Source organism: Populus nigra, chromosome 13 (genome assembly GCF_951802175.1).
Source record: "Populus nigra chromosome 13, ddPopNigr1.1, whole genome shotgun sequence".
Taxonomy (NCBI): Eukaryota; Viridiplantae; Streptophyta; class Magnoliopsida; order Malpighiales; family Salicaceae; genus Populus; species Populus nigra.
The window spans coordinates 5,468,348-5,540,436 of NC_084864.1; the positions used below are offsets into that span (position 1 = coordinate 5,468,348).

The 72,089-nt window shown below is 34.2% G+C and overlaps 5 protein-coding genes across 16 annotated transcripts in view; 3 read left to right on the top strand and 2 right to left on the bottom strand.

The window, feature by feature from the left end:
- The first annotated feature begins 3,499 nt into the window (after window positions 1-3,499).
- On the top strand, window positions 3,500-4,989 carry LOC133671107 (uncharacterized). Its single transcript, XM_062091751.1, has 2 exons — window positions 3,500-3,825; window positions 4,714-4,989. The coding sequence occupies exons 1-2, from the start codon at window positions 3,674-3,676 to the stop codon at window positions 4,784-4,786; spliced, it is 225 nt and encodes a 74-aa protein (XP_061947735.1). The 5' UTR covers window positions 3,500-3,673; the 3' UTR covers window positions 4,787-4,989.
- Window positions 4,990-10,789: 5,800 nt separating this feature from the next.
- On the bottom strand, window positions 10,790-13,131 carry LOC133670352 (probable WRKY transcription factor 75). Its single transcript, XM_062090834.1, has 2 exons — window positions 12,644-13,131; window positions 10,790-11,247 (listed from the first exon to the last, which is right to left on the bottom strand). Exons 1-2 carry the CDS (start codon window positions 13,024-13,026, stop codon window positions 11,070-11,072), a joined length of 561 nt encoding a protein of 186 aa, XP_061946818.1. The 5' UTR covers window positions 13,027-13,131; the 3' UTR covers window positions 10,790-11,069.
- Window positions 13,132-19,201: 6,070 nt separating this feature from the next.
- On the bottom strand, window positions 19,202-24,193 carry LOC133670999 (uncharacterized). Its single transcript, XM_062091614.1, has 5 exons — window positions 23,974-24,193; window positions 23,753-23,873; window positions 23,174-23,373; window positions 20,380-20,609; window positions 19,202-19,669 (listed from the first exon to the last, which is right to left on the bottom strand). Exons 2-5 carry the CDS (start codon window positions 23,842-23,844, stop codon window positions 19,391-19,393), a joined length of 801 nt encoding a protein of 266 aa, XP_061947598.1. The 5' UTR covers window positions 23,845-23,873; window positions 23,974-24,193; the 3' UTR covers window positions 19,202-19,390.
- Window positions 24,194-27,643: 3,450 nt separating this feature from the next.
- On the top strand, window positions 27,644-35,757 carry LOC133670407 (ABC transporter I family member 11, chloroplastic). Of its 11 annotated transcripts, none has more exons than XR_009834080.1 (12): window positions 27,644-27,870; window positions 27,999-28,078; window positions 28,158-28,209; window positions 28,293-28,426; window positions 28,543-28,657; window positions 28,809-28,895; window positions 28,984-29,032; window positions 29,650-29,734; window positions 30,245-30,369; window positions 30,555-30,670; window positions 34,832-34,890; window positions 35,324-35,757. XR_009834080.1 is itself a non-coding variant. In XM_062090892.1 (10 exons), the coding sequence occupies exons 1-9, from the start codon at window positions 27,727-27,729 to the stop codon at window positions 30,321-30,323; spliced, it is 825 nt and encodes a 274-aa protein (XP_061946876.1). In that variant the 5' UTR covers window positions 27,644-27,726; the 3' UTR covers window positions 30,324-30,369; window positions 34,826-35,757. The 11 variants fall into 11 exon arrangements, 3 of the variants coding, with proteins under 3 accessions (XP_061946876.1, XP_061946877.1, XP_061946875.1); XR_009834078.1 differs by lacking the exon at window positions 30,555-30,670 and adding an exon at window positions 33,948-34,071 and having other exon boundaries at window positions 34,826-34,890; XR_009834079.1 differs by lacking the exon at window positions 30,555-30,670 and adding an exon at window positions 33,948-34,071.
- A 35,241-nt stretch (window positions 35,758-70,998) lies between these two features.
- Window positions 70,999-72,089, top strand: part of LOC133670752 (transcription factor TCP20-like) — a 4,213-nt gene continuing 3,122 nt past the window's right edge. For both annotated transcript variants that reach the window (XM_062091347.1, XM_062091346.1), the window contains exon 1: window positions 70,999-72,089. This exon is cut by the window's right edge and continues 354 nt beyond it. In XM_062091347.1, coding sequence (XP_061947331.1) covers window positions 71,266-72,089 — 824 coding nt within the window. In that variant the 5' untranslated portion in view covers window positions 70,999-71,265.

A 72,089-nucleotide genomic window follows, 5' to 3' on the forward strand; every position in this document is an offset into this window, starting at 1 on the left:
TGATGAAACGGTAGAGAGTTTGGGATAAAACAGTAACGTTGGGTAATAATCCAGACCGAACTCTCGCGTGAGATCATCATCATCACCGACAACATCTCCTCTGTGATGTCAGTTTTCTTGATAGTGCTCTTCAAATCGCAAATTAGTAGTGATTTTTATTCATAATTCTCCTTAGATCTCTTCTCGAGCAAACCAAATCAAGCAAGCCTCCTCCTCCTCCTCCACTGGTACAATTTTCTCTTTCTTCTTTTATGTTTAGGGTTTAGATTCTCTCTTGTGTTTGCATAATTCTTATTAAACAACTATACAGTACATAATGAAACTGTACAGTACCTAAAAAATTCACTTAAAAGAGAACCACAAGACCCTACAAGATAATGCAAGAATCTTTAGCTAAACCAGAACCAGGAGATGAAGTGGTGAAACTCAAGTTCTTCCTCAGTTATGGCACTCTCTAAGCTTCTTCTCTCCACTATCTTCTTCTTATTGTACACTTCGTTTTTTACAATATCACAAGGTAATTGACAGAAACTCCACTTGTTTATCCACTTTTTCAAGAAACGAAGAACAACCCTTTTGTGGTTCTCGTGTTTTTGTGTCAAATTTGCAGCTTTATCATCGAAAATAGCAGTGGCACAAATCAAGGCCAAAACGAAAAGAGACCGGGTCTCAAGCGGGTTTGACCGGGTGGCCTGGGTCCCGGGTCGACCGGGTCAACTCCCAAGCGGGTTTTTGCCTCCACTCGGACCAGTCCCATGCCCGAGTCGGCTAGGTCTCGGGTCGACCCGCCGGGCAGGTTCAGGTTTTAAAACTCTGCTCAAAACTCTCAATCCTCATCAATGGATCACCTTTAAAAGAATTCTCTGTTCGACGAGAACTACATCAAGGAGACCCGATATCCCCTTATTTGTTTAACATAGTTGTTGAGGGCCTCTCAGTCCTTTTTCATAAGGCATCTATAGGGAACATTCTCATTGGGCTACAGTTCGCATCATGAATTTTCCTTAACCACCTGCAATATATAGATGACAAGTTAATATTCATCATGATAGATATTGATCAGTTAGTTCAAGCCAAAAGAATTTTGAGATGGTTTGCTCTAAGTTCAGGCCTTCACATAAACTTTCATAAAAGCTCCATTATTGGTATCAATGTAGAAGACCATTTGTGTTTGAGTTTGGCAAAAAATATTTTTTGCATATCTGACTCCCTCCCATGCAATTATCTTGGCATGCCATTGAGGCCAATCCATCCCATATCTCCACATGAAAATAAGTGATAAAGAAGTTTTATAAAAGGCTTAATCAATGGAAAGGAAGATTATTAAGCATAGTTGGGCGTCTTTGTCTCATCAAAAGCGTTCTCAATTCCCTGCCTATCTATTTTATATCTGTATTCATGATGTTAAAAAGAGTAGGTAGATTACTTTCATCCATACAATGACGTAGATGGAGATTATCCTCTTAAAACAGCCTTCCCCATGATATATCTTTTATCTTCCTTTAAATCTTCTTTGGTGGATGATATGGGTAGATGGAGCAATGGTATCTGGTTATGGTCTCTACAATGGCGTCGACCTCTGTTTCATTTTGAACAAGAACAACCATCACTTTCATCATCCTTATTGGATTTCAAGCCTATGTTATGCCCAAGCTGGATAAGAAAATTTGGACTCTCAATATAAATGGCCTTTTTAGTGTAAAATTTTGTTACAAAATAATGGACCAATTGCTCTGCGGTGGTGCCAAACCATTCCAATCTTTAGTTTGGATAAAACAAACCCCGCCAAAAGTATAACTTTTCCTTTGGCTTCTTGTCTAAAACAAAGTAACCACAATTTCAGCATGACTTCCTTACCCTTCAGGAATCAAGATGTGTTTTTTGCAATAAAAGCTTGGAATCTTTAAGTCACCTCTTCATCCATTGCCACTTCACTTGGAATATATGGATGAAATTCGTTTCTAATCGGGGCATTAGCACTTAGCAGTGTTTTTTTCAAAATTGGTTGACGATATGTGCTACTAATGGTCTTCCATGGTAAAAAGCAAGCAGTAGAATCCCATATGGCAGGTTCTTTTCCCATGAATTATATGGAATCTTTGGAATCTTTGACTTCATCGAAATGATGTCATCTTTAATGGCGTCGCCCCTAACCTTCAAATTTATTTTTCCATAGTGCATCGAAGTATTGCTTTATGGCTGAGGCTTGATTTCAACTCTTTAGACCTTAATGGCTAGAATGTTCTCATCACTTATGATGTAAATAGTTACGCAAAAAGGAGGAGATGATTTCATACATTTTTTTTTTCTTCCCCCCAATATCTTCCCTCTCCTGTTTCAAAGCATCAACAGCATGTTTGCTATTCTACTTGCTTTCTTCTTTTTCCTTTGCATGTAGAACTTATGTAAGTTAAACTATTTTTTTTTAGCCATTTTCTTAATAAATCTTTCTACAATAATAAAAAAAAACTTGTTATATATTATCATGAAGAAATTTTAACCATTTTGAAATCAACCCCTTTGATCATGGAGACTTTGATCACATGTTGATCCTTTTTTTCTTGTATTTATACCAAATTATTTTTGAAAAACCCATTGAAATACCTATTTTCTACATATCCTTTTATACACTTTTCAATAATATTTTTTTTTCTTCTATATATCATATATAGATCGAGCTAGATGTTGAAGTTTACATTATTATATGATGTTTCTTTAACTTCTTTTTCATTATTGAGAAAACATATATATTTGTTGCAATAAAATTATCATACCCTGAATAAAACTTTCTTGATCTTATTTGCTATTTAAATTGAATAAAAAGGATTAATGAAAATTTACTTGAATAAGTTTGGTACAATGAGAATCCCGTGAAACTTGAATGTATTCATTCTTATTAAAAGTATATTCAATGTATCATGATTTATTGATTTTACAAATAAATTCCCACCAAAAAATTTATCCAATTATGAGGAGTATGCATATGAGTTGACCAAGTTTTCTCGAAAAATGCTTTGTAATGTTTTTTTTATTATAACATAATGATTTAATTATCAAAAAAGTCACAATTTTTTTTTTAAATGCATTCTCGCTACCTGAACACACGAGGCTTGCAGCTCAGTGGCCTTGGCAGGCTTTGCCCTGCCTGTGCGTCCTGGGTTCGAGTACTCGCGTGTCCCCGCACTTGAGGGTTTAGCTGCTGTGGTCAATTCGTGTGACTTGTTCCGCCCCTGTCCCGGGTTCGACCCTCTATGTGTACGCCTGTCACCCCCGCGGTGCCTTACATGCTCCTGGGCTTGCAGGATGTCCAGCGGGCCGTGGGGAATAGTCGTGGTGCGCGTACGCTGGCCCGGACACCCCGCGTAAATCAAAAAAAAAAAAAAAAAAAAAAAAAAAAAAACCTCATAGCATAATATGAGTACTGTAAGGGCAACTTGAAGCCCAATTATCTAGACCATAACATAATAAGTTGTTAGGCCTGAAACCAGGCACTAACCCAATACAACCCATCTAACTCCTATCCAACTGCTTGCTCAAGGTCTCTCTCTCTCTCCCTCTCGTCTTCTCCAAGGCTCCAAGCACACCTCCTCGACAAGAAACCCAGCAAAACCCTCGCATCAGCTATTGATAAACCCTCTTTCTTCGAATTACGAAATTTAGAAGCAAAAGCACAATGGGTTTGACAAACTTCATTATAACAGTAGCTGGTGTAAGTGCTGTGATTCTTTTACTAAGGAGCGATGTGAAGCAATCTGCTACTATCTTTAGACGCAACGTCAAGCATATCCGCCACTGGCTCGAAGAAGAAACTGTCGCCGCTTCCAAGTAACCTCTCACCTTCCCCTCCCTCTCTCTGTATGACTAAAAGTGATTATGATGTTTCTACTATCTGTAATAAATTGTTATGATAATCATTATTAATTGTTATCGAATTGAATGATTTCTGATTGTGATGGGCTTATTTAGTTCTTTTATTCCTTAATAAATTTTTTAGATTCTTCGCATTGTCGATGTTTAGATTGGATGTTGTTCTGCTACAAATTTGATGAACTGAAACAAATTATATTCATTTTTTTGTTCTAAGAACTTGAATATACTTTTGGGATTTTTGTGTGATTGTTCTTGTTAGTGTTTAATTTTCAAGATATAGAATGGGTTTTCTTGACAAAAATTTCTGTCTAGTTTTGGGGTTTTATAACTTGGAACAAGTTTTGGATAGTAAATTAGCCGATGCTTACGGGTTCGAAGCAGGTTTGGCTATCAACTGCAATAAGCCCTGTCAGGTCTATTCCATTACTCTTGGCTTTCATTTGTCGAAGGCTTGGAATTTGACAAAAATTATGGAATTATACCAGATTCTAATGATCCCAGTTGCAGATGCATTGCCATTTTAGCCTCTTGTGATAGATCAATTTTGTCTTTGAATCTAAACTAGATTGTTTCGGCAGAAAGGAGTTCAAAACGTTGATATGAATTCATGACCAAAAGCAAAACCCATTTATAGGATTTGTTTATAAGAAATGTGGACAACTACAAAATTGTAGTATTAAATCAGGTGTTGTTATTGTTTAACGAAGAAAATCTTGCTTTGATATTATCCTCCTGTTTACTCTTTATGTGCTTTTTGCTTGGCTTATGTATACTATGTTGATAGGAGTCTTTTCCTCCATGTTTTAGTACTTAAGAGTAGGTTGTTGATGTATCTTATTTCAGGGCTTCGAAAGAGGCATCACCTAAGGAACTGGAATCGAAGGTCCCTCGAAAGGACATCCCCAAGGAGGACTAGCACTATTGTCTTACATCGAGTATAGAGTTGCTAATATTTCCTTTTAATTCCATGAATATGATGGTTTGGTTAAAGTCAAGAATTGATGTTGAGAGAGTCCAAACTTGATTTTGTTTTATCCTTCTGGCGGCCTTTAGTATGTTGATATGTATCTACCAAACTGACGATATTGATAATGGAAGTTCTGTTTTTGTTCGGCTTCACCATTTATTTGATGACTTCCAAAACTCCCATTAGATTTTGAGAATTCTGCTTACCACAGGATCATCTGTTTATTTCTTCTGTTGATTTATTTTCAGTGTACTAGGGAGAGGCATCAACCAAACTAATTCAGTTTTTTATTTGTGCTTGTATCATTGAACGTGCTCATTAGGCATTGGCTATTACTGCCTCACACACAACCAAACTAATTCAGTTTTTTATTTGTGCTCTTGGCATATGGATTGAAAAAGTAGTATAGGGTGCCTTGACATGAAAAGCTTTTTCCTTCACCCTGCATTGCTCCATGCATGTGGCCTGTTCTATGCCATAACTTTCCTCTTATTTGTTCCAAGATATGACATCGATATATAGTTGGTCAATCGCAGCTGTGTTTGATAAAGACTATAGTTGTTTTGTTTTCCTAACTTGTTTTTTGGGGGTTGTCTTCTGATTTGTGCATCCATGGCTAAGTTGCGTAAGTGCTTACCATGTAATGATAAGAACCTAGCCCCAGTCAACACTTGAAATCTTTTCAAATAAGCTGTGTGAAATATGGAGGTTCACTAAAAAATATTCTATAACTTTGCCAAAAAGTCCATCTGCTGTGTTAATGGTTGAAGGAAAACGACGACTTTAATGGTAGCAAGATAAATAGAATCTTGTTGCCAGAAAGTCCATCTGCAGTATTGGAGCGGTGGATGAGGACCCATTTTCGAGGAAGCATCACCGAATGGACTCGCAGGAAACATTCCATTGTAGTCGTTGTTGGTTTCTTTAGAATCCAAACAAGAAACTTATCGTCCTGGCAGAATTGGATGGATCAAAATGGAATGCAACAAGATGCACGAATCATGTAGAGAGCATAATTTAAGCTGACGAATTGACTGCAGCAGCTCCGTTGATTTTATAATATTGAGACAACAAAATCATCAAGTAAAGGGCAGGAACAAACTTGGGCCTGCTTGATTGCCCATTTTAATGTCTTTCACCTGGAATCCAATTATTTGCATGCTTGTAGGAGGAGGAGCAGGGCGTCGATATTTGGATGGCTTTATCGTTACTAGTGGAATACTGAACTGAAAGAACCACGTAACCATCGGAAGAAAAACATCCAGATTGTGTTTACTCTTCAAAAATATTTTTTTGAAAAAATTTAATTTTTTTTATTTCAATTTTTTTTTATTTTAATTAGTTTTATGCTTTAAAAATAAATTCAAAGAAAAATTATTTTAAAAAATTATTATTATTACAATTAAAAAAAAGTATTCACAATCATCTAGAAGGCCGGAACCAAGATTAAAAAAAAGAGGAATGCGTGAAGAATCTGCAGATTGGAAAGAGAGTGGATGAACAGAGCAAGCAGTCAAGTCAGGCAGACTCTCATATTTTATTCTGTTTTTGGAGTCAAAAAAATCAAAATTATTTCGCTGTTGGGAGTTATAATTAGATGAATTTTGATGACTTGTGTGGCTTTCAGCCAAACCTCTTGCATTATGAATTACTACTGTACACGCCTACCATCAGAGAAAAATAATTAGACACACGTGCTTATTAGTGCATTGATTGAGTGATGTAATCAATTTAGATTATTATGTTTGTGTTTATAAATATCATTATAGTTATTTTTAAAAATGTTTTTTATTTAAAAATGTTTTAAAATAATATTTTTTTATTTTAAAAAAATTATTTTTGACGTTAATGTATCAAAATGATCTAAAAATACCAAAAAAATATTAATTTAAAATAAAAAAAATTTAATTTTTTTCAAATACAAAAATAAATAGGGTCTTAAAAGATTTTGTTTTAATATTACTCTGATTTAATTATTTAAAGGTTATTTTCATGACCTTTCAAATATTCATGGTTAAAAAAATTCCTACAGCTCTTGGAACTCAATAATTAATTAGTATATCTTCCACAAATTGACTTGTTAATATATAACGTATATGCCCAAAGGAAACATGTCAGAATAGGCCAGGAATTGATACAATAATAATGAAAAATGAGAGATAATTAAGGACTCTCCATGTAAATTTAAATACAACATGAACACATGAGACTGATCTCGTAGAGATTCTCTAGTAATGGATTCGTTATACCAAAGGAAAAATAAAAACCATTCTAAATTATCCTAACATGTTAAGATCACACTAACCATATAACATTATATGAGGAAATTAAACAACTAATCACTTTTCTTTTACACTTTGCTATCTGCTTATTATTACAATATATATATATATATATATTGATGTCAATGTGTGCATATTTTTATAATTTTTTATGTGATAGGATAAGTGAACTTAGATTGCGTCAATATGACCCCAAAATAGCCTATTGAATATGAATGGTGCCTGATCTATTTTAGGCATAACATAACATAAAAAATAAAAAAAAAACACTCAAAGCTTTGTTTTTCATTAATTCACCATCCTCCCGATTCTATAACTCCTAGGTCCCAAATAATTGTCTTAGGTTTAATGATCCTTTTTGTTTTAATCAAATATGCATACACCAATTTATATCAATTTTAGCAATAGCACAAATAAATATTTTTATCATTAGAGACAAGTATAACGTAATTTATTTTATGTGGGATGTTTTAGAGTGATATTTATCTTTTCTTAAATGCAACTAGCCCCTTATCTAGAACTCTAAAAACCAATTAATTAAAATTTTTAATTACTTTAAAAACAGGTGTTGACTTTTTTTTTTACTCTTAATCCAACACGATATCTTTTACTGGAGAATAACCCATTATACAAAGTTCAGCAAAAAATGCATTTTTCAATAAATTTTTACTGTAAGAATTATAAATAGGAAGTAGCATGCAATCGTTATTGACTTTTTACCCCACGTTCAAAAAGAAAAAAAAAATTAGGGAGGTATGAGATAAAATAGAGGAGAAAAGATAACAATTTGAACTCTTTATAGGCAACATTGTTAATTTTTACTATCCCAAAACTCACAGCTAACTGAATCTCAAATATTTTTATTACAAAATGAATGATTTTCCATATGGTTCAAAACACAATTAAAAACTATTTAATTACTCTTATCTTTCGAGATACTTAATTTCATTACATATTTCTCGTTAATTATGATGGAGATGTAATTTATGTACTAGGTTTATCTATTGAGATGAAATGCTAGTGTTATTTTGAATTTACTAAGTCCGGGTAATGAAAAAAAGGTGAAGTGCTACAACAAATATTTCATCAATGAGCATGTATTTTATACTAAAGAATATGTTCAAGGTAGAAAAGCATATAACAATGAGATTTGTGTTAAGGGAACGATTTCTAATGAGTTTGAAGTTGACTACTATGAGAAGTTAGAAGAGATCATTATGTTGCAATATCATAATAAGCAAAATAATATCTTTTTATTTAAATGTTATTACTTTAAGATTTGGATATTTATCTCTCTCTCTTTTTCTAGTTTAAGATTTAGTTTGTTTTTTGTGTTGTCACGTAGGATGATATGTCATTTATTTTTGCTTTATTGAATTTATTTTACATTAAAAAGAGTGCAATTGTATTTTTTTTTATTGATTTTTTTATTGTTAATTACAATATTAAAGTTTTCCCATTGTATATAATTTATATTCTTTATGTTACTATTTATTTTTTGAGTAAAATTATGTGATAAAATTATTTGTACACCTCCAAAGGTTATGAAATAAAGTGGTTGTGTGTTTTTGTCTTTGCTGCACTATGTGTGCAAATAAGATTTGAATATTTTAAAAAGTTTTAAAATTATTTTTATTAAAAAATTATATAAATTATATTTTAAAGTCTTTAAATTTTTAAATTGAATTGATTTTTTTAATAATTTTAATTTTAGTACTGTCATGTAGAATGATATATCATTTTCTATGGTTTTATTGAATTTCTGTTATTTTAAGTAGGGCTGAGCATTTTCGGTCCGGTCCGGTTTTAGACCAAAATAAACAACCAAACCGATTTTATTTTTTTTTTAGTTTTGGAACCGAAAACCGGTTCAAACCGATTAATTTCGGTTCGGTTCGGTTCGGTTCGGTTCAGTTTTTTTCCCTTCCAAACCGGTTCAGACCGAAATTATTCCGATTGAGTTTTTTCTGGGCTTTTTATTGACCACATTTTTCAGCACTTTTGTTTCTGTACTTGCTTCCAAATCGATAGCATGAAATTTACAATCCAAATCCCAAAAGACAATAATGCGGACAATCTGAAAATGGAAGGAACATTGAGCCAGAACTAGAAGTGTTGCAGAAGTAAATCATAGACCAAAGAAAAGCAAATCCTCCCTGTAAAATGGCAAACAATGACAAACATCTGTGCCATAACTGAGCATCACAAGTATTGCAGGTTGTTCAGCTAAATGTAACAGGTTGCATGTAACTGCATCTTGTATCTCTTTATCAAGAACACAACTCAGCCCAGACAGAGCTCGAATATCATATTCCTTCGGTTGGATCTGTGATACCCTAAGACAGATTTGAGAGATGAAAGGGCAGTTTTGAGAGATGAGAGATGAGAGGCAGAGAGCATGGAGAAGAAGGCAGATTTGAGAGATGAGAGGCAGATTTGAAAGACAGAGATGAGAGGCAGATTTGAGAGAGAGACAGATTTGAGAGATGAGTGGCAGGGAGAGGTGGCGGCTAAGAAAGTGAGAAGATGAGATAAGTTTAGGGTTAGAAAATATGCTATTTATACTCCTTTTTTTTTTCAAGAGATAACTTAGTTGAACCGGTTCGGTTCGGTCCGGGTTAACCGGTTCCTGCATTACAAAACCGAAAACCGAACCGAACCGGGATTATTTTGTGATTTTCTAATCGGTTTAATCGGTTTTTTTTTCGGTTCGGTTTTTTCGGTTAATTTTTTCTCGGTTTTCTCGGTTTATTCAGTTTTTCAGTTTTTTTGCACACCCCTAATTTTAAGATTGCAAGTCTTCTAATAAGAGTTCGTGGGGTTCAATTCCCTATTTAATCAATAATTAAAACCCAGTCAATATATCTTCTTAGGATCTCAAGGAATGCTACGGAAGATTAATATTCTAAAATGTTTTTTTTAATTTGTGTCAATCTACTCAACACGTGGATAATTGCCTACCTAGCTACAAAATGAAATAATCTTAATAAGTATCTATAAAGATATATAATGTACAAAAGTTGAAGCTAGCTATAGAGAAGAAAGACTCGTAGAATTATATATATGGTGAATGCCACGTAGGATACATGGGGACCGTATTCAAATTCAAAGTTATACTAAAATTGCTAAATTATACTCATCTGCAGAAAGATTGTCAAAGGAAAAAAAAGAAGGATAATATGCACAGCATGATGGGAAATTAAGATACTTATTAAATCAATCTTTTAGTAGATGGTTGATAAGAGTTTGAGATTAAAAGATTTATTTTTTTTGTAGTTTTAGATTCAAGTCATGTGGTTGCTAATATAATGATCACTAAAAGTTTATATGGTCGTTAACTTTAGAGCTCGTGAGATTAGTTAAAATATGCGCAAGCTGACCCTGACACCAATGTTAATTAAAAAAAAAACACTTATTGAATGTGTGTATTTTACTTTTGTTATATAGTAATTAATTATTATATAAAAAAAAGACCTATAATGATTTTATATCAAATAAACGAAAGAAAAATCGTGAATCCCCCAGCACTGAGACAATGATAGACAGAGTAATTTGTTGTAATTGGACAAGCACAAGTTAATTTTTCTTTACTTCGACTGTTCTCCTCCATTTTTAGGTTAAATTCCAAAACCACCAACACAAAAGGAAAGAAACATGAAGGGAGATAGAGTACCAGTAATTTCGATTCGTTCATTGATGTTGAGCCCACCAGAGCTTAATTTATACATCACAAAATCCCACTAATGTGAAAGAAAGAAGAGAAGATACAGGAAACTTACCGATTACAATGTATTCGTCAGCTAAAGAACATAATTCCAGAACTTTTAATTATGATCTTCAGCCATTACAACCTTATTAGCATATGGAAAGTACACTCTTTACTATATTTTACATATATATATATGTTTTTTTTCCTTACAAAAGCAGACATGATTTTAACCTCGATCACTTCAAAAGGGAGTGTAGATTTGCATCTGGCTTAATATATGTTCAAAATTATCATTTGACTTCTCTATAGGATGGCTATGCATCCCTTCGTAAGTGGTCACGACAACGCCCTCATCTTTGGTTAAGCGTTGGACTTGCTTTTTTACAGTGCACCCTTGATAAGTGCATCGGTAATAGCTCCTGAAAATGAGAAATTACAATCAGTACACATCTCTTCAAATGGTTCATGCTGATGTTATAATAAAGAGTTGTTGAAGAAATAAATATATATAGAGCCAAATTGAGCTCGTAGCTCAACTAGCGTTCATACCCTCGATCTGATCTTTCCAGGTGAGTTCGGGTTTAAGACTTTTCTTTAGTTTGTAACCAGCTAAAAAACAAACTTGTGAAAAATCCAAATATTTATGCGCCCAGCTCAACCTTATTTTCTTGATACTTAGAGGTTCAAACGTTATATTCTAATTAAAGCAACTCTTCAATTATGGTATGGTTTTATTTCAAGGTGTAACAAAGTAAAAAGTTGCTTAGTTATTTAGAGCAGTATAAAGTAATGAGTGGAATCCATGGAGACTTGAAATCAAACCCTGCCGCATTAAAGGTACGGTTCATGTAATTATTCAAACGAGCGACACAAAAGGATGAAGAAAGAAAGAAATATGTGCACCTAGTTACAAGTAATCTAACATAAGATCTTGACGTAGGTGTTAGTCGAGGTCCTAAAGTATAGATTTCATCTCTCTATCCATTCAATCTAACAACTTTATTAAATTTGTTTGGAGATTTAAAGTTGTAATTGCCTGACAGTACCTCGTCTCCATCATGATTTGTTACTATTATTTGCTTCATGCATCTCTATAAATATCCTGGAGGAGCTAAGTTCCTTTACTCTTGATTGTGCCAGCGTAGTTTCATTTCAAGCTTAGGTAAGGAATGGATGTAAGCTTACGTTTATTAATACAAGATCTGGTTTAAGTTTCACAGACGACCTTCTTCATGACTGTTGATCAAAACTCTTCATGGGGTTTGATAAACATCTTTAACTCGAGAAACTGTGCAATTGCATGTAGAGACACATCAATGAAAGGCGCCATTCTTCTACTAGGTTTACCACAAATCAAGAAATCTGCAATCCCTGAGATTCGTTTTGATTATTCAATTCCTCTCGTCTTACAAGGATGTTATTTAAGAGAGAGGGAAGAAGACGATTCGGCAAAAGGAAGGAGAAATTAACCCTAAACCAAACTAATCACTAAAAAGGACCAGAAGAGATCAACATTCTCACTTCGAAGGATTATAAGAGGATATTTTTCTCAACATGAATACTAATGAATTCATCCAGGTTTCAAAGTCTCTCATCCATAACCCTAATCTGGAAGGAAGATTTTCCTATACACTTTCTGACCATATCGAGTGGGAGATCCAGAAGGACTTTGCTTTTCGGCCAAGCCGCAGAATGGAATTGATAGTGATAACTTGGATGCGCAGGCATACTTATGTAGTCTTAACAAAAATATATATAAATATAAAAAAAGGGAAATTATATAAGGAAGTTAATTTGGAGAGCAATATATAGTACCTCGGAAATTTGTTGTTCTTCACTGCCTTCTGTCCATACTTCCTCCACCGATAACCATCATCAAGTATATCAACTTGACTCCTCGTTTGAAAAGCATATCTGGGCTTTCTAACCTTCTTCTCCCCTTTCTTTTTGGCTGCTTTTAGCTCTGTTGGAGACCCAATACCAAAGCCTGCACCTTGTGAGTTAAGGTCTTTATTAATTTCGGATGATGTTCTTGATACTAGATGATAATTTTCTTTCTTCGATCCCAAGAACCCACTTGAAGTACTATCAGCTTTAAAGTCACTAAGAATATGAGAATTATCTGTCATACTTGAAGAGACAGGATGGTCTGATGATCTTGTCGACGCAAAAGGAAATAAAATTTGGAACTTTTCCATGGAAAAACCAGTGCTATAAAGAAGTTAAACGAAGAAAAGAAGGAGCTAGTGAAAGAAACGAAAAGGGTAGGTCTAAAAGGGTTGGGAGCTAATATAAAAAGGAGAGGCGGCTTGGTGGCTAGAAACCACAAAATGACACCTTCAATCAATTAATATATTGAAATAAGAGAAAATTCCAAATAGTATTTAAAAATAATGGTGTCGTAAGCGGCACGAAATTCTTCCAAGGTGAAAAGAAATTGAGCTGCTTCATTAGCTGGTTGATTAGGAAAAGTAAGGTGGAAAATGAAGGCGGCTTCATCATTCTGAATAAGACATTAATTTGTATGATAAATATTTAATTACTTGAAAGAATTAATATCTTGACCTCCCCATATTATTTTTTTATCATTCGATTTAAAATTTAAACCAAGCTTCGTTTGATATTTATTTTCAACCACAGTACTTAATTTACATCCATCCTCATGTATAAAAAAGAATTGTTTAATCCTAAGAGGTATATATAGTTTATTGATCAGACTCTAGATTTGATTCCTAAAATTCACTAGTTTAAGTCTTAGAAACCTCAGAGTCATTGAAAACTTATATGATTATTAATTTTAGAGTCTGTAAGATTAATCGAGGTGTACGCAACTAACCCGGATACCTATGTTAATAAAAAAGATTGTCTTTTTGGATATGCAAACCACAGATAAAATGCAATGTCAAATGTTCTTTATCAAACTAATGTAGCAAGCAAGGAATAAATTTGATGATCAAGTTTTCTTAATTCAAATTTGGGAGTCAGAGCATCCCAAAATTAAGTTTTGTAAATGCAATATCTGATGTGGAATAGTATCTTTGAATCACTGGAAAAATAAATTAATTTAATCTCAGTTAAATCCGAATATATATCTTAGCAGCGGTTGGCAGGACTGCTTATTGCAAGACAACACACGTGTTATAACTTTATTTATATAGGTTTTTGTATGCATGGTGGGTGCAGAAGGTTGCTGTCTGCGCATGCTGCCCCCGTAGTTTCCATGAAAGTGATTCAATTTCCCTCGTGGTGCATGCATCTGCCTGCCGCAACATATAATATGAAATCATGTGATTTGATTAATCTTCATGCTTTTATCATTAATAACTCCAACGGTTTATTGCTAATATGAACATGAACACAGAGATCTAGTAGCAGTGCCTTGGAGGGCCCGTGACTCTCTCTGCTTCCATCAAGAACATATGGATCGATGGGTGCAGTATCTAGGCAGCTCATCCTATAATTAAAGGCCATTTTCGTAGCATGAGATTCAGAAATCACGGCCTGCAATGTCCTAATTTTGACATAAGGGAATATTGGAACCTGTTACTGGGGACAGCACAAAGTGCACCCACAAATTATTAAACCAAACTAGCTGTTCTGGTTTTGTTCTGACAGTGAATACTGGTTTGTTGTTCGCTGCCCACAGTTTGTCTACAGTGTCATTGAACTTGGAATAGCATAAACATGGTGATCTTTTAGCCCAGCTTCTAGACCGAGCTAGATTTCAAAGTAAATAGGATGGAAGTTCAGATTAAAATCTAGTATGATTTTTTTTAAGAAGTAATTTCAAAAAACATATCGATTTAACATTTAAAAAAAGATAATAAAATGATGACATTTTAAATTCATGCAAGTGAAATCAAGTTCATCATAACTCGTGATTTAGAACTTTTTATTTAATTATATGATAATAAAAATAAACAATTGCAAAAAAAACAATGGATAAGATTATTATGGAAAAATGTATTTTTTTTATCAAATGATTTTTTTTTTGTTATGACAACAAAATGAATTTTTTTATAACAACATATATAGTTCATTGAATAAAAAACAACAAGAATCACTAAAACAATTCAAAAAAACTATAATGATTTGAATTAAATAGAAAAAAGTGTATATTTAAAAAGCCAAAACCTAATTATCTTATTAACACATTTATATTTTATTTTTTATAAGAAAAATATTTTTATATGAGATGCATCACAATTTAATTAAAAATTCATCATGATCGTGAAATTAAGTTTTAATTAAGATCTAAAAATCTTGAATCAATTTGTTCTCAGCGAACAAAATATAAGAATAATATATTTGGAAAACATATATAAAAATATAAAAAAAATTAGAAATAGATATTTTTTCTTATTTAATATTAATAAGCAAGTTATTTTAAAAGATATGCATAACAGACTAATACATAATTATCTATAAAGAAATTGATAATATCATCATAAAAAAGACTTAATCTTCTTAAAACCAAAGACATGATTTTTTATTAGCAGAACATCTTTTAAATAAAAGGCGGCGACAACTAAAATAAAGATATGTTAAGAGTTTTAATAATTTAAAATAAGTTGGAAAACTTATATTTTTAATTTAAACTCCACTTCCTCATTAATACATCTCAATATTGTTATAACAAAATAATATTTTTTAATCATAAACACTATTTTTTAAATAAAAACAAATCATAATCTCAAAATAGAGTTTTAACAAAAACAAAGTGAAAATAATATCTCAATATTTTGTATGTGATTGCATGAAAAAAAAAACCAATTAATGTGATAAAATCATGTCAAAAGTCTATAAGAAAATAAAAATAGAAAATCAAAAAATTATTTTCATTGAATATTTATGAGAATTTTATTCTTTTCGCAAATTAGGTAATAATAATTGAAAAATAAATAGTCATATAACTTTCATATAATGTAAGAGCTATGCTAAAATTGAGAATTAATTTAAATATTTAATATAATGAATACCAATCAATTATTTTTAAAATTAAAAAAAAAACATAGAAAGAGGCCAAAACAATTGGGCTCGAGCTAAAAAAAAAGATTGGGGTGCGTGAGCTTACAAGGCTGGGTCTATATACTTGACCTTTTTTTTCATGTTTAAGGGTAAACGACTCATTGTTCTTCTTAAAAAAAAATAAAAATAAACATAGACAACCTCTCAAAGGCTTTTTGGATCTAAGAATAAATTTTTAACTTGTTTTCACTTAAAAACATCTAATAAATCATTGAGTTTCTTGAAACACATAAACAAAACAAAAAATAATAATTTTCAATTTTTTTAGAGTTCCAAATATCTTTTTAGACAATCTAGGATTATCAAGGATTTATACAATAATTACCTAAAGATTAGATCTTCTTTGGAAGATTTGAACAACTTTTTAAGGTTGAGTTGTCGTAAACCACAAGTCGTCTAAGAGTTTAGCATTTAACAATCACTACAAAATTTAACAGTTTTACCGACGAAATTTTTCGTCGGTGTAAGGCACTCATTCCGTCGGTAATTATATTATCGACGGAATCACGGACGAAAATGATCTGTCGGTGAATCATTCGTTGGTAATGTTTTTTCCGTCGGTAAATCTGTTGGTATATTATTACCGACGGATTTACTGACGGAATTACCGACGGAATTTCCGTCGGTAATTATATAAAAACATTTTAAAAAAATATTTTATAAAATTATAAAATAATTAAATTAACATAAATCAACACTCTATAATATATACTCAAAATGCTTGGAAAAAAGAATAAGAAAATCAACTCAAACAAATTTGCAACAAATAAATAAAATGAAAAAATAAATTCAACTAAAAAAATTCATATGAAAAAAATGAAGTTGCAATTGCTAAAAATTTAAAAACCCCTATAAATAAATCAACTAAAAATTGATCTCATATGAAAAAAAATTCTCACAACAACATTTATACAATTATTAAGAACAAAAAAAATAAAAAACAAATAAAAAACAAATGTAGTGAAAAAAATCATGAAAAAAGAAGAAAAAAAGAAAAATCTTACCTTAATGTAGTTGCAAGTGAAGCTAAGGAGAGAGAGAAAAAATCGTAAAGCATATTAATTAAAAAAAACTAAGAAGATAAAAGAAGAAAAAGATATACCCCGAGCATGGAGGGAAAGAGAAGGGGATGAGGAGAGAAAAGAAGAGAAAGAAATAGATATTGATGTTTTTACATATAGTGAAGAAGAAGAAGAAGAAGAAGATGATGATGAAGAATAATAAGAAATGAGTTTATCTCTTATGAAATAAGGGGATCCAGATTTTTTATTGGGGTGCGTTAGCGACGGATAATTGAATATTAATATTTTGTTAATTATTCCGTCGGTAATTCCATCGTTAATATTTAATTTAAATTTTCAATTTCGTAAAAAGTTTTCAGAAACCGCCAACAATTACCGATGATTTTTCAATCCATCGGTGATTCCGTCTGTAATATTTAAATGAAAATTTTAAATTAATTGATTGTTTTTCAGAAAACCGTCAAATAACACCGACGAATTTTCAATCCGTCAGTGATTTTGTCCATAGAGAACAATTAACACTGCAATTGAAAAGTGAACAGTTCTGGAGCTCTCTGGAAAATACTGATAGAAAATTCCGTCGGTGATTCCTTTTGTAATTGACATGATGAACAGTGTTCACAGTTTTACCAATGAATTTACCGACGGATTTTACCAACGGAATATATTCTGTCTGTAATTTCGTTGGTAAATCATTAATTTTTTTTCCCATTGTAATTCCCTCGGTATATACCGATAGAATATTTCTGTCAGTAAAATCCCTCAGAAATTTGCCGAAAAAAATATTCCCTCGGTATTTCCATTTGTATATATCGATTTTCTGGTAGTGAATAATCTACAATATAAACCAACAATGAAAAATATTTTAAAATCCTTTTAGGATAGAAGGATCGCTATGCCTTTAGGTACTAGCTCTTTCATTTTATGTTTTCAAGTGTTTCATTGTCTGTACAACTCACTTTTTTTACATAAAATATGAGGCATAACATTCTATTTATTTTAGGATAATTTCTTAATTTTATTTAATCAAGTCTCTACTTGATTTTTTTAGGTCTAGAATTGAGATCCCTTGTATTAATCACATTCTAGTCCTCAGCTTCTAAAACTTATTTGAAATCAAGTCATATTTTATTTATCATTATAATTTAATTTCTGACCAATGGTTCCTAATGTATGTGACACATTACTTTTCTAGTATGTTGGCTCAAATATAAATTATAATCATAAATAAACTAGAATTAAATAATTTAACTTATTATCAATTCAATAATTAATTGATTTATAATTAAAAATCAAGTGTATCATCGAGTAACGTGTTATGATCCCCTAAATATTAAAAAAATTATATATGATTTGACTTAACCTTTCAATGATAAAATTTTTAATAAAATTATAATCTTTTCACCAAAAATATTTCAGTTTATCTATTCTAGTAAATCATATCAGCCATTATCATCGTGGATTCTTTAAATTAGAATTCATAGTCATTTTAAAGCATGTCATCGGTAACATTGTGTGGCGTAATCGATTCCATACTAATTTAAATGAAGCACGAAATCACAAGGACGTGCGGATTAGGTTTGGAATTTCCACTCTGTGCTGTACAGCAACGTTGCTTGTGTTTCTGCAATATCCCATGTTATCATGACATCAATGTACATGCGTGATAGCAAAGGATAATTGCAACTAAATTTTGATTTGTTAGGGCTTGATTGAAGCCAGTAATTAATCTGTATGGTGAAATGGAGTAGCGCTTACCTTCTTCGCTGGCTCTCGATTTCAGAGATTGTCATCATTTATACATACAGAAGATGCTCTTTGTTTGTCTGACCTTAATGCTTATGAACAGTACCACCACTGCCTATTCAAGGGACAGCTGAAATTTCCCGAGGGTGGCACAAAATTAGTCTAACCTTAATCATTCCAAACTCTGACCGTATATTGAACATTAGATAGCCGACTAGCCGTTCTTTTGAAGAAGTGAGATTTGAGGACAGATGACAAAGATCACCACGGGTACTCACCTTGAGACACTCGTGAAATCCCCGGAAAAAAAGCTGGGAATGATCTAAACAATTCGAACTCTGTCCCAACTTGACCTGTGTATTAATGGTCTTAACAATTCTCGATGGTTGAATGGAGCTCTCTCTATTAACAAAGTGCAGTCAGTTTTCTCAGTTGATATTTTGCGGAGTTGCCTGTTAAGGCATCCGTGGAGGCAGAACCATAAAAGAAAAAAGAAAAAAGAAATTCTGTCTTTGATCCGTTTTATGCTATTTTATTTCAAGTTTATTAGGTGGCCTGGAGAGAAGAGTAAGAGATGTGACGCAAATGGCACTTGCTAATGAATTTAGGTGAAGAATGAGAGTAGTTCCGAATATACTTAGAAGTCCATATTACCTGGAGATCAAACTCGCTCGGACAAGACACATAAATGACCAGCTGCTTCACTGATTGTCTGGATCAACACATGATTCTCTTCTTGATCCAGATTTTGCACCAGAAATAAGTCCTACATGTATGAGCGCATCCTAGGCCTAGCCAAGGACTGGCCCCCGTCAAGAAAAATGGTTGTCCCAGTCATGTATCTTGAACCGTCACTTATTAAATAGATGACGGTTGATGCAATATCCTTTTTTACATCAAGCCATCTCTGCATTGGCACTGCCTCTTTCACCAACTTCTCAGCCCTCTCCCTCCCTTCTGACACAGGATATGCATCTTCTAGATGCAAACCACGAGCGATTGCATTAACCCTGATCTTGTACTTCCCTATCTCCATGGCTGAATGCTGGAAGCAATAACCAGAAATGTCAGTGTTAATAATTTCTGCTCTTTCATGATATGAAAAAAATAACAATGCATCAACAGTGTGATGAAATGCAAACCATTTATGCTCCACGCCAGTACTCAAGATTGAACTCAAAAGATGCTTGAAAGCAAAACTTTGGAAGTCCATTCAACGAAGCGGTAACTTTACTTCGCATGACTTGCACACATATGATGTATCAGAAGAGGACAGACGAGATATATTCACGATCTAGAACCTAAACCGACAAAGTGGATGCAATTTTTCCTAAGTACTCATGTCCACCTTAAAGAATTCCGTTTTACCATTTAAAAGGGATTGTTTAGGACAGCTAGCCAAAAAAAACCCATTTTGCTATCCAGAACAAAGTTACAGAAACTAAATCAATCCATCTGTATTAACAGGACGCTTCTTCGATCAATTATTCATTTGATAAACCAATCTAACTGATCTTATAAAAAAAACACAGATATGAAATTGGTCATCATTATCATCAAACACATAGTACTCTATGAAATTTAGTTCCATAATCTCTTTCCTTACAACCTTAACCAGCAGTGCTGGTCTTAATCATCCTAACACAGTAGCACTTTTATCCTTACAGTAATGAGCATTGGTGCATGGCCCAGGACCCTAGCATAACTGTGAAGACACAAAAATAAATATGATTAAATACCAACGCGTTTACTTACTCTAACTAATTGCTGTATTCCTGCTGAACATGAACCATATGCAGCCGCCCCTTGATATAGTCCTCTCTCAGCACCAATTATTGAGGTTAGGAATACGATGGAGCCTCCTGAACTATAGTCCCTCATTTTCTTTCCAACAGCCTTCAGCAGAAACCATGGAGACATCAAATTTATTTTCACCGTCTTTTTAAACTCACTTTCTGTTACTTGCAAAGGCTCTTGCATCTTTCCTATAGCACAAAATTCATAGTAATCAATTCTCTTTCTTGTTTCCAAGCTCTAATTGCACTTCATAAATCTAACCATAACAAATTTATAAAACTGATAGTGTGATTGGAAATGAAAAAATAAAAACAAAAATGTGCACTTAAGCCTCACATTTACTATCCTGGAATCATTTCCACTCCAATAAAGAAGCCACTATTTATGTAGCACTGAAATAGGCAAAGAAGAGAGTCCCAAAGGCACAGCCTGGAGTTTAAGCTACCTACTTCTAACAAATTACAGGACGGAGATATAGGGTTACAAGAGCGGGCCTACTAATGAAACACAAGAAAAACATGCTGTAAAGCAGAATAAACATTTGATAATTTCTCAAATTGCATATTTTTTTGGAGATACTAAACATGTGTTCCCAGTAAAAATATAAAGCAAGAAACAACAAAACTCCACAAAATATAAAGCACTTGTTTATAATAGTCCGAGCACAATACAAAGATCATACACAAAATTCTCACAAACACACCAGGACTCTCATTGCCTATAACTCTTATATGGAAAGTGGAGCACCCATCTTACAAACACGTGCATAGAACACCCCTCCCAACTCAACTCCCATACATGTAGGTCTCATATTTTGGACGGCATGGACATGTGAACCAAGCATTCTATACTAACATAAGTTGGTGACAAAAATTTGGTTCACAAGGCACAGCTAGATATGAAGATAATATAAAACTTTGTCCAAAGAGGTTCTCAATCGATTTGCTGCAACTTGGTTAAATTGTTGAATTTACACTGTCACCACTGGCTATAGGGAGCAAGTTCAGCCAAAACCTGTCTTTACTTTGTAGAGTTGGTGTCACCACCAATGACATTAGAGATTGAGCCAACCATGAAGCCAAATTGCAAACGATAGTATGAGAGCCAATTAGACTAGAAGTGTACACTTCCTCCACCAGTTGTGTCTTGTAACTAACATTTTTTAAAATATTAGAGATGACTGGCAAAGGTGGGACTTGAAGTCGAGACCTCATCCCTTTTACTTAGTAAGAGTAGCATTGAGCTATAAGCCAATTGCTGTGACCAACACTATAAGGGAGCGCTTTAAGAGTAATTATTCACTGCCCCTGAAGTAATACTCATCCACTCACATGAAAGTGGGGTCTGTAGATGGCTACCATGGTGCGTCCCATGTTTATGTGAGTGGGCGCGTGATACATCGTTAGTGTCTAATAATTTCCCACACTTTGGACACTATATACTAGCATAACTTGCATAAGAATGCTCCAAATATGAATGCTATATTGCATATGTGAGTGTGTTCCTTTGTGCATTATGGATGAGGAGTGATGAGAAAATTAAGCAAGCTTGTGTTCAACTTTGTATGAGTTACTGGTAGAATTTGCCGGCAATTTTTCATTTCTAGATTTTCGCCATGCAAAGTGCCTGTATTTTCCCAAATATAAGAAGTGTGTCTAGTAGCTTATTGCTCCACCCTCGTATTTCTCATGCTTCAAACTCATTGTAACTGTCATTGCTACCACCCTGAATAATGACTATCCTACTTATGAATTGTGACTATTCTAGATACCAAAACTACTGCCAGCACCATAGATCTGTACATGTCTACTGCATGCAAAGTTGAAGAATCTCACATCTATCTTCCAGCTCAAAGAGAAAACAGTATAGATCTAATTAAATTAATGGCAAGGGAAAAGGAAACCATTACTTCAATTCAATTGTGGCAATTGTTTGTTCCTTTCTAAACATTATGACTCATGTACTTGTATTCCTCTTCAACTTCTGAATAAATTAATTGAATGATTATTGCGCCACCAAAATAGCAGGCCGAGTGAAGCAAAAAATTGTAGTCTGCATATTGTTCAGCTTGATTCTCCGATGTTTGAGTGTAATCATTCTGCTCTAAAGTCCTTTCCAATGTTGCCATTAATCCTTGTCAATTCCTTTAACAACTGGACATAATCCAATAAACACTTGAAGTTTAAAAGAGAACAGGACATGAGTTTCAGTATTGTTTCACCAGTACTTTTAGAATCCATTTAGTATTGAGTTGCGGTTGCATTCAAAGTGAATGTGGAAGAAAGAACAAACGGTCCAAAATCTGCTGACTTTTGGTGATGAATCAAAACTAAAATCTATTTTCAAAGGCAGGTTTAACCATAAGAAATCCAATTTCCTAAACAAAATTTAATGAAACAGTCAAATACCAACTAGTGCCTTATATTTTAGCTATGGGCGATTACAATGACGTTCCAAATTATTGTCACAGTCAAATATCATTCAACAACCAAGAAAAAAAAATGTAGTCGATCACTTCAATCATGAATGATGACGGAACAAAAAATAAAACTTACAACCTTTAAATTAAAAAACTCCACAAGTAACACCCAGAAAACTATGTTATGGTTCAAATTCCATCTAGTGGAATAGGAAATTCTATGGAAGCAAAGATTAGACTAGACCAAGGCCCGATACCCAGTTTATCAACCAAACAAGATAAAAAAGTATTATCTACAGTGTGGATAAAGATGAGAGAGAGAGAGAGAATTACCTTCATATGTATAGCAATGCACAAAAGCATCTAAATTTCCCAAAATTATACAAGCCTTATCCACTGCCTCATCAAAACTTGCCTCCCTTTCCTCTTCCATATCCATTTCAACTGCCTCCACTGGAAAAGCACCTTTGATTGCACCTGTTATCTCCTCGCCGATACTCCTTAAAACCTTCTCATTTCCCATCAAAACCAATCTGATCATACATCGCCAAATAACATATTATTCAATAAAACAATCAATGTAGTTGACTGTCAGATTGTACTAAAATAAAGAACACAAACATCTTCACCATAACTTTCAGTCTTTTCCTGAGAATAAAAAGTACTTCCTCTGCTTTTGTAAGCATAATAAAAAAAATCAACTGTCTATTGTAGCCCGCAAAGATTCCATTTTTGTTGAAAGAACAAATGAAAAGATTCCTTGAAAGGAACTATTAGTACTTTAGATTTCATGAAGGAAAAAAAAATAAACGTAAGAAAGTAAAATTCAAAGATTGAAACCATCATTTGGTAACATTCCCTTTGGCTTCCAAACTATTAAACTTGAAAGAAAGAACGAAACATATTCTTAACCTGCATCCTTGTTTAACCAAATGAAAGGCAATATTCTGTGAAATCTCATCTCCATTTGAAGTAAGCAACACTTTATTTGCCCCACTTCCCATTCTCCAATCCAAACTTGAATTTCAAAATCCTGTCAATGAAAACAACAACAAAATAATTCATCATCCAAAATACACATAATTCACGTTAAAAAGAAAGAAAAGAATTCTCTATCACAGAGATGATGGTACCTGACTCGAAACTAATTGAATGAAGTGAAAGACAAAAGAGTGATGTCTCGTCAAATGAATGAATGCTAGAGCTGTGTCTGTCCGTCTGTCACGAGTGGAGTTGTCTTCTTTTTATTTCGGTTCTGTGCTGTGCTGTGAATTACTTGATGAATAAAGCACACACCTTAAAAAAGTCGTCCTTCATTGAGTTCCCAAAAAGAGATTATCTCCTTTGAGTTTTTTTATCTATACTCTTCACAAGTTTTTGAAATTTCAATTTTCTTCGAAATGATGCCGTTTTTACCTTTATGAAAACGTAGCATTCAACTTGGAATGTGTCTGTGTTTGATTTTCTTCTCGCAAAGAAAATAAAACAAAGAAATGTGTTGGTGTTAGATTTTTTTCTCGAGAAAGAGACGAGGGACTCCATTGATGATTAACCAAAACATTAGAGACCTAATTGAAACTAAATATTGTCTGAGAACTTAATTAAGATTAGAACTTTTCATAATGTTTTTAACTTGAAAATATAATGAATTAATTTTTTTATTTTAAAAATTATTTTTTACATCAAAATCATCTAAAATTATAAAAATATATAATTTTAAATAAAAAAATTAAATTTTTATAAAATACATCTAGAACGGAATTTCAAAAATAATACCAACTTTTGGAGGTTTGTCCATTAAATTATAACAGACAGGGGGGAATTTATGGGGTTAGCAAATAATAATTAATAGAATATCAACACTATAGAATTAATTATATTAAAATCTTAATAAATTAATTTTGAGGGATATAATTTAATTTTTTAGACTCTAAATTTATTTTATAGAGATTAGAAATTCGAGTGCCATTAATTTTTATTTTTATTAGATTTATAAAAGAAAGAAACCATCATTCTTATGGTATTGAGATAAATAATGGATGTTTTTAATTTTTTTTTTTAATATAGGTGTTCGGGTTAGTTTACATGTATTTTAATTAATATCACGAGTCTTAAAATTAACGATTATATAAGTCTTTTATAACTTTAAAAAAACTCAAATTTATGATTATTTTATAACAAATTTAAAATTTAATCAATAAAATTATTTTTATTTATTTAAATAATATGTTTTATTTGCACGTGCAGTGGATGATCGTGTCACGTGATGTGGCAACGCCTCAAGGCCCTCAGCAGCCACTAGCGCGGCGCTATTGCCCAGTGGAGGGACCTCTTTAATTTATTTTAATAATGCTAGGAATTCCAAGTAGTGAATTACTTGATGAACAAAGCACAAACCTTAAAAAAGTCGCCCTTCATTGAGTTCCCTAAAAGAGATTATCTCCTTTGAGTTTTTTTATCTATACTCTTCACAAGTTTTTGAAATTTCAATTTTTCTTCTAAATGATGCCGTTTTTACTTTTATAAAAAAAATAATATTAAACTCGGAATATGTTTGTGTTTGATTTTCTTCTTGCAAAGAAAATAAAACAAAGAAATATGTTGGTATTATATTTTTTTTCTCGAGAAAGAGATGGGAGACTCCATTGAAGATTAACCAAACATTAGAGAACTAATTGAGACTAAATATTATCTGAGAACTTAATTAGGATGAAGATTTTTTATAATGTTTTTAGCTCGGAAATATATAAAAATAATTTTTTTTATTTTATAAAATTACTTATTACATTAAAATCATCTAAAATTATATTAAAAAAAATTATAACAGACAAGGGAATGAACTATAACAGACAAGGGAATGTGTTTCTCACGTGGGAGGGGGGGTTGGGGGAATGAATATCTAGTTTATTACTTTAAAGTCAAAGGGGTAAATAAATATCTAGTTTATTACTTTAAAATCAAACTTGAAAAATAATTAATCTTAATAAATTAATATTAAAGGATATGGGGCTCATAAATATCTAGTTTATTACTTTAAAGTCAAACTTGAAAAACATTTAATAGAATGTCAACACTATAGAATTAATTGTATTAAAATCTTAATAGGGGGGAATAAATATCTAGTTTATTACTTTAAAGTCAAACTTGAAAAATAATTAATCTTAATAAATTAATATTAAAGGATAGGGGGAATAAATATCTAGTTTATTACTTTAAAGTCAAACTCTAAAAATATTTAATAGAATGTCAACACTTTAGAATTAATTGTATTGAAATTTTAATAAATTAATATTAAAGGATATAACTTAACTGATTAGACTTAATTTTATTTTTCAGAGATCACCAATTCGAATGCCATAAACTTTAAAACTACTAGAGATTTATCTGGTTATTACTTTAAAGTCAAACTCGAAAAATAATTAATCTTAATAAATTAATATTAAAGGATAGGGGGCGGAATAAATATTTAGTTTATTACTTTAAAGTCAAACTCGAAAAATATTTAATAGAATGTCAACACTATAAAATTAATTGTATTAAAATCTTAATAAATTAATATTAAAGGATATAATAACTTAATTGATTAGACTTGATTTTATTTTTCAGAGATCATCAATTTAAATGCTATAAACTTTAAAATTATTGGAGATTTATCTGGTTATTAACTTTAAAGTTATAACAAATTAGTAGAGTATACCTAAACTGACTCGAATATCTACCGTTACTAAAAATAAAAAATTATTACATTTTTATTACCCTATATTTGCGTTTATTGGCATAAAAAAAAGGGGTAATTATCGGATAAGAAATGAATAGCGTAGAAGATAGAGTGACATTTCTCGAAGAGAAATATGTGGGCAGCATCAATCGTGGATGATTGATGTACATTTCTGCTGAAGATTCAGAGACGATCAAACTAATTGTATACGATCCATTTTACTAATGCCTAATGGGGTAGTTTGTTTCTACTGTCTAGAAGCAGAATTTACCTCTCATTTCTCAACGATAGCTCCCAGCCCCACTTCATAATAGGCCATCGGGTCCACACCAAGCACAAATGCATCACCCAATTTCCTTTTTCTTTTTCTTTTTTTTCTTTTAAAATATAATAATATTAAAAAATATAAATAAATTTTATATCTTTAGTTGCTAAATAATTTTGGTAATTCATGAAAGGTTATGCATGTTTTTCATATCTATCTATTCCACATCATTATTCAAGTCAAACTAAATGAAAATCTCAGTAAAAATTAAATAATCATTCTAAATTATTTATTAAAATCTTGATAATATTAAAATCATTGGCCTTTATTCGAAAATGGCCTGTGTCACTTAAGCAAAACGACTAGTATTAGCATGATATCAAGAAGAATACTATTTAATATATGTTCACAAAGTCTATGTAAAAAAACATGGGTAAATGACTCAATAATTCCAGAAAATAATTATGAAACACTTCAATATGTTTCTACAATTTAAATGATATCTACTTAATATATAATTCTGTTAATTATTTTTTATTGATATAATTTTTTTTTAAAGCTATTTGAAAACGTGATGAAAGCAGTGTTTTCAAAAAAATCAATTTTGTTTTATTAAAATTTAATATAATTTATATGTTTTGATATGTTGATATTAAAAATAATTTTTAAAATATTAAAAAATATTATACATTACAATATAAAAATTTATTTAAAAAATAATCATTACCATACAACTAAACATTCTTGGAATTGAAAATTTACTTCAAAATAAATAAAAGGTATTAAAATGACTAAAAAAGATTTTAAATTACAAAACGACTGTACGTTTCACTGCATTATACAGCGTAAGCCACCGTCACTCAGTTCAGTCCCTGTATCTGAACCGAAACTCCCGCCTCTGAGATGGCAACTTCCTCTTTATCAACAGTTCAGTCCTCAATTAATCACAAGCCACTTCGATTATCACCACAACGAGTCTCACCTAAACTCGATTTTATTAGAATTCCACAAAATCACAAAATCTACTGCGGCTACTCTTGCTTCGAGGCGAGTAATTAATTTTCTGCTTTTTTTTTCCTAATCAGTAGCAGCAGCTGCTGCTGTGATTCCTGTTTTATTTTTTTTAATAGTTAATCACTGTAGGATTAATTAAAATCATCAAGTGTTAATTGCAGGTTAAGGATGTTAGCTATAGGCCTCCAGGGACTGAGCTTAATCTCCTAAATAAAGTTACCTTTTCGCTTCCAGAGAGAAGGTAATGACCTAATCCGTTAATTAATTAAATGTTGTGTTTTGCTGTATGAATCTTATTCTTCTTGCTCTGATTGATGTAGTTTTGGCTTGATTTTTGGTCAAAGTGGGAGTGGAAAAACTACTCTTTTGCAGGTTTATAACTGCCGTTAATTGAATTGGAAATGTTGTTTTGGTCCTTCTTGTAATTTGTAATTTTGTGTTTTTATTTTTTGTAGCTTCTTTCCGGAATAAGCAAACCAACGTCAGGTTCGATTTGTGTTCAAAGATATGGGAATGATGGAAATCCAAACCAATTGCCTGAACAGCTATCTCCTGAAAAAGTTGGTATTGTCTTTCAATTTCCCGAGAGGTATTCATCCTTTGATAATTTGGAAATTTAGAATTCTTGCTATCTACATCGAGCCATTTCCGGCTTTAGGTTTATATACAGTTAAGTTTTCAAGAATGTTGTCTACTGCAAGCTAGGTACTTTGTGGCTGACACTATTGCTGATGAAGTTACATTTGGGTGGCCAAGGCGAAAGAGCAGCGTTCAATTAAGGGAGCATCTTGCTTTGAATCTGCAAAGAGCTGTAAATTGGGTACCTGTTTTTTTTTTTTTTTTAAAAAAAAAGTGATCATGTTTTACCTTTTCCTTTTCTGGTCATTTTTTTCTTGAGGTTGTCTATGATACATTACATTACATCTTGATGCCAGTTCTTAACACAGTACTTAATTTAATGATAACTTTAGGTTGGATTGAATGGGATCTCATTGGATAAAGATCCTCACTCGCTAAGTGGTGGATATAAACGTCGGCTTGCCCTGGCTATTCAATTGGTAAGAACCTATATGTAATTAGGTAGTTTTGCAACCTTTATACTCGTAGCATGCTTTGAGTAATGAATGTTCTCGATCTAATGTTCAGGTTGAAGTCCCTGATCTGTTGATATTGGATGAGCCTCTTGCTGGTCTAGGTAGGGGTCACACTCAGTAATTTTTGTTTCCTAAACCATTGGTTAGTGTGATCTTTTTGAAGCTAATCAGAATTTAAGAACACCTGAACCTGTAAATGCAGTTTTCTCAAATTTTAAATGTATGAATATTTATAGCAATTAAGAGTCAAGAGAGGCCTGCTCTGAGCATGTTTGATCTCGATGCCTAAACTTCAGCTATTTGATGACCAACTTATGGATTTGAATTTTCTATTATTTCCTTTCTTTTCATCAGTGATACCAAACTACACATCATTGGTACCCCTTACCATATCTCTCTGCCCCAATAATTTGGGTGTTTGACTTCTCTAAAAAGGGCTGGTACCACCTTGCTATCAAGACTGGTTGTGTCCCTTCAACTTTTTTCAATTCGGATAATTTTAACTTCAAACTCAATTTGATCCCTTTTGTGGGTCAAATTCTAAAATGCAATGTTTAGCCTCATGGTTATTAGTTATTAAAAGCTTTTCTTGAGATTTGAAGTGATGGGCATTTAACACATGTCCATTATAGGGTTTCAGTATATCCACCTAGCTTCTTCATTTGTTCATTCTTTTATGCTGTAGTGAGTTTGTTTTATTACACGCTTTGGTTATCAGATTGGAAGGCACGTGCAGATGTTGTAAAGCTTTTGAAGCACTTGAAGAAGGAATTGACTATCCTTGTTGTCAGTCATGATCTCAAGTAAGTCTGTTTAACTGTCCAAATCCGAGTCTTATCTTTTGGACCTTTTCTTCTGAATTGCCCACCTTCCTGTTCTGTTAACATACTGTTTTTCTTGTTTGTATGGTTCTATACTAATGCTTTATGTGCCGTCATATTTTAGCTGTTCAAATAACTGTATTTCTAGTTCCTGTTTTCAGAATAAGTAATCTCATAAGAATTATATAGATGTTGTTGTATAACTTGCATGGGTTATAATAACTGTATTTTTAGTTTCTGTTGTTCATAAACAAAGACATTGGTAATCTCATTAGAACACTTAGAGGCTCCACCAAGCAAGCTCTTCTTATTGCTTTGTATTTGAGCCTGATTTCCTGAATCCAATATAGTTTAATTTACAGATTCCGCAAACTAATTTATTGAACCTTCACCTATCATAGGACACCACTTGTATTTGCTCATCTTGTGTCTCTTTCCACTGTATGCATATGGTGCTACTTTTACTGATAGAGCTTCTGGTTTCTCTTCCAGAGAGTTAGCAGCTCTAGTTGATCATTCCTGGAGGATGGAAATGGGCGGATTTCTGAGGGAAGAGCTTCTTCCAGTGTAACCTTGGAGTGGACTATTGCCTACCTTACCACATGTTATGCTATGAGGTTTGACCTGAATGGTTCTAGTTCTATATGTTTATGCCAAACGCTGGAATTTTTGGAAATTATATCAGAAACATGTCTTGCTGCTAAAATCCAAATTCTTGATGGTATTTTTCTTTCTTTCTTTCGTTCTTTTTTGAGAGAGAATTGGATCCTTGACAGTACCTGTTGCTTTCTAATCCGCGTAGGTACCAGCCCTGTAGTCAACCTCCAGTCATTGTTCTTAAAGCTTAAAATGCATTTAGGCATGAAGGTTTCTTGGAACCTAGGCTCAAGGTGCAGGTGTTTGTCTAGGAATAAGAAGGTGAATACTTGCTGTAGTTCATATATATACGTAAAAACGTAAAGAAAAATATTAATTTTAAGAAGAAAATAAGAAAAACATTAATAGCCCTGATGTTTGTTTCTTATCTTGATAATAGATTAATTAGAAAATGAATTATTTTTTAACTTTGATTCTATCAGAATAGAATAGAGAGATAATAAGCTAGCAAAATAACAAAATAATATTTTTTTTTCCTTCTTAGCATCAATTATGTCAATAAAATATGACCATCATTAACTAAGAGAGGGTGAATGATTTCGCTAAGCAGTAAAAGAAAGTAATAAAAACAATAGTATAATAATTAAAAAGAATAAAAAATCATTTGTGCGAAAGTCAAATTCTTTTGTCCAAATAAACCATACCTTTTCAAATTGACGTATTCTCTTTTGTTTTTCTTTCACAATTAGTTTGGTTTTTCTAATGAATAAATTTGACAAAAATAGTTAGTGGATTGACATGTCATATCAGTAAAAGGTTTCCTCCCACTCTCTCAAGTAAATAAATAGAAGTCACATGGGTAGTACAAAGGTATATTAAAAATCAAACTACACAAACTAGAAACCTAACATACAAGAAGTTTAATTAGGCATGAGTTTTGTGCTTCTTTGTAAGTCCCTAGGCATGTGCTTCTTTGTAAGTCCCTAGGCATGTGCTTCTCTTGCTTAATGCATGCTTGTTTGAAATCACCTGGCTTTTACCCTTAAAATCCCTTTCCATCACAGATTAGTGCCTTGTGCATCAGGCATGCCTTAGGTGCTTTTGCTAACACTACCTCAAACAGTTTGGAATTTGATGCACTGTTTTCAAACTATCCGCTCACTATCATATTCGATTCTAAATAGATTGTTTAACGATTTTGATTAGATGAATTTTGGTAGGTGAATTGTGGAAACTCGAATGTTGGGTTTCCAGCCCAAATTTGAGGTGTCTGACTCCATAAAATCGGGAAATAGTTGATTTGAGGGGCATTTTAATATAAATAGTTTGCATGGGCTTGATAGTGGCCTTGGGACCAATAAACACCGGCTTGCTTTGTGAAAAGAAAAGGACTAACTACTAGTTTACTCCAAAATAGAACTTGGATTTCAATTTATTCCCTTAGTACAGAACCGAGCAATGTTACAGTTGGACAATGAGAACTGTTTCAGTGCTAACCTTCCATATACTATCACATATTTTTAACATCTTGCAGAAGATGGTGAAATTGTAGTTATTGTAATGGTTCGAGGGGAACAATGGTTTACTATCATTTGGAGGCTAAGAGAGCACAACTGGCCATAATGGCGGGTCTCTTAAAATATCATTACCAATGTAAACTGCTTAATGAAATTGTAGGTCTAAGAAGGGTAGGTGTTACTTCAATGAGAGATGTAAAATTTAGCAAGTGAAGGCTCTTGTTTTATTTCAGCTATTTATCTCCTTTTTCCCTCTTTCTCTATGCTTTGAGTTAACAAATTTGACATGTTAGTGTAAAGGTCTGTTCCCATTTATCAGCTTGATTTTTTTTTTAATAATAAATCATCAAGACCTTGAAAGCATTAGCTATATCAATAACTTTTTTTTTCTTAATTTCAGATGAAGTTTGATTTGGCGTCATATACCCAACATAAGCTCCTCCCTTAATAATCTTACCTTCTCGTGTCTGAAGAAACTGATTTCCTGAATAATCACTTGTTTGGAAAGAGAATGATAATTAAATAATTCAAATGGAACATGCAAAAATACCAATCATGTCTACTAATTAAGTTGGTTACATGATGCTTAGTCTTCGCAGCTTTATTATTATACAGAGAGATAAGATGGATACCACATATTGTTCACATCTCCTTGTGTTCATGACCATTACAATCACTCACAAATACATATGAATGTAGATGATACAATCAAACAGCATATTGCAAGTATGCTTTAGCTCCTTTGCTACAGCTCCAGCGTAATCAATATTGGAAAAGGGTTAGATATGTGCATCAATAAGCGTAATCATATCAGTAATTCACCTTGATGATCACAATGAGGTCAAATTAGCTCTTTAAAAGATAAAAATACTATCAATGCGGTAGCATGCATAGGGAAATACACTATTGAATGATTGACTAATTTAATGGCTGGATGTCTGGCCTAAGTAGACAATTTAAATTATCTTGGAACATGAATGGTTGTCTGCTAATAATGTTTGACATAATAAATGAAAATTCATCTTAAATTTGTTTCTTTTACTTTCTATTTTGTTTTTTGGCAGAAATGTTGATTTATGTGTCAACATGTCACAATATAATTTTGATTGTGCGTTGAAGATCTAATTTTAAATTTTAGTCTGCTTTGAGGAAAAATAGTAATAGTAAGCAGAAAATTGTTTACTCGGGTGTTGGTTACCTGTTTTGGAATTTTCCTTTCCCTGCAAGTTTGATTCATGTTCAACCAGATATCATAATGTAGTAGAATGAATTCAAAAGAGTTAAGACGTTTCAACTGAAAATATTGTGAGAAAACAAGATTATGTATCTGAATATTCGATAAGAATGTAGAATCTGTTTTCTTTTACAATCAATATAAATATGCTGTCAATAAATAAATGTACATTGGTTTTATGTATAGGTGGAGATGTAGGTGATCGTAAGTTTGTAACTGATGAAGTATGTGGCCGTAGATAGGACAGAATGAAGAAAAATGCTTAGTTGAGTTCAGGTGGAAATTATTGATGATATAGCATCTAGAAATTGAATGACCAGTTTAGAGAGTTATTGAATTAAATTTTGTTTACAAACAATGATGTTGTACTCGGCATCTTGAAATTGAATGACCAGTTGAGAGTCTGAGTTATTGTATTAAATTTTGTTTTTGAAAAATGGTGTTGTACTTGGATGTTAAAATAAATAAATGAATGGTGACATTCTGGTGGACATTTATTGCAAGCTCAGTAGTGAGCTTCCTACTTGTTTGTGTCAGATATTCTTAATATGACCATATGTGTAAATAATTTGACTCTTTCATTATTGCTACTTTTGGCATATCTTGTTCCCATTAATGCAGTTTTTATGAACTTCTTTTGCTTGTAAATAAATGTGTTTTGAGTGCATAGATAAGGAATTAAAATGTTTAACATTTTATTCATCTATGCATATTGTAACAAATGATTAATGGTGCCATAGTCAGCTATCTATACTTGAAGTAAACCAAATGCTATCATCTACATGTTCTATATTTTTGGAAGGTCAAGACGTGTTAGTACTTACAGTCTGCATCTGTTTTAATCCAGTATTCCCCGTTTGCTCTTGAATTACTGCAACTATGACCATAATAAGGCAGTTTCAAGTTGTTCACATGGCTTTGGACTTGGATCCAGGAAGAAACTTTCGTTTGTCTTTAACCTGGTGCATCAGGTCTGCATTATAGCCACCCTCATTCAGAGTATTCATTGTCTTGTCTATATGGGACTTCATAAACTCATTTTCAGCTAATGGGTTTTCAGGATGAACTTTTCTATGAAACATTTTTAGGACCTGCATGCCAAAAACTGAGAAAAATTAAGATTTTGGTGGAAATTTTATAATTGAAAATATTTGGAATGGTATTGTGTTCCTACTCCTACTCTGGAATGCCCATATGATTATATGTGGCCAATATTTTTTACATGTGAACATGAAGGAATTATTGTCTAATGAAAACCTCTCTGGCAAATATAATGGTCAGTCATCAATATGGCTTAGCTTGATCCAAAAATTTGAGATGCCTAGGTATAATCAAAGCCTTTCAACAAGAATTCAAGTTAGAGTCATAAGGGGTGATCTTGCTGGATGCTAGGTTATCAGATGGTTTGAAGTTTCAAAAACACTTACAAAATGGCTGCTTTATACTGTAAGATCTATCCAAGCTGTAAGATGATAATTCCTACAGATCTGTTTTGTTAGGAATCAGGTGCCTGCAACTTAAGATTTTTGTGCTCGACTACTGTTATCTGGATGTCATGGTAGTGCACTTTAAAATGAAACCAGGATTCAACTTATTTGACCAGAGGTCATCAGAATGCAGTGATATGGATAATGTGTTTATGTATAGAATCACCAGTCTCTTCCCTTATAATTTATTATATAAAATATTGGAGGAGACGCACCTTATTAAGTTTTTTCTTGGTAGAAACAGAATTGGAAGCTTCATCACCAGCAGAAGGGGTAGGGTTTCCTGAAGTAGATTGAAACTATGTGAGTATCTTCTTGATGAAGTATTTGGCAGATTTATGTGCTTTCTTGGCTTGCATCTCCCCTTTCACTTCATTTTCTGAAGGAATTTCATCCGTAACTTTTGTTGTACGAAATATCTCTTCAAGAGAAACCTTTTCCTTCTTTGCTCCAAATCTTGTTTCTGGATGTTCAATTGATGACCCAAATAGGTATCCTTGGAGTGGACATGCTACTGTCTTTCCAAAATCTTCAGCATTGGTTGCTTGCATTTGCATGCCGCTGAGTGTAATGGTGCTAACGTAACTTCTCCTTGCTATTGAGTCATTACAACCTTCTTCTTCAGCCTCTAGAAACTTTACTAACTCATTGTTCACAAGCTTCAAGTCATTCTCTGTCACCTTCATTTTTTCCTCTGTCATGTTCTCCAAAGATACGGGAAATGTTGGTGTTGCAGGCTCACTGGTAGTTGGTTCTGAACCAAGGGTTCCAATAGCAAGAAAGCCATGAAAAAGATCAGAGCTAATGATAGATGCTTCATCTCTGTTGTTCCCACCCACTCCTTCATTTTCAGAGAAAGTGTTCTCACATTCCTCATTTGGCTGTTTGAAGAGCCTGGATCCATATCTGGAGTCAAAGCTTGGCCTAGTGTAGGAGAGATGGTCATCGATACCCGTCTGTGCTGAAAGGCAAGTGCAATAGTTCCCTGAAACATGGAAAAAGAAAAGGATAATTTATTCAAGTGTTTAAGTATGATGTATTACTATCCCTCTTATCACATTTTGCATGGACCAACTAGTGGCTGAACATCTTCAGATTTGTGAACATAGTGGTTCAGAGGTTATTTGTATCAGATTTGTGAACATAGTGGTTCAGAGGTTATTTGTATGACGTGGTGGCTGCAATATTTACACCAATATGCCTGCTTTGAATCTAATCTCTGAGGAGAGAGGTCCATTTGCAGCGTGGCCACAAAAAAGATGGGAGGCCTCAGCCAGTGGTGGAAAATTTAAGGGTTGAGAGGTCCTGAAACTCCTTCACGGAGGCTGCACCCTTTTCTTTTCCCATGAACACCCTAGATCACTGGACAGAGATCAGGCAGTCCTGATGCCAAAGAGAAATCGGTGGTCTCATCCAGTGGTGAAAAATCTTGAAAGTAGAGATGATTCTGAGACAATTGACCATCTTTGTGAGATCAGCAATCTTTGGGTTGAACCACAGTTTTTTTATCCTTTCCTTGTAGCGAGTGTCAGCCACAAAGATTGGTGCACTCCTAGGGGTCTTTTTAGAAGAAAATGAACAAGGGTAGTTTGAATACCTATCAAAAAATCCTTGAATGGTTTGACACTAGTTTTTTGTGATCGGTGGTGCATCCAACCTAATACCTGCAACAATGAAATGCAAGGTTAAGTTGAATATCATTAATATCCATGCTATTCTAAATATAGAAAGAGTGGACCCACCCCCATTCTTAACCTCCTCCGAAGAACACGGTGTCAGTTTGCTTTAATTGTCATAGGGGTAAGATGTAGGAATAGATTTAGATATGCAAGGGGAAGGAGAGATTTGGATTAGCAAAAAGAGAAGAATGGGTCTTCTGATCATGGCTGTTTAATGAACTGGAATAGTGGGTGCTAGAATGGGTCTTCTGATCAATGCCGATAGAGAGAAACATCTACATAGATTCAAGGTTTTCGTTGGCTGTTCTTTGTCAAGATCAAACCAAGTAGAAGAATCAGGGAGAGATGGGAGACCCGCAAGTCGGGGGTGCTACATTTGCTATGAACGCTTGGTGTGGTTGTATGGGTTCGTGAAGCATGGATGTAAGAAATTGATGGGGAAATTTCATCTAGTTCTTTCAAATCCATGCGTTACAAAAACTATTAGTGCATCAGGATTCGCATATTCATCTGCTAATGGACACTTCCAATGAGCACACTAACGTAAACAAATCCATTTGCATATTAGTTTTCTATGTAAAATTGTTTTCATGTCATATCATTGCATATTTACATATATTTTACAAGATGCTCGACCTAAAGGATGGTGGCATTTCTAGCAATGAAAACTGTTGCAGGTTGAAATCATGAAAAGTACTCGCTTGCCAGGGACCCCAAAGGGACTCTGAATTATTTAAGCTTTGGGGCTAGTCGTTGCTTCTGGTAAGATGCTTCTAACTGAAAGATCCTCTTCTAGTGGGCATTCGTGCTTTGATCTTGAGAACCAATCTTCTCTCTTCTGATATGCTCTATCGATGCTACTCTTATCACTGTCATTGCTAATATTATTGCTGACACTAATGTCGTCATCATCATTATTATTCTTCCTCGCCGCATTCCCACCTCCTTTTGTAAATTGAAGATTCTAGTTATATGGCCATCATTTAAGAATTCCACGCAGAAGATATATCATATCCTATATATTTGGCTCTTCTACATGACAGAACTAAAAGTTATAGAAATGCAGTTTCTGTAAAAAAAAGGGGGACCTGGACAGGAGCAAGTTTTTACTTTTTTATTTTATTTTATTTTTTATTTTGTTAATCTCATGTCATTCCGTTTATGCCTCTTACTTTCTCTTTCCATCACAAATTGGGAGCTTGCTTGGCCATTTATCAAAGCCATTTCATGGTTTGTCGCTCTTGTTCTCCTAGAACCGCCAACTTGATTCTGGCATTATTTTGACACTTTCAGTGATTAACCTTCGCTTCTCAAAAAACTTGATTGCACGAGGTTTTTTTGGGATTCTAGCATAGTAAAAAAATTTGATAAAATAACACGGTAAAAAATATTTAGAAAAATAACACAGTTTAGAAAGTCGCAAATGATATTTGTGATTCTTTAGTCGTAGATGTTATTTGTTACTTTCTCAAATTGTAATACTAATGGACACATGATTCAATAAAAAGAGAAGAGAAAGAAAGAAAGAAAGAAAGAGATCATAGAAGTACACTGAAACTTTGATAACACCACCATTAGTATCATCGGAGAAATCTAGATGAAACGAATCTAATGATATCAAAAAAAGTCAAACGATGATTGAAGTGGGTCACACGAGTGACCTAAAAGCAAGTGAGCCTTGAAACCTTTGGACAGTTCGCGTGGCTTACTCTGTTCATTGTTTGTGACCTTTTTTACTGTTATTGGATGCATCTTGTTGAGATCTTTCCAACGGTACTAGTGGTGTCGTTATCGGAGTTTCGATGTGCTTTCAAGGTCATTTTCTTTTTCTTCTTGCTTTGTTTTTTTTTCTCAACTTTTACCTTGTAATTTGTGAAGAGATAGGAGAGAGAAAAAAAGTAAAAATAATAATAAAATGACCCTGGAGATACACTGAAACTCTAATGACGATATCACCAATACCGTTAGAAAGATCTTGACAAGACGAATTCAATGAGACCAAAGGTCACAAATGATGAACGGAGTGGGCCGCACGAGCTATCCAAAGGTGTCGGGGCTCACGTATTTTTGGGCCACTTGTGTGACCTACTCTAATCACCGTTGATGACCTTTCTTGGTATCGCTGTATTCATCTTGTCAAGATTTTTTCAACGATACCAATGGTGTCATCATCAGAGTTTTGATGTGCCTTTGAATTTGTTTCTCTCCTTTTATTCTTCTTTCTCCTCTCTCTTTATTGAATCCGTATATGACACTTGTAGATGACACTTGTGATTCGCGAATCGTAAATATTATATGCGACTTTAAACTATGCTATTTTGTTAAAAAAATTTACCATGTTAGAATCCAAAAAAAAATCAAATGATTTCACTTTGTTAACTGAGAAGATGCCCTTTTAGACAAGGTTATTAGCCATAATGTGCTAGTATGTCCCACAAGCATGTAGGCGAGAAAGTTGTTGTAAGCTTGTTGACAATCTTCAATTCTGGAATGGATTTGAGAGTGAGAGATGTTAATGAAAGTGAAAAAAAGTGTAAACAAAAAGCATTGTACCTCAAATAATATGCATGTTTTCATTTGTTTTTGTTGATTAGAACAATTGTAATTGTTAGTTTAATGCCCTGTAGTCAATCAATTAGCTAAATGTTGTATTATTATATTTATGTAAATAAATATTTATTATTAATAAAGAATTCATTTATCTTTAATATTTATATAATATTAGATTAATGAATCTAATATTTGATTTATGAATCTAGAGTAAAGATAAAGTTTATGTACAAAAAAATGCTTCGCAAAGGAAATTATAAAGTTATTATAATTATAGGACTCCTACTATATCAAAACATTTTTTCTAAAATATTTCTGGTCGATGCTCTCTTAAATACTAGATATTTATTTAGAGACTGATACTATTATATTCATTCATTTATGAAAAGAAGTGGTTGTTCTCATAAGCTGAGGTATAAGAGATATCTAGAACTAATATGTAGATACTTGTCATAAGACATATGCACTGAACTGACACTTATAAGAATTCCATATGAAAAGATCACTTATATCTATGAAAATTTTCACGTAGCAGTTGTGTAATTGATCTTTAGACTTGAGATCACTAAGTTATTTTATATAAAGAATGTTATGCTTTGATCATGTTACCTGTTATTTTAATCGAGGTAATAAAGGGGCAAACATTGGGTATAATATGAATTATATGAAGGTACTTGAGTGATCAATATAAGATTCATCACCCTAGATGACTATTATGCAGAGAACAAACATGATCTAATAAAACAGACATACTTCATGCTTTAATGTTAAATCAAAAAATTATTGATGAAAGGATATCAATTACATTAAGAAACCAATCACTGAAAGGTTAAGTTAAATCACTAATGATTTTTTTTATATTTGGGGATCATGACATGTTGCTAGATAATGCACCTGATCTTTAAATATAAACTAATCAATTGTTAAATTAATAATAAATTAAATCTTTTAATTTATTTAATTCTATTTAATTATAATTATAATTTATATTTGGACCTATATATTAGGAAATTAATGGGTCACACACACATTAAGAACTATTAGTCAGAAATTAAACTAAAATGATTTAATTATGACTCGATTAAAATATATTTTAGAAATTAAGGACTAGAATATAATTCATACAATGATTATATTTATAGATCTAGAAAAATCAAGTAAGGACTTGATTGAGTTAATTTATAAAATTTTCTTGAATTAATATATGAATATTATTTAGGAGACAAATTGATATTTTTTTTTAGATTTCCCCATAAATAGTAAGCTATGCCTCTTATTTTTTGTGGTTGTTTGTTAGACATAAAAAACTACTTAAGTTACATAATGGAAAGCTAGCATTCTAGGCATAGCAACCCCTCTCTTCCAAATAAGAATTTAAGAGATTTCTCACTGGTGGTTCATTAGGATTACCGTTGGAGTCTGAACAATTGGATGACTTGTAGTTTTTGACAAACCAGTTTTTAAAGAATTATTCAAAGGCGAAAAAGATCATATCTTCAGGTAATAAATCCATAAACAACTATAGATCTATCTTAGGGTCTCCTAAATAATTTTGTTTTATTATTTTCATTGCGTGTATAATATTTGAGAACCCAACATCAAATATATGATTCTATCTTTAAAAACTTGTCTTAGTGGTTCATGCTAATGGTTTTAGATTATTGTTGTTCGTAGGGGTGCACCATGATCAACAACGATCATGACAGATAACATGTCAGTATGGTTGATTATATTTGCTCGCTTGATGCAGGAGCATGCTTTGAATTATACCCCTAAAAAGTTTGATTTTTAAATTTACATAATTTCAAGAAAGTTTTAGGGGAATTATATAATTTGGAATTTTTTTAGGAAAATAGTATAATTTAACAAAATTTCTATTTAGAATCGCGATTTTAATAAAAACTATGATTTAGAATCATGAGTTGATTATAACTGTGATTCTAAATAACAGTTACATAATACAACCACGATTCATAATTTTTTTATGGATAGTGTAATTGCCTTGTGTGTATTGTGAAGAGCACGTGAGATAATTTTTTTATGGGAGAACTAGATGTAGAAGTTGCTAGTAGATGGATCAGGAAAATAGAAAAGAGCCTAATTCAGATAAAGGTACCAAATGAACTACGAGTAGACTGTGCCACTTAGCTGCTGTTTGATAGAGCCCAATTATGGTGGGAGACAATGCAGTCAAGGAGAGCCACATGATTATGGATGTGGGAAGATTTTAGAGTTGAATTTGAGAATTAGTTCTGCTCATGGTTTTGCCACAAAATAAAGGAACTTGAGTTCATAGCATTGAGTCAGGGTGATATGTCTGTGTTGGAGTATGAGAGGAGGTTCAACGACCTCTCAATGTTTGCCATACAACATGTTCCTATTGAGCAGTACATGATAGAGAAATTCAAAGATGGACTCAAGCAAGACTGAAATAGGGATTGATAGCCTTGCAATTCAAGATAATGAGGGATCTGACAGAGGCAGCCTAGGCTTCAGAGGCATGCATTTTTTAGGTCCAACATAGCCAATCAGGTGGTAGTAAAAGAAAAAAGATGGAGTTTCTGATGAGTAAACCTCTCAGGCCTTCTTTTTTTAAGAAGGGAAAAAATGGATAAAATGGTCAGTTTTAAAAGAAAGGAGGGGAGGCCAGTCAAAGTAAATTAGCTGCTGGGTCATATCAGAATATAAATGGAGGGTCAGTTGGGGAGCAGTCAAAGTGAAGGGTAGTTCTACTAGAGGAGCTTCAGAACAAAAGGCCATTACTTATCTACATTGTGTTAGGTATGAGTAGCGACATCCTGAAGACTATTCTGCCTCACCAGAACGATGCTATATTTGTAGAAAAGATGGACATAAATGGCGAGATTGTTCTTATTTAGATCGGGGATGTTATTATTGTGGTGGCCAGGGACATTTTAAGAAGGATTGTCCTAGGAGAGCTGAATATATGCAAGAACAAAGACAAAATACATATATCTACCAATAGTCAATCACTGTGGATAGACCTATCGGACTAGTGCAATCCAAGACTAGTGGGAATCATGGTTGATCTCGAGGTTGGGGGGGAGAAACCTAGGGCAAGGTGTTTCACATGACTTAGGAGGATGGACGAGCTGCCACATATGTAATAGCGGGTACCTTGTTATTAGAAGATCACTTTGTATATGTTTTAATAGATCTGGGTGCTATATATTTTTTTGTAAAAAGAAAAATTAAGAATAAACTGAAAAAGCAACCACTTAAGTTAGAAAAGGAATTTCTAATTAGTACCCTTTTGGGGGATGCAGTAGTTATAGAACATGTATATAGGGGAGTTAAAATCACTATTGAAGGATATGATATAGAAGTAGATGTGATGTCATTAGAATTGCATGATTTTGATGTAATTCTAAGGATTGATTGGTTGAGAAATCATAGAGCTCAAATGGATTGTTTTACAAAAACAGTGACTCTACGAGGGACTAGATGGGAAATGAGTGATTTTTTTAGGGGAGACATTCCTCTCCCAATTATGTAGTTTCAGCTATGACTATTAGTAAGCTTATGAGAAAGGGGTGTATAACATATCTAACTTATGTAATAGATTATGAAAAGGGTGAGGTAGGGATATAAAACCTTTCAATTGTAAGAGAAATAAAAATCTTGATTGATATATTGCATGGTATCTCTCGAATAGCTTTGGCACCATATAAGATGACGTCAACAGAATTAGTTGAGTTAAAGATTTAGCTGCAAGAATTACTACAAAAAGGGTTCATATGCCAGAGTAATTCACATTGGAGAGCTCTAATTCTATTTATAAAAAAAAATGATGGAACCGTTAGACTCTGTATAAACTATAAACAATTGAATAAAATGACGGTGAAGAATAAATATCCACTACCATGAATAGATGACTTGTTTGATCAATTGAAAAGGGCCAGAGTATTTTTTTAAAATAGATTTGAGATCAAAGTACTACCAGTTAAAGATTAGGGAGCAATATGTATAAAAAAACTGCCTTCAAGACTCGTTATGGTCACCACAAGTTTCTAGTAATGCCATTTGGATTGACAAATGCACTGGTGGTGTTTATAGATTTGATGAATCGGGTTTTCAGACCTTACTTGGATACGTTTATGGTGGTGTTTATAGAAAATATTTTTGTTTATTCTAGATCCTATTCAGCGCATGAACAACACTTGAGACAGGTATTACAGAACCTAAAAGATCATCAGAAGTATGCCAAATTAAATAAATGTGAATTTTGGTTGAAAAATATGTTTTTTCTAGGGAATGTTATATATGCAGAGGGAATATTTATAGACCCGAAAAAGGTTGAAGTAATATTGAAATAGGAAAAGCTTACAAGTGATGGAAATTCGTAGTTATTTAGGGTTGGTAGGATATTGTAGTAAGTTTATTGAAGTTTTTTCGATTATAGCCACTCCATTGACTTGGCTAACTAGGAAGGAAACGATTTGGGAATGGATGAAAGAGTGTGAAAAAAGCTTTCAGCAGTTGAAGAAAAGGTTAACTACCGCTCCAGTTCTAACACTTCCTTCAGGAACTAAAGGATTTGTGGTGTATAGTGATGCATCCAAAAAAAGACTTGGCTATGTTATGATGTAATATGGTAAGGTCATTGCTTATGCTTCTAGGTAATTGAAGTCTCACGAAGTCAATTACTGTTTATGACTTAGAGCTAGCTGCAATTATCCTGTTTGAATTAAGTCTATTTCTGTTTCATACCCAAATAGACTAACCCCCACATCCACATACACAATATTTATTTCAACCATGTTTCCCATTAGAGTTCCAGTTATGAACCCCTTCTCTACTATTTTTACTCTCTTTCTCAATTTAGTGACAATTCTCCTAGCAATGAATAAGTGGGTGGCACCCGGATCAAACAACACATGCACATTAAAATTATTCATTAGTAGTGTACCTACCACCACATCCGATACAGCCCTAACCTCCTCCTTTATCAGGTGGAAGACCCTCCCCAGGGTCCGATCATTTTGTGCCCTCGATCTCCCTCGACTAGAGTTTGCTCTTGATTAAGAATATCTTACCGGCCTATTCATGGTGACTGATTGTTAGTGACTCTGACTCGGCTGCCTATAGCTCTGTACCTGTCCAGTGTTTCTATTGGGGCAGTCCTTTTTATAATGACCTCTTCCACTATAGTAATGACACCCTTAATCTAGATATTGACAGTTCCTCCACCTATGATCTTCTCCTCTACACATAAAGCATCGCCCGGGGGAAACTGAGCAGTCCCCAGGGTGTTTTTGTCCACATTTTATACAAAAAGGATAGTCAACACCCTTATGGCCACCTGTCCTAGTTCAAGAGTTTGCCCTTGAGTGCGACTACCTAATCATCACTCTCCCACCTGACTGTTGGTAGGGCGGTAACAGGAAAGTACTGCTCAAACACTCCACTTTTTCCTTTCTTCGAAAGTGGTGGTCTACCACTGAAATAGTCCCCATCTCTCTTTTTGCCTATACCCTGATGTCCCCCTTGGCTTTCTTCAATACAAGCCTCTAGAGCTTGTGCAGCCTTAATCAACTCCCTCACGAATTTAAACTGCAAGGCAATCAATCCTTGTCTCAAATCCTATCGCAAACCATCTCTCAACTTCTCAATCATATGTTCCTCTGTCGGCACATACACATAGTGTGGGGCGAACAATGAGAGATCATGGAACCTCCTTTCATACTCTAACACCGACATATCTCCCTGTCTTAAAGCCAAGAACTCTTCCTCCTTCACCTTGCGAAGATACCTGGAATAAAACTGATTCTCAAACTCTGTCTTGAAGTCACTCAAAGTTAGAGTCTCGGTTGCACGCTTTAGTTGGACTGTTTCCCATAATATCATGGCCCTATCGGACAATAGCTGGGTTGCACGCTTCACCCTCAAACCCTCGGGTATGTTTATTTGAATCATGGTATTTTCTACCTTCCTAATCCATCTCCTGGTTATCTCTGTATCTTGTTCCCCCATATATGGTTCACAACTCATTTCCCTCATACTCTTGACTAGTTGCAATAATAGAACCACGCTGTCCGTGGTCGAGTCAGGCACAAGGGTTGCCTGTGGAATCTGCATGGCGAGAGTTGTTTATGTCGCCGAGTCAGTCATGTCATTCATCACTACTTTAACTATTTGTATAAGGAGTCCCGGGTTTACATACTACGAGGGCACACCAGTTGGAATAGTTGACGGTTGTGCTTCTGATCTTTCTTGTTGCTCTGTTGCAACTAGGGGTACTTCCCCTGTCTGGTTAAGCCTCTGACCTTCCCCTGCTACCACGGCTCCTCCCTGTAAGGTTTCAGGTGGTATTACCAGAGCATGAGATGCCGTATCATCCAAGGGATCTTCGACTTACCAACCTTGGGCACCTTGGCTCCCGCCCCTCCTTTCTAAGAAGGGCGGCTCAGTTTGAGTCCCTTGTTGAGTGCGCACCATCCTGAAATTTATCACAACAATGCAATTATCAACTATAACAACTATAACAATAATAGTTTTTTTAGGATCCAAACCAATAGCTATGATACCAACTATAACAACTCAACTTTTCAAGCCCAAAACAATAATAGTTTTTTTTTAACTTTACACACATTGTGTCGGTAATCGGCGAACCTGTTCCCTCACAACATCAAGATACAATTCATACACCAACAACAATCAACATTTCATTTAGAAGTGAATCTTACATAAACGCATATTATTATGTTTACATGATTAAAAGTTCACATTAAAAATATACATACAGAGATATGAGTTTGCATTCCTATCCTACTAATAGTCATCACGAATTTAAACAAAAAGGATCTAATAATAGTTATACATTCAGTACATTGATTCATATAAAATACATCGTGATTTAGAATGCAACTACATGATTCCTTGCAAAAGTATGTTCCCGTGTATTGAGTTTCCTAGGCACCTCGTTAGTGTGACGTCTCTGCTGCAGTACAAAACATTTATAAGAATACGATTACTTAATAATAATAATGATAACAAGTAGTTTGGCAGTTTAATGAAGCATTAACATTATCCCATGTTTGAAGCGTGACATTTGTAGTTTCTTTATGTACTTGGTATATACGGCTTGTTGTAAATATATATACCTCAATTCTTGCAATCAACTATAATATTAAATTCGGTTATCCTTTTAAGTCATCATTAGCCGATGTTAACCATTCACTTGTCTCGACCATCCACTTTGGATGCCATTAGCCAATGTTAACTAACCATTTGTCCTGGTCATCCATTCGGATGCTATTAGCTGAAGCTAATCAATTATTTGTCCCAGGGCATTCGGATGTCATTAGCCGAAGCTAATCAATCATTTTTCTCGGCCATCCCTTCGGATGCCATTAGCTGAAGCTATTCAAATTTTTGTCAACATTACTCATTTGGCAGTTTGATTTTTATACTAACACAATACGATAACAATTAGTGTTAAAGCATTTCATAAATCAACGTTATGAAGAAGGAGGGTGGAAGCCACCTACCTACTCCACCTGCGGGTTGCCCTTGTCCTGATGATGGTTTGATCACGACCGCACCACCTAAGACATCAATGGTCACAAATCAGTACATTTGTATCTTTGAATCACATTAATCATCATACTTATTTCAAGAGTTCATGTGTTCACGTTCCAGTGTTCCACATTTTACACCATCACACAATGAAATTGTTACAAGCATTTGAGTTATTTCTGCCCGAGAGGCCCATTGTAGAAATCGACAGCGAAACTGGTTCGCTGCAGGCTACACAGTTCGGCAGCGAAAACTGGTTCGATGCTGGCGCACACTTTCAGCATTCGCTACAGACAACTTAATTTCGACAGCGAGTCACAAATTCACTGCAGACGTACAACCTCCGCAACGACTCATAATTTCGCTGTAGAACACACAATTCGTTGCAAACAACTCAATTGAAATTCGTTGCAGACAATTCAACTTCGACAGCGAATCCCAAATTCGTTGCAAGACACACAATTCAACAGTGAATGTTAATTCGCTGCAAACAACTCAATTTCAGTAGTGAATTACAAATTCATTGCAGACGATACCATTTTAGCAGTGAATCCCAAATTCACTGTAGAACACACAATTCGGCATCAAATGTTAATTCGCTGCAACCAACTCAATTTCGACAGCGAATTACAAATTCGCTGCAGACGATACAATTTCAGCAGTGAATCCCAAATTCACTGCAGAACACACAATTCGGCAGCAAATGTTAATTCGCTGCAACCAACTCAATTTCAGCAGTGAATTACAAATTCTCTGCAGACAATACAATTTCGGCAGCGAATTATAAATTCCCTGTAGGACACACAATTCGGTAGTGAATGTTAATTCGCTGCAATCAACTCAATTTCGACAACAAATTACAAATTCGCTGCAGACAATACAATTTCGGCAGCGAATCCCAACTTCGCTGTAGGACACACAATTTGATAACGAATGTTAATTCACTACAACCAACTTAGTTTCGGCAGTGAATTACAAATTCGCTGCTGGATACACAATGTGGCAGCGAATGTTAATTTGCTGCAAGTAATTCGATTTCGGCAGCGAATTACAAATTCGCTGCAGAACACACGCATGCATTTCAATTCCAGCACATAATATGTCATCAAATCCCAGCAGGGTTATATGGTTTTAACATGAACACACACATGCATTCTCAATTCAATATATCATCAAATCCCAGCAGAGTTACATGGTTTTAACATGAACACATACATGCATTCTCAAATCCAGCACATAATATATCATCAAATTCCAGCAGAGTTTCATGGTTTTAACATGAACACACACATGCATTTTCAATCCCAGCACACATCTGTCATCAAATCCTAGCAGAGTCATATGATTTTAACATGAACACACACATGCATCTTCTTACACAATGCATTTCGGCCTGCCCCATTGCTGTGGCCGGCCCTCTACCAAGTTTTATTCTTTCCATTCTTTCCATTTTTCTTTGTTAGATGTTCTAGGAATTGGCCTCATTTCATTTTTGTTTCCTTGTCCTCTTAGTTAATTTCAGTTTCCTTCATAGCTAGCTTAGGTCTTAGGTCAATTTTCTTAGGGTCTTCTTCTTCATTTTTAGTTTTGGGTCTTAAGAACAAGAGGAAAGGAGTTTCATAACCCATACCTTCCAAATCTAAGCAAGTTTAGGGAAGGTTTGGCAATATTCTTACTCTTCTCCTGCTGGTTCTCCTTCTTTTTCTTCCTCTCATGTTTTCTAGCCCCTTTTCCCTTCCCTCTAGGCAGCTGTCTAATTTTCTCTCAAGGTCTCAACTCTCCCTCGCACGTTCACAAGTCACTCTCTGCTGGTTTGGTTTAGGTTTTCGTTGGGAAGGAGAAAGAGAAGAGCAACATGCAGCTGTTGCAGACAACTTTGGGAAGAGGAAGGGTCACCTTCTCTCTCCTCCTTGTATTTATACTCCCCGTTAAATGAGGTGGGGTGTTTGGGGTTGGTTTAGATGTGTTCTTATCTTTGTTTTGGTCTCTCCAAAACCGGTTTTACCCCTCCCTCCTAGCTCCTTAAGACAGTCCGATTTGTTTCCCTACTTTTTAATAAAACTACGTCGTTGTTGATTCAGTAAATTGGCAATGAAAAATGCGTAGTTGTTTAATTTTTTTTTATGTTAACAAAAACAAACATACTATAAATAATATTATCTCTATATATCCAGATTTTAGAGAAAGATGAAAACTTAAGGCTAGGATAAAATATTGTACTGTACGGATAAAAGTAAATGACTTCAGCTCCAGCACAAGGAAAAAGGGAAGGGTATTTATATCATGTATGTACATCCCACCAGACATAATAATTGCTGCAAAAATTGAGATATCCTCCATAAATTTCATGAAATACTGCAACTTACAAATTACGAAATACATTTTGTAAAAGTAGAATTTCTTTTTCACTTAACAATCACGTGATATTCTCGGATCATTTTATCAAATTAACTTCACACTATTAAATAGGTAGCTAGTGTTCTAAATCATAAGAATGACTACACAACTGCATTCCTTCTGTCATGCTTAGAATGGCCTTTTCCAATTGCCCTTACCTTAAAGTTTTTCACGGTGCCTGATCGGAATATAAGGGACCATGCACGTATTATTAAGAAAATAGTATAAAAGTACACAATTCTTTTATATAAATTTATAAATAATTTAGACTAGAGGTAAGTACAAAATATGAAACTATATTTACAAAATACTTAAAATAATTTATTTTTTAATGCAAATGATTGAAAATGTATTCTTAAAATTATTTAAAGAAAATACTTAATCTTGATTGACGCATGAGTTCATCTAAAACTAATCAGAGTAAAAAAGAAATGTTTTTTTTTGCTTTTCTTTTTTTAATATATACTCGTGAATGTGAGTCTCAAAGCCCACCATTTCCAGAAGTTCTTCACAAGAATTAACATAATTTTAAAACCAAGTTGGTGTTACATCAGTCCATTGGATTGATTAGAAATGACAAGAACTCACCGTGTTGATTGAATCTTAAAATCATAATACTATCTTGCTATTCAAATCAGCAAATGTATCTTTTGAAAAGGATGGGAGTTGGAAGCTTAAATGATTTAGACAAAGCATACTGATCCAAGCTTATCTGCTCCTATGGTAGGAAAAAAGTTTAGAAAAAAAAAAAAGAATTTATATACAAAGTTTTGAGCTCATGTGATATTTTTCAACGGTTTGATTTCAAAGGGGTCCTCCCTTGTCTCCATGATGGGAAGCACATATGACTAGCAATGCAATCACCAACACACACTTAGCCACTCCCACCATAATTATCATCATCACTCAACGAAGATATTGGCCTTCTCCGCATCAAAGCAAAGTTATAAATCTAAAGAAAAAGAAGAAAATAGTCGTTATCTCATCCCTTGAATGATTCATGCAAAAACCCTAAAGTTTGCTTGGTAATCAAGTGGGAGAGAATGATACAAGAAAGTGAAATATTAAAAGAAATTTATTTTAAGGACACCCACTGTGGTGACCAAGAACTACATGGAATCTTCATGCAATTTAAGTCAAACAACTAGATTACTTCTGGTCTCATTCGATCTTGATATATAGTATGGAAACAATGTGTCCATGATGGAGTGATTATGATTGATTTTGTTTGTTTTTTTTTTTTTTTGAAAAGTGATTTTCTATAAATTATTTTGATTTTTCGAGAATGATGAAGCTCATGTCCTTCTTTCAGCAATTCCAAAATGAAAACGGAGGAAGATCTGTGGGACCCACAAGATCATTTATGAAAGGTGGCTAACCATTGTGGATCGTTAGTTGCCGCAGCAAATTTGGAAGTTGAGAATAATCTCCCTACTGCTCGATGTTGAAAGGAGGTGGACACGTATGTACAATTCATCTCCGAGTTAATTATAAGGGGAGGTTCAAGAACAAATTTCACCTGTTTTTGATGTGATTGAGTACAACCGCATATGATGCATTAAATAATATCCGATTAAATTAACTTCAAAGGGTATAAATTCACATATTAGATTGTAGATTTACTTTTTAAAAATTATTAATTTTAATTTTATTAATTTTAATTTTATTGAAAATTTATATAATTTTTAATTTTAAAATTTATAGAATTAATCGAGATACATGTAAACTGATCCAAATATCTATATTAATCTAAAAAAAATCTGAATAAATTTCATTATTGTGATTTTTAGATATAAACTAATAAAAAAGAATCTTGTAATATTAAAAATATTTATACAAATATGTTCATATATATTAGATAATTTATAGCTTTTTAAATAGATGCATTTTTTTTTGTTACAACAATTTTTAAATTAAAAAATCTAAAAATTAAAAAAAGTAATACAAATTTTCAAATAATCAATAGTATATAAAAAAAGTGATTAAAGAGGAAAGTTGTCATTTTAAATAGAAAAAAGGGGATCTTATAATAAGCAATTGTGCTTTTGATTAATAGCAAGGGCTACCTTGTTTTGTTTCAAAAGTAAATCAATATTATCTTAAAGTCGCAACTATTTTACTTTAAACGCATAACAATGCCAACTTTAGCATTAAGCTATTGTTTAATTATCAGCAAATAAGGTTTGAAACGAGAACAGAGGAAAAAAAAAAGAAGAAGAAAGAACTAGAATGAAATGTTAATTCTAACCGATGGGTCATGGTTTCTCAAATCAATCTTATTTAAGAGATAATGTGTGAAAATCATAATTCAAAATGAAACTTTGTCTTTCCCATGATTGGGCCCTAGCGCGACCATGCCCAACTCTAAAGTTGGGCGTGGACGATTCACCCGGGCGTGACCACGCCCAACTCTAAGTTGGGCACGGACGCATCCACGCCCAGTCCCACGACTGGACCCGGGTGCGACCACGCCCAACTCAAAGTTAGGCGTGGACGCGTCCACGCACGGTCCCACGACTGGACTCAGGCGCGACGACGCCTAGCTCAAAGTTGGGTGCGGACGTGTCCACGATTGGGCCCAGGTGCGACCACACCCAGCTCTACGTTAGGCGAGGACGCGTCCATGCCCAGTCCCATGTTGGGTCCGAGGGCGACCACGCCCAACTCTATGTTGGGCGCAGACGCGTCCACGCCCAGTTCTATCTTGGGCTTGGGGCGTGAATTAACCCCAACATCCCTTAGATTAGGTGTAAAGCTGAAGAGTCACTCTACTTTGAGCTCTAAATATCTTAAGCCTGAATTGATAATCATGATGCCCATTATAATACCATTAAATACGAACAAGAAACCCATGCTTATATTGATGTGATGGCTTAAGTAGTAGAATAATATTATTTTACTATTACAAGCATAGTTTTGAAACCCGACTCAATCAAGTGATCGGGTCACAGGTCAGATGGGTTGACCCGGGTTGACAAAAAAAAAACACCTATAAAAAAAACACATAACTCGTTACAATGCAACACTTACACAAACCAAATTTAAATTATAAGCCAACAACATAAATTTAATTCAATATCCAAAACATAAACAAAATATAAATTCTAAAATATTTAAAACAAAATGTCCAACCACATAAATTCTAAAATATTTAAAATAAAACATCCAACAACATAAATTCTAAATTAACACCACATTCACTTTTATTGAATCAACACATTAATTTCTTCTGCTCACATCACCACTAACTATTTTAAAAAACCCTAACAAACCTAAACCCCAAATCTCTGCTTCCAAATCTTTAGTTTCTCCATTCGTGGCGGGGGCGATTGTGCTACCTGATAAGGTGGCTCCACAACCGGAACTGGTAGGGGTGAATTCGATGGTTGTTGAGTAGTATGATTCGGCCAAGCCGAATGATTATAAAGATTATAGGAGGGAGAAAAAGAGGAAGGCAATGGAAGCGGAGAGGTTGAGGGAGATTGAGAGGAGGAGGAGGAGAGGGAGAGGGAGAGGGAAAGGGACAAGGATGTGAATATTTCTGGGGAGGAAGCATGAAGAATGTGTGCTGCCATGAGTGGAGGTGTTCCGAGGAGTTCTTCACCACCCAGGAATATGGATGGGTTTAGTATTGGGACGTTAGGGATGGTAGGGTTGGGAGTTGGTGCTGGTGGACAAATGACTGCGGCGCAGAGCATGATGGCGAAGATGGGGTGGAAGGAAGGGCAAGGATTGGGGAAACAGGAGCAAGAGATTACGACGCCATTGATGGTGAAGAAGACTGATAGGAGAGTTGGGGTTATAATGAATGCTAGTGAGAAGAAGGTGAAGAGTGTGAATTTCAATGGAACTCCTCCAACTCTGGTTTTGCTCCTTAGACAGCAGGTGCAATAGGCCGGGACGCGGAGATCGAAGGAAGAGAAGAGGCAGCGGTAGCGGCAGGAAACAAATTGACTGGGTCTCACTCGGGTTTGACCAGGTGGACCGGGTCCCGAGTCGACTCGCTGTGTAACAGCCCGGCCCAACATGCTGTATATTGTCCGCTTTGGGCCTTACCGCCCTCACGGTTTTGTTCCTGGTGACACGAGCTCACTTCTGAGCCTGACGCCCCAAAACGCGTACACCATGTTAGCATCAACACTACTAATAAGGCCAGCAACACATCCCTTACCCGCCGATGTGGGATCTTACAATCCAGCTCCCTTAAGGAGCCCGACGACCCCGTCGGCACCACCGGACAGCCGGTGAGGCCGGCTCTGATACCAAATGTAACAGCCTGGCCCAACATGCTGTATATTGTCCACTTTGGGCCTTACTACCCTCACGGTTTTGTTCCTGGTGACGCGAGCTCACTTTTGAGCCTGACGCCCCAAAACGCTTACAACATGTTAGCACCAGCACTACTAATAAGGCCAGCAACACATCCCTCACCTGTCGATGTGGGATCTTACATGCTGGGTCGACCGGGTTTCCCCGGGCCAATTCCCAATCGGGTTTTTGCCTCCATCCAGACAGGTCCCAGGCCCGGGTCGACCCGCCGGGCTGATTCGGGTTTTAAAACACTGATTACAAGATTACATCTTTATCCCACCTACGTTGCATAAAACAAGTCAAGTCGGGTAATATAAAAGGAAGCATGAATAAACAGGAAAAGAAGGGGGAGAAAAACCTTATACTCTAGGACAAAACACATTCACGGCTTCTTCATGAATTCTCCTTCTTCTTCCTTATCCTCTTCTCTATCTTCATAAAAGCTCATTAATACTTCCATTAATGTCTTTTGTTACATAAAAAATACATGATACTAACTTGATCTTCGGAGGGTCCTCCATCAACACCCTTGGGGGACTTTGTGCAAGTATTTATTCTAGAAAGAGCTGATATTCCCCTAGAGAAAGATTTGCCCAAGGAAAAGCCTACATGGTCTTGAAGTGGAGGTCATTAAATACATCATAAAGGATGTGGAGTGATTTTAAGGAATAATTCACCTTAAAAGATCCCCTATGATTTTTATAACCCCATCAGTTGGCGTCGTTTGTGGGAACCTTACAAAAAGCTAATTACTTCTCCAGCAAGAAACTAAGCTTTGATGTGCGATTCTATTTGGGCATGTCACGGATGCACGTCCAGAATAAAGGAGAACCATTCAGGCGTTGTTCTCGTAGTCCAACTTGAGAACATTTACACCACCCCACAGTTCCATTAAGTAGTGAGCATTCCTACAGAAATCAAACTAGCCACCGTGGGAAAGAAAAAGATCACCCCTCCCACCATTCCATGCCGGATTCGTACAGTTCATTCGGTCCACACTAGGAACGACATAGAAAAAGGGTTGAGGAGGTCTCAAAGCATCACCGACCTGCCCACCAGTATAAGGTGGAAGGCTTTCCACTGTACAAGAGAGTTCAGTTAGCCAGAGTACCCAAGGAGTATTTATCCGCAAAGATGAGCTTAGACACGTATGATGGACTTACAGACCCTCGAGAGCATATCCATAATGTAAGGGGGAGCCTTGAACTAGTCATCCATAACAATGATGTGAAGTGTAAGATATTGCCCACCACCTTTAGGGGGAACGTAAGGAGGTGGTACAATAACCTAAAGTCAGGGTCAATCTATGTGCTAAGCTGGTGGCACGTTTCAGCACCAGTATCCCCACGAAGAAAAGCTCAACTGAATTATTTAGGATTGTCTAAGGCGAGAAGGAGCCCACCCAAGCCTATCTGAGGAGATTCAATGAAGAAATGCTTTAGGTGGAGGACCTACTAGAGCCTATAGCTTGTGAAGATTTGATCAAAGGAGTTAGAACTGAAAAGTTGTGGAAGCAACTCCATCTACTACGGAACATAACTTTCTTGAGGGTTAAGCGAATGATTGAGAGTCACATAAGAGTACAGGAAGCCTTGGCTGCTCGTAGAAGCTCCACTTAGATTCATAGAGGAGGCATCAATGATGAACCCCACAACAGGAACCGTTCCCCAGTCAGACGACAAGAGGTTAGGAAGAAAGGACCCCTCTGGGAACATCCAGTAAACCCGAAAGGGTTTATACCCCTGTAAATACCAGTTACACTAACATCTATATAGCTTTGAGAGGCTAAAACTTGCTTCAATATCCTCCTCCCTTAAAGCCCAATCCCAACCTTAAGTTCTCCAAGAAGTACTACCAGTTTCATAGGGAGAGGGGATATGACACCGAGGATTGTAACGCTCTCAGAAAAGAAATGGAGAGGCTCCTGGCTCAAGGATACCTTAGACAGTTCTTAGAAAAAGATTCATCTCAAGACGGGGAGAGAGACAAAGTAAGACAGCAGGGACCAACACTCTTTGAGATCCTAATCATACTGGGGGCTTAGCAACTAATATGAGTGTTGCCAAAAATAAGACGACAAAGGTGAGGGATCAAGTTCTAGTGGCAGCGAACCAAGAAAGGTTTTGGCATGAACCTATCACCTTCACCCCTACTGATGGACAGAGGATTGAATACCCGCATGAATATGCCTTGATGATTTCCATTGTAATGGAAGGACACAAGGTTCACAGGATACTAGTGGATAATGACAACTTAGTGAACATCCTGTCAGTTGAGGCCATGATGACAATGAGAATAGATGACTCCATAATGACTTTAGTGCCCATACCCCTCATCAGGATAGAAGGGACAACAATGCTTGTGAAGGGAGTAGTGGGGTTAATTGTCATTATTGGGTCTGCACCTTGTTGTGTAACTCTCCAACAGACTTTCATGGTTATTGATACCCACCTCCCATACAATGCCATCATCGGGAGGCCACTGCTCAATCAATTTAGCGCAGTAGTCAACACTAAATATCTGACCTTGAAATTCCCAACCAGTAAAGGAATAATAGCAGTAAAGCGAAATCAAGAAGTCTTGAAAGAGTGTGCTAACACATACCTGAAGGGAAAGAAGACCCTGTTGATTGATCATCCTGAAACCTATGAGGAGAAGCCCGAGGTTAGAACAAAGACAGCTGAAGAGCTTGTTGAAGTTTATTTGGGGCCCAAAGAGAAGAAGGCCATGAAAATAGGTTACACCCTAAACAACCAACAGAAACAAGACCTCACGGAGCTGCTGGTTTCACATAGAGGTAACTTTGCCTTTTATCTAGAGGACATGCCGGGGATTAGCTCTGAAATAGCTTCACATCCGCTGAGTGTAAATCCCAGTTTTCCCCTTGTATGTTAGAAAAAGAAAAGTGTGAGGGAGGATAGACAGAAGGCCATTGCTGAAGAGGTGGACAAGCTCATGTCAGTAGGATTCATACGAGAGGTGACCTACCTTGAGTGGCTTACCAACTTTGTGATGGTAAAGAAGGCCAACGACAAATAAAGAATGTGTGTGGATTTCACATACTTGAATAAAGCTTGCCTAAAGGATAGCTATCCACTCCTCAAGATAGATAAACTGGTGGATTTAACAGCGGGTATGAGTTTTTTAGTTCCTTGGATGCATACTTCGGGTATCATCAAATCTCCATACATCCAATTGATGAAGAAAATACATCCTTTATAACTGAAGGAGGGACCTACTGCTACAAAGTCATGCATTTTGGTTTGAAGAATGCAGGGGCCACATACCAGAAGATGGTCGACAAAGTGTTTAAGCATCAGTTGGGCAGAACCATGGAGGGATATATAGATGATATGTTGGTGAAAAATATGACCTTTGAACAACACCTGCGGGATCTCAAGGAAGTCTTTCAAGTACTGGAGGACCACAGTATGAAGTTGAACCCCTTCAAGTGTGTGTTTGCCATCTGAAGAGGGAAATTCTTGGGTTTTCTGGTTAGCCACAGGGGGATTGAGCCTAATCCAGAGAAGATACAAGTACTACTAGGCATGAATCCCCTCAAGACAGTGAAGGAAGTACAATGTCTCACAAGGAGGTTAGTCGCTCTAAGCAGGTTTATAACTAAACTAGGGGAACAAAGTTTGCTATTTTTTAGAGTCCTAAGGAACGCCCCCAACTTCCAATGGACACCTGAATGTCATAAATCTTTCGAAGAACTGAAGATTTACCTCTCCTCTCGAAATGTTCTCTCTCAACCTAGAGAAAGAGAGACCTTGTTCTTATACTTGGGGGTGGCAGATCAGGCTGTTAGTGCGGTAGTGGTTAGGGAGGAAAAAGGAGTACAACGTCTAGTCTACTATGCTGGCAAAGCACTACTAGATGTAGAAACCCATTACCTGAGAGTAGAAAAAATGGCCTTGGCACTGGTGACAACTTCCCGGAAGTTGAGGGCTTACTTTCAGGCACACCAGGTGATGGTGTTGATAGACCAACCTCTAAGGTAGATTCTTCACAAACTGGACATGTTAGGATGATTGGTGAAATGGGCAATGAAACTAGGAGAATATGGATTGCAGTATGGGACAAGGCCTGCAATCAAAGGGCAGGCCATGAGCGACTTTATAGCTGAATACAGATTTGAAGAGGTTGCCACATAGGATCTTTCTCCCAATCCGAAGCTAGTAGACCTCGGGTCACCCGGGCAAATCTTCTCTCAAGATTGGCGACTCTATGTGGATGACAGCTTCACACAAGAAGAAAGCGGAGCAGGGATCCTTCTTATCAATCCAGAGGGGCAGGTTTACCAATATAGGCTTAGGTTTGGATTCCCAACTACTAACAATATGGCCGAGTATGAGGCTGTGATAGCAGGTTTGGGTCTGGCGAAAGCCCTGAAGGCGTATCCTCTATAAGTGTATAGTGATTCCCAACTGATTATAGGGCAATGTCAGGGAATCTATGAAGCTAGAGATTCTACCATGATATTGTATTCAGAAAAGGTCAAAGCCATACTAGCTCAGAAGGGTAGGGTGGTTAAGATCGTTAGAGTGCCTAGGGAGGAAAATACACAAGCTGCCTTTCTTTCCAAGCCAGCTAGCGCTAACTCGACAAACCTCCTTATTGATGTATGGATTGAAGTCTTGAACCATCCCAACATGGAAGAGAGCAGTACTAAAACTTTTCCAATCATGATAGCTAATGATTGGAGAACACCGATCAAGGAATACCTACTCACGAGAAATGTGTCTCCAGACAGACTAGAAGCCATTAAGCTGACCAAGAGAGCATCAGGTTACTGCATGATTGACAGGGTCTTGTATAGGAGATCCACATCAGCACCGCTCCTTAAGTGCTTATCCTCAAAGGAAAGCATCTATGTTTTAAGAGAGATGCACGAGGGATTGCATGTAGGCTTTAGAGCCTTGGCTGCCTAGGTTACAAGAGCAGGCTTTTATTGGCCCACCATATTACAAGATTCTAGAGACTTGGTGAGTAAGTGTGATGAGTGTTAAGGCAACCTTTAACTGAGATGACAACAATCCTTTCCTCTTGGCCCTTCTGCTAATGGGGAATGGATATTCTAAGACCCTTCCCCAAAGCAACTGGGAGAAGACAGTTTTTCCTAGTGGCCGTGGACTACTTCACTAAATGGGTGGAAGCTAAAGCATTGGCGAACATCACAGCTAACAAGGTGATCTCTTTCTTATAGAAGAATGTGATCTGTTGATTCGGGAGTACGTAGGATACTGATCACTGATAATGAAACCCAGTTCAACAACTAGAAGATGAGGGAACAGTGTGAAAGGTTGCAGATTGACCACAGGTTCTATTCGGTATCACACCTCTAGACGAATAGGCAAGCTGAACTTACTAACCGGGTCCTACTCAACGGTTTGAAGAAGAAGATAAAAGATGCTAAGTCAGAATGGGTAGAGCTCTTGAATGAAATCTTGTGGGCCTACAGAACAACAACAAATAACTCAACGGGGGAAACCCTTTTTCTCCTTACATATGGGACTGTAGCTATGATCCCAGTAAAGATTGGATGCCCCAACGCTAGGGTACTGTATTTTTCTCCTCAAAACAATAAGCAAGGACTCAGAGTCAATCTCGACTTACTAGAAGAGTCTAGAATCGCAGCTGCTGTAAAGAATGAGGCATATAGACATAAGCCCACCCAATATCACAACGCTAAAGTGAAGAACATGACTTTCAAACAAGGGGATTTAGTACTAAGAAAACTGGAAGCCACATGCAATAGAGAGAGCAGAGGAAAATTAGCTCCAAAATGGAATGGTCCTTTTAGGGTGATAAGGGTGGTAAAAGCCAACACCTATCATCTGCAAGACCCACAAGGCTCTGACCTTCCTTATGCATGGCATTTAGACCACCTTAAGTTGTATCATTGTTAAATACATAAATAAAGAATGCATATCTCTATCACTTGTGTTCTTACTTTATTCACGTTCCTTTCTCAAGAATACTTCCTACTGATCTAATTGAGGTCACACACTTATGTGGCGTCTGAGACCCATAACTCTAAGGCAGTAATAGGGGATCAAGGCTTCATTCCTCAGGGCGGTTGTCAGCGCCCCTCCCTTCCTTTTGTCTAGCCCTTTTAGTTGGAATCAAGAGTGCTGGGACAACCTTATCCAACTCGGGTTATACACCCTGTGTGCGGTTCGGGACCCACACCTCTCTTGGATAGCACATGTACTAGCCTCTACAACATCAAGAAAGTGCTAAAACCAGCCCTCCTACAACAACACCTCCTACTAGTCTAAACGGGGCTACACACCCTTGTGGAGTCTAGGGCCCACCTTCCCAGGACAGTAATGAGTGTCCAATATTCCTAAGAGGAAGAACTGGGAACAAATCTTGAAGATTCAAACAATGAACTCTTTGGCAACACCATCCCCGCTAATGAGGCCTTGACAAGGGGAGTTTAAAAGACACCCAGGGTCACGACTCAATTATGGTCAGTCTAAATCTCTTTAGTCTTAAGTCTCCCTATTTCTTTAAATATAAGCAGACTTGAGGGGCTATTGATGGGTCATAGTTTTTCAAATCAACCTCATTTAAGAGATAACGCGGGAAAATCATAATTCAAAATGGGGCTATGTCTTTTCGGGTGTCCAACTCTAAGATGGGTGCGGATGCGTCCACATCAGTCCCACGACTGGGCCCGGGCGTGACCATGCCTAACTCTAAGGTGGGCGTGGACTCGCATGACTGGGCCCGGGTGCGACCACGCTCAGCTCTATATTGGGCGAGGACGCGTCCACGCCTAACTATCTCCTGGGCTTGAGGCGTGAATTAAGCCCAACATGTCTTAGATTGGGTGTGAAACTAAAGAGTCACTCTATAGTGAGCCCCCCATATCTTGAGCTTGAATTGATAATCATAATGCCCATTATAATACCATTAAATACGAACAAGCAGCCCATGCTTATATTAATTAGATGTGATGGCACGGGTAGTAGAATAATATTATTATACTACTACAAGATTACATCTCTATCTCTCCTACGTTGCATAAAGCAAGTTAAGTCAGGTAATATAAAAGGAAGCATGATTAAATAGGAAAAGAAGGGAGAGAAAAACCTTATACTTTAGGACAAAACACATTCACATCTTCTTCTTCTTGAATTCTCCATCTTCTTCCTTCTCCTATCTCTATCTTCATAAAAGCTCATTAATACTTTCATTAAAGTCTTTTGTTACATAAAAAATACATGGTACTGACTTGATCTTCGGAGGGTCACTCATCAACACCCCGAGGGATTTTGTGTAGGTATTTATTCCAGAAATAGCTAATATTCCTCTAGAGAAAGATTTGCCCAAGGAAAAGTTTGTGTGGTCTTGAAGTGGAGGTAATTGAATACACCATAAAGAATGTGGAGTGATTTCAATAAATAATTCATCCTAGAAGATACCTGTGATTTTTATAATCTCATCACTAATACTGTAATTAAAATAGTAACATAGAATTGGAATGAATTGAAGATTTGTAATGCTTTATTTTAAAATAAAAAAAAATAATAGTTAAAAGAATGATTGCATCAATAATAATAATAATAAAAATAATAGAAATTATTGCAGTGGTGATAATGATAGAAGATGAGAAGGAGCATATAATAATAATAGTAATAATAATATAACAATAACAAATAACATATTATTTTTTAAAAAAATAATACCACCATGTCAAGAGATGGTGGTGAAAAAAAATGATGGTGTAATAATAGTAGTAGCAGCAGTTATAATAATAATAATAATAATAATAATAATAATAATAATAATAATAATGTATTTTTTTAATAAAATATCATCATTTGATGGTGTTAATTAGTGGATTAGGTGGTAATGATGTGTTGATATAAAATAAATTTAAAAAATATATCATTTAAAAAATTTATTCTTATTTTTTATTTGTATTCTCACCTTCTCCATGAAAATAAAACTAATTAATTTTTATTTTCATTCTCATTTTTATTTTATTTTATTTCTTTCAATCAAATACTTATAAAATAAAAATAAATATTTTATTCTCATTCTCATCATTCCATATCTTGTTACCAATGTAACCTAAGAATATTTAAATATTGGTAAAAAATTATTTTATCTGTGTCATAATTTAACTAATTATTTCCTTAATATATAAAATTAATAAGGAAATACCAAATAGATTAGAATGGCGGTTTAGGCTATGAGACAAGTATATTTATGCAGTTGAATTATTGGAATTAAATTTAATTCATGAGGTGAAATCAATTCTTTTATTTGGATTCGTTTTTAGAATATTAATTTGAATTTCAAATAGGATTCCGTTCATAAAAAATAATCAAAAGTAAATGAGAGGAAAGACACTGTGATTTGTTCAATGAGTTTAATTTTAATTGCCATTGAAAATTATTTTTTTAAATACCCCTTTTTATTTCCTTTTAAAAACCCTAGTTTACATCTTTTTTTTCCTCACTTTCAATTATTATTATTAACAATATCTAAATGGTGTGGAGGAATCATTGTTCCCCCACACTTAAATTAATGTGAATTACAACAGTAATCCATAATGCCTTTTCCTTTTTTTTTGGTATTTTTTCATTTTTTTTCCAACTTTCCCTCTTTTTTTTCCAAAATTGCTTTTTTTTTCCAACTTTGCTTTTTTTTTTCTTTTTTTCCATTTAATTTTTTTTTAAAAAAATTATCTTTGTTGATTTTGCTTTTTAAATATTTAGCTGGTTAAAAATTCTGCTTTGTAATTTTTTTTTAAATACTATGGATTGTTATGGTGTTTTCCCACATAGTTTTTCTATTTTATTTTTTTTATTTTTTCAAAATTATATTTGTCGATTTTTTTTATATTGAGCTGATTGAGAATTTAGTTTTGTAATTTTTTTCTTTAAAACATTGTTGATTGCTACAACGTTTCTCCACATGGTTTTTTTTGTTTTTGTTTTTTATGATTTTCTCTGAAATTATCTTTTTTATTTTATTTTTTAATATTAAACTGGTTAAAAATTACAGTTATAATATGTGAGGAAAGCATCGTAACTTTCCTTGCAAATTACTATGGATTGCTACAATGTTTTTTTCTCATATGGTTTTTTTTTCTGTTTTGTTATGTTTTTCCCTAAAATTGTCTTTGTCAATTTAATTTTTTAAATATTAAGCTGGTTAAGAATTACAATTACAAGTAAATACAAGCTTTTCCTCACAAAACACTATGGATTGATACAGTATTTCTTCACATGGTTTTTTTTCCAGTTTCTTTTGTGTTTTCTTTTTTTGTAATATTTTTTTTATCAAAATTATCTTCGTTGATTTTATTTTTTTTAATATTGAGTTGGTTAGAATTTAACTTTGTAATAAAACTTAATCATGTGGGGAAAACACTGTAGCTCTCCTCACAAAACATTGTTGAAAATTACAATTACAAGTCATGCGGGGAAGCACTGTATCTTTCATCACAAAGCACTATGAATTGCTACAGTGTTTTCAACATGATTCCCCCCCTTTTTTTGTGTTTTTTTAATATTTTTTTCCTAAAATTATCTCTGTCGATTTTATTTTTTTAATATTGAACTGATTAAAAATTTAGCTTTATAATTTTTTTCTTTAAAACACTGTGAATTATTGCAGTGTTTTCCCCTATGATTTTTTTTAAAAAAATTATCTTTGTCCATTTTTTTAATATTAAGTTGGTTAAGAATTATAATTACAATAAAACTAAATTATATTGGGAAAGTGTTATAGTTTTTCTCACAAAACACCATGGATTACTACAGTATTTCTCTAAATAGTTTTTTTATTTTATTTTATTCGGGAAAGCACTGTAGTTTTCCTCACAAAACATTGTCAATTGCTATAACGTTTTTTCTCATGGGTTTTTTTCCTTCCAAAATTATCTTTGTTGGTTTTTTTTTTGCAATATTAAGTTGGTAGAGAATTTAGCATTGTAATTTTGGTTGCTTTTTGTTAACAGAAAAGCTAAATCATGTGGCGAAAGCACTGTATCTTTCCTCCTAAAACACTGTGGATTGCTACAAATCATTTTGTTCGGTCTCTAAGTTTTGATCACCAACACAACTTTTTTTTCCGTCATGAAATATTGACTCCATCATACCTTTAGTTTCTATTACTTATCTAGCACTGGTTCACAATTATAACACTATTAAATATATTTGTTTTATAAGCTCGCGGCAGCGCGCGAACATGCATCTCGTAGAATACTCTAAAAGACGTGGGGAAAGTACTGTAGCTTTCCCACGCCTTTCACTTTCCCTATTATTAATATATTATATTATTATAATTATTATATTATATTATATTATATTATAACATATACTAAAAAGTAAATGAAACGCTAAACTGTCATTTTTTTAAAAAACTTTTTGTTATTTTTATTTTAATAATTTTTTTGTTTGATTTAGTTTGTTAATGTTAATTTTTTTATTTAGTTATCAGACTTTCATACACGGATCCCGGGTTTGACTGGTTAATGTGATTTGACGAATTAACCTGAATTTTTTTCTTTTTAATTAATTTTTTTCGTTTAGTTTAGTTTGTTAATGTTACATTTCTTTCTATTTAATTATCAGACTTTCATGACACGTGTTCTGGGCTTGACGGGTTAACTTCGTTTGACGGGTTAACCCAGTTAATTCTGGGTAAACCCGTCAATTTTTTTTTCTATTTAGTTATCAAATTTTTATGACGTGAATTGTAGGGAATGACTGGTGTGGGCTTAAATTAACAATGGTTTTGATACTAGAGGCTTCTATTTCATCATAATTTTTTTTCGTTTTATGCCTTTCACTGTGGATTGCATAGTGCAGTCCACGGTGAAAAGGCTGATGCCTTTTATTTTTTTAATTAATTTTTTTATTTAGTTTATTGATATTAATTTTTTTTTCTATTTAATTATCAGACTTTCATGACATGGATCTTATGTTTGACGGGTTAAGCCAATTAATTTAGATTTTGTTTTTCTTCATTTATTTTTTTCTTCTTATAAGTTTTTTTCTTTTATTTTTTCTTTTTAATTAACATTTTTTATTTAATTTAGTTTATTAATATTAATTTTTTTATTTAATTATCAGCTGATTCCTTTAGTTTTTTTTTTGTCGTTTTACGCCTTTGAATGTAGACTGCACTATGTAGTCCACAGTGAAAAGGCTGATGCCTTTTGTTTTTTTTTGTTTTTTTTCTTTTTAATTAATTTTTTTCATTTAATTTAGTTTGTTAATGTTTAATTTTTTTTTCTATTTAGTTATCAAACTTTCATGACACGGATCTCGGGCTTGACGGGTTAGCCCAATTAATTCTGGGTAACCCATCAATTTTTTTTTCTATTTAGTTATCAAATTTTCATGACAAGAATCTAATGTTTGACGGGTTAACTTGTTTTGAAGGATTGACTAAGTTAATTCAGATTTTTTTTTCTTTTCTTCATTATTTTTTTTTATGTTGGTTTTTTTTCTTTGTTTTTTTAATTTTAATTAATCTATTTAATTATTATATTTTTATGATACGACCTTGTGACCAGACTCATATCCAAGGCTATTGTGTCTGGTATTGTAGTTAGACTAACTTAAACTTGGATCATGCAAGTTTAATGTTATTATTAATATTATAAATATTACTCTTAGATAAGATATTGCAGCCAAACCCAAAACTCTTGGTTATAACTTTATAAAAATACCTAATATTTTTAGATCTTATTTTTTTTAATATTTTTTATGTAAAAAAAATTAACCCACATCATCGCGCGGGTTATGTAACTAGGCTACAATCTAAACTGAGTGGAAAAACACTATTGCTAATCTTGATCCTTTGTCTCTCTCTAAAGAAAAAACATGTCTCGGGTCCTATGAATCCTGGATCCATGTGTGATGGTGGCATGAATATGAGCCCATCAGACATGATGATGCATTGGAAAAGGATGTTATAATCCTATTCTCTGGATGGCCGAACGACAACCTTGGTATGTGCATATCGGCTTTCTTACGCGTATTTTCTTTTAAAGATCATTTCGCATATCTTTCCACCTTGTCAGCTTCCACCATAATATTGAACTAGAGTTTACGATTTCTTGAATTGACATATTTGATTTATGAATTAAAAGCTAGATAGTCAAGATATATATATTTCAAATAATATAATTAAATTGAATTCTATGATATGACATTTTATTTTAAAAATAAAAATTATAATAAATTATTGATAATAATAAAAAAATCAATTCAAACTTTGTTGGAATGTCCATAAGAGCCTCACCTCAAGCTCGGTTGGGTCATGTTGCAATAAGCTTTTTTGGCCTGGTTGGATAACAACTCAACTAAGCCTCTCTCTCTCTCTCTCTCTCTCTCTCTCTCTCTCTCTCTCTCTCTCTCTCTCTCTCTCTCTCTCTCTCTGTGTGTGTGTGTGTGTGTGTGTGTGTGTGTGTGTGTGTGTGTGTGTGTGTGTGGGGGGGGCTAGGCCAAACCGATAACAACTCAACTAAGCTTCTCTCTCTCTCTCTCTCTCTCTCTGTGTGGCTAGGCTAAACCGAGCTCGACCTCCAAGTCCTTATGATCAACTATCTTTAAATACTCGTGACCAATTTTTTTCAAGTCCTTATGACAACTGTCTCTAAAAGAGATCATGAATTTTTCTTCATAAAACATTGATAAGATCTCTTATGAATTTAAAAATAAAGTAAGCATTAAATGACATACCCATTCAGGTAATATTTTTATGCAACTATAAATATTTTCTCCTCTTCTCTAGCTCATTAAAATCTTCAAATCATGTATGTTTACAAGAATACTATGGTTTAACAAAGTTTTTTTTGTCTTAGTTAGGCTATGACCCAACTAAACTACCCTCGTCTATCTATTTTCCATTTCTCTCTCTTCTCTTGGGCAAGCAAAACTAAGCTTCACAAAGCTCGGTTAAATTGAGGCCCGATCAAGCTCAAGCTTCAGTCTGACTGAGCTAGCTCACCTCGGTTTACTATTCATTATTATTCATAAATAGTAATATGCATGGTACTTTTTATGAATAATACTTTTTACTTGTATGTCTTTAGATATTTTCCATGTTATTCCAACTATATATTCCATGTTTTAGCAAGAGAAAATAAGGATTTTTATCTTAGTAACACAAAAACTACATTCAATCCACTCTTTATACAATTTATTTGCCTGTAAAGCTCTAGACCGACTTAAACATCAAAGGGTTATTTTGCAAGTAATGCCCAATTCTAACCCAAAATTATCCATAAAGAAAGCTTAGGTTCAATTAAGATTTTTTGAAGTTGCTTTATCAGTGGCACCGTCTGTAGGAATCAGAACAAAAAACCATTCATTCCCTTTTAACTTCTATAAAAAAATTTTCAAATATGAATTTTGACGATCAATACTCAAATATACACAACTAAGAGGACTACCTTGAAATTTTAAATGTCCAACATGAATTTTAAGGGAAGAGAGAGAAAAGAAAAGAACAAGAAAATAGCACCAACGACAGTCTATCTAGAAAAAACCAACAAGCGTTGTGTATGGAGGAAGAGGATGTTGTGGGGAATCCAATGACATGGCATAAGAAAAGTTTTCACCACCAAAGGACGCCACATACGCCGCCAAAGTGCTACGGTGTCCTCCCACGTACTAACAATTGTTTATTTTTAATATTTTTAAATTATTATAAAAGACCAATTGATCCTCCTACCAACCTGAATATAAAAAATAAAAAAAACCTACATGAAAATACAAAAATGTCCTCAAAGAAAGCTTAAATTAATTTTAATACAAATGACATTTTACTAAATTTACCCTACTAATAAATATGAAATCTCAAAAAGTCCTTGGAAACCAATTATCTGATTTTTGCTTTTAAAGATAGTAAATGTATTTTACTATTCTAAAAAGGGTAAAAAATCTCTGTACCCTCAATCAAAATGAAAATGACAAATTAATCATATGAAAATTATCATTTTACCCATGAACTTAGTCTTTTTAGTTGATTTGCTTAAGGGAAAAATCATCAATTCACTATTGTAATCTACAATAATTTCTCTCTAGTGTTATAGTGATTTTTCCACTCCCTATAGGTTTTGTTAATTTCAATTTAAATAGGATTCCTTAACTTATTAGATTAATTAATAATGATAATAATTATCAATAAAATAGTAATCAAAAAGAAAAAAATCAAATATTGAAAACATAAATTGAAATGGTTTGTCTAAAATTTTAAAAGGGTTGATACAAAATTCAAGGTGGATATATATATATATATATATATATATATATATATATATATATATATATATATATATATCACTCTAGCCTACATACATGTATAAAGTAGTCTAGCCTACATACATGCATAAAGTAGTCGTAAATAGAAATACTGCCAAAAAGTTTGGCATTCTTGTTGATTGTTAATGCCATGGAGAAAATTATGGCACCACCGATACTATAAAAAGATCTCAATAAGATGAATCTAATAACATTAAAAATGTCACTTACAATGACTCGGGTGGGCCATACTTGCCTTCAAAGATAAGTGACACACCACCATTTTTAGGCGGCAAGTGTGCCACACTCGGGTCACCATTTGTGATCTTTCTTGGTGTTATTGGATTCATCTTGTCGAGATCTTTTTGATGGTACAAGTGGTGTGTTAATCGAAGCTTCGGTGTGTCTCTGAGGTTTTTTTCTTTTTTTTTCTTCTCTCTTGTCCTTTCAATAATGTTTTTTTTATGTCACTATTATGAATAGTGACAAGCTATAAATATTATGTTTCTCAATCACGACATATACAAATTATACTATTTCACCAATTTATTTTTCAATCGTGTTATTTTGCCAATATTGTTTTAAAAAAGGTGCTGATAAGCAAAAATAGTCCTTTAACAAACATAAAACAAATCAAGATTAAAACCTCTCATTCCTTTTGAGAGGAATTTTTCCTTTCAAATACACTTAGGCGGAAGTTTTGGAAAAATAACACTAGCCAAAAAGTATTGTAAAAATATCACAGTTTTAACAAAAATATGATTATAAATAATGAATTTAACAACGATGCAATTGAGATATTGACTTTGACCAAAAAGTTAAATCACAAATCAACTGTAACCCCAAACTAATGTCAAATACAAACTTTAAACAATATCATAACCTTAAATCATAACCCTCAATCTAAAAAACAAACCTTAAACACTAACACTAATCGTAAAAACAAGCGCTAATTAATAACCCTATAAACAAACCCTAACTAAATATAATAAAGTGTTTTGGTTTTTTTGGCCTTTTTATCTTTTTGTTTGTTTCAGGTTTATTATCAACATAATACTGAAGAATAAAATTCAATAAAAACCCCACACTAAATGATAGAATTGGAGAAATAAACCAAAAGATAAAAAAAAGGCCAAAAAAACAAAATATTTTGTTTTTAGAGTTAGTGTTTGTCTTTAGAGTTATTGATTAGTGTTTGTTTTTAGAGTTAGTGATTAATGTTAGTGTTTAAGGTTTGTTTTTGAGATTTAGGGTTATGATTTGAGGTTTGGGTATTGTTTAGGGTTTGTATATGAGGTTAATTTGATTTTTTTAGGTAAAGTCATTTATAATTGTGTCTTTGTTAAAGTCTCCATTTCCAATCATGTCTTTATTAAAACTATGCTATTTTCTAACTTTTTATTTTTATTTTTTTTTATCAACGCTAGTTTTCCTTTTTCCCCTTCTCTAATTTGTGCTTATTTTCAAAATAACCTTGTATTTAGATCATACCTGTAAACATACACCACCACCAGCCCCCCCTAGCCTATTTTTTAAGGTTATAGTTGATGCCACAATTATTATTTTTAGAGATCGTTTAGTATCGTGGTAGCTTCTATTTTTTTCCCAAACTATATAGAAGAAATCATATGGTTCATCAAATAACTTCTAGTTTTACATTGGGCTCCATATAAAATTGCATTTCAAACTTTGATTTTGTAAAAGCTAAAATACTCTGTTTTTATAAATGAATTTTTTTTTTATTTATTTTACATGCAAAAATCCATCTCACATTAACTTTAACCAAACACATATTTTTTTAAATTGCAACTAAAAGTATTTTTTTAAAAACCTATATTTTTTAAACCACAACTAAAAAAGCTATATAAAGCCAAACACATACTTATTAGTGGGAATCATGTCCTTAATTTAGCAATGAAAAAAAGTAATCACTTAAAATAATAACATTATTGAAAGCTGAAAACTTACAATTACAAGAATTTTAGTTGTTGAGCTTGAAAGCAATCATTTCATGAAAAAAATACATTATGTATCACTTAAAGGAGTTAATGACAAGTTTTATGTCTACTATGTCTAAAGGATATACTTAGAGTAACTTAGATGCATTTATAGGCAGATGTTTACACCTCAAGCATCCATATAAGAACTTGAGTTCCTTGCAAGAGATGATATCATGTGTCGCTATTACTTACAGGATGTAAGAGAAAAATAATGAATAAGGAAATATAAAGATAGAAATAAATGGAGAATATATCCATAAATGTGCAAATGAGTGTTGTCTTTCTTTCATGTCATGTGTTGTTGTTTGTCTTAATTGGTGAAAGAAATTGGTATGGGAGTTTAAGTTGTCATCTTATCTAAAATTTTAGTCAAAACACAACTCCTACTCACCACTACAATTAAAAAAAGGTAAGAAAAGTACACACAAGCACCCATGTCCATATCATACAAAAAGACAGAGAGAAGGTAAAAAGTACACAATCACATACATGTTTGTAAAAAGAGACAAGTATACTTAAAGGGCAGAGGTTTACGAAAAAAATTGAGTTTGGATAAAGAGTGAGAAAGTTACACTATTAGGATTTTAATTAATTCTTATAGCACTACTAGGGACTAAGTTATGAAGGTTTTTTTTTTTTTTTTTACCATAATACAAAATCTTTTTTTTTTGTAAAATAACACAACATAAAAAATATTCAGGAAAATAACCTAGTTTAGAGAGTTACTAATAACATATATGACTCATGAATCGCAAGTGTTATATACGATTCTCTCAAATGGTAAAATAGGTTAACACAATTTACAATAAAAAAGAGAAGAGAGAAGAAAAGAGATAAGAGAGAGAAAGAACAAGGAAGGAAAGAGATGCTAGAGACACACCAAAACTTTAATGATAACCTGACTGATACTATTGGAAAGATCTCGACTAGATGAATACAAAGACACTAAGGAAGGTTATCAACGGTGAATGGAGTGGGTCACACAAGCTGTTCAAAGGTGTCAAGGTCACTTACCTTTGGGCAGCTTACGATACTCACTTCAGTCATTGTTCTTGCCCTTCCGTGATGTCATCATATTCGTTTTATTGAGATTTTTCAAACGATACCGGTGGTGGTGTTTTGAAGCTTTGATGTGTCCCTAAGATCTTGTTCTTTTTTTATTGTTTGTGTTTTTTTTTCTCTCCTTGTAATTTGTGAAGAGCTAAGAGAGAGAAAAAAGATTCTAGAGTCACATCAAAGTTTTGATGATAACACCATTAATATGGTTAAAAAGATCTTGATGAAAAGAATCTAACGATAACAAGGAAGGTTACCAATAATGATTGAAGTGGGTCACATGAGTCGTCTAATGGCAAATGAACCCCTACATATTTGGAAAGCTTGTGTGATCCACTCTATTCACCATTTATAACCTTTTTGATGTCATTAAATTCGTCTTATCAAAATCTTTTCAACTATATCAGTGAAGCTATTATCGGAGTTTCAGTGTGTGTTTAAGGTTTTTTTCCTTTCTTTCTTTCTTTTTCTTTTTCTTTTTACTATAAATTATATTAGTCTATTTTTACCATTTAAAAGAGTCACATTTGTGACTCACAATTCACACATAAGTATCATATAAGACTTTTTAAATTATATTATTTTTCATGCTGTGTTATTTTATCAATTTTATTCCACGTTTGGAGTCCGGAAATACTCCCGTTTTTGTCTTTGCCAGAAAGAGTGAAATTCATGACATGAAAGTTTAGAACTTTTCAGGTGGTCTTCATTCAAAGAGGGGTTGGACCCTTTTTCTTCTTCTTCTTCTTCTTCTTCTTCTCTTCCCCCACTTTCTATCTTTCCAGTTAGTTTATTTTGCATCTCTTCCCCCACTTTCTATCTTTCCAGTTAGTTTATTTTGCATCTCTTCCCCCACTTTCTATCATGGATCCCAAAGGCTCTAACTCAAAAAACCCACATGAGCTACCCACTTTCTTTACCCTTACCCACACCCACACTTCTCCTTCTCCTCATACTCCTTCTCCACAACCCCATCATCAACAACCGCAACACCTCCATAACCAAAACCAACTACAACCCAACATGGGTGAGAATAAAGCAGCAGAAATCAAAGACTTTCAGATTGTAGTAGCTGACAAAGAAGAGCAAAAGAAACAGTTAGCTCCAAAAAGAAGCTCAAACAAAGACAGACACACAAAAGTTGAAGGTAGAGGTAGAAGGATAAGGATGCCAGCTCTTTGTGCAGCAAGAATCTTTCAATTAACAAGAGAATTGGGTCACAAATCTGATGGTGAGACAATACAGTGGCTTCTACAACAAGCTGAACCATCTATAATTGCAGCAACTGGGACTGGTACAATACCTGCATCAGCTTTGGCAGCTGCTGGTGGTGCAATTTCACAACAAGGAGCTTCTCTTTCAGCTGGTTTGCATCAAAAGATTGATGATATAGGTGGGTCCAGTAGTAGGAGGACCAGCTGGGCAATGTTAGGTGGCAATTTAGGGAGACCCCATCAAGTTACAAGTGCAGGATTATGGCCCCCAGTTGGAGGTTATGGGTTCCAGTCATCATCTAATACCACTGGTCCATCAACAACAAATATAGTAAGTGAAGGTGGTGGTGGTTCGAGTTATTTGCCAAAAAATGGATTTTCAGGTTTTGACTTGCCAGGAAACAATATTGGGCCTATGAGTTTTACTTCAATTTTAGGTGTGGGTAGCCCGCAGTTACCAGGATTGGAGCTTGG

Coding starts and splice junctions, on each gene's coding strand:
- LOC133671107 (XM_062091751.1), top strand. CDS start 3,674: ATGGGTTTGACAAACTTCATTATAACAGTAGCTGGTGTAAGTGCTGTG. Junction 3,826..4,713: donor GAAACTGTCGCCGCTTCCAA/GTAACCTCTCAC, acceptor ATCTTATTTCAG/GGCTTCGAAAGAGGCATCAC.
- LOC133670352 (XM_062090834.1), bottom strand. CDS start 13,026: ATGGAAAAGTTCCAAATTTTATTTCCTTTTGCGTCGACAAGATCATCA. Junction 11,248..12,643: donor AAGAACAACAAATTTCCGAG/GTACTATATATT, acceptor TCTCATTTTCAG/GAGCTATTACCGATGCACTT.
- LOC133670999 (XM_062091614.1), bottom strand. CDS start 23,844: ATGGGAAGTGGGGCAAATAAAGTGTTGCTTACTTCAAATGGAGATGAG. Junction 23,374..23,752: donor TTGGTTAAACAAGGATGCAG/GTTAAGAATATG, acceptor ATGTATGATCAG/ATTGGTTTTGATGGGAAATG. Junction 19,670..20,379: donor GAATACAGCAATTAGTTAGA/GTAAGTAAACGC, acceptor TATTGCTTCCAG/CATTCAGCCATGGAGATAGG.
- LOC133670407 (XM_062090892.1), top strand. CDS start 27,727: ATGGCAACTTCCTCTTTATCAACAGTTCAGTCCTCAATTAATCACAAG. Junction 27,871..27,998: donor GCGGCTACTCTTGCTTCGAG/GCGAGTAATTAA, acceptor TGTTAATTGCAG/GTTAAGGATGTTAGCTATAG. Junction 29,735..30,244: donor GTTGTCAGTCATGATCTCAA/GTAAGTCTGTTT, acceptor TTTCTCTTCCAG/AGAGTTAGCAGCTCTAGTTG.